The sequence below is a fragment of the Pygocentrus nattereri genome, chromosome 10 (assembly GCF_015220715.1).
Source record: "Pygocentrus nattereri isolate fPygNat1 chromosome 10, fPygNat1.pri, whole genome shotgun sequence".
Taxonomy (NCBI): domain Eukaryota; kingdom Metazoa; phylum Chordata; class Actinopteri; order Characiformes; family Serrasalmidae; genus Pygocentrus; species Pygocentrus nattereri.
In genome coordinates, this window is record NC_051220.1 from 12892432 (window position 1) to 12964520 (window position 72089).

At 39.1% G+C, this 72089-nt stretch overlaps 2 protein-coding genes across 4 annotated transcripts; one reads left to right on the forward strand and one right to left on the reverse strand.

Annotated features, from left to right (window-relative positions):
• Nucleotides 1-16560: 16560 nt before the first annotated feature.
• On the reverse strand, nucleotides 16561-24660 carry samd8 (sterile alpha motif domain containing 8). Of its 2 annotated transcripts, none has more exons than XM_017708832.2 (6): nucleotides 24529-24660; nucleotides 21779-22310; nucleotides 21470-21565; nucleotides 20864-20981; nucleotides 19242-19392; nucleotides 16561-18039 (listed from the first exon to the last, which is right to left on the reverse strand). In XM_017708832.2, exons 2-6 carry the CDS (start codon nucleotides 22306-22308, stop codon nucleotides 17735-17737), a joined length of 1200 nt encoding a protein of 399 aa, XP_017564321.1. In that variant the 5' UTR covers nucleotides 22309-22310; nucleotides 24529-24660; the 3' UTR covers nucleotides 16561-17734. The 2 variants fall into 2 exon arrangements, with proteins under 2 accessions (XP_017564321.1, XP_017564322.1); XM_017708833.2 differs by lacking the exon at nucleotides 24529-24660 and adding an exon at nucleotides 23799-24093.
• Nucleotides 24661-28277: 3617 nt separating this feature from the next.
• On the forward strand, nucleotides 28278-52022 carry sh3pxd2ab (SH3 and PX domains 2Ab). 2 transcript variants are annotated; one of them, XM_017708830.2, is made up of 13 exons: nucleotides 28278-28565; nucleotides 32570-32650; nucleotides 32729-32804; nucleotides 33824-33900; nucleotides 34383-34477; nucleotides 34609-34631; nucleotides 41607-41747; nucleotides 43378-43482; nucleotides 45364-45478; nucleotides 45726-46285; nucleotides 46368-46417; nucleotides 46765-46884; nucleotides 48356-52022. In XM_017708830.2, the coding sequence occupies exons 1-13, from the start codon at nucleotides 28494-28496 to the stop codon at nucleotides 49916-49918; spliced, it is 3078 nt and encodes a 1025-aa protein (XP_017564319.1). In that variant the 5' UTR covers nucleotides 28278-28493; the 3' UTR covers nucleotides 49919-52022. The 2 variants fall into 2 exon arrangements, with proteins under 2 accessions (XP_017564319.1, XP_017564320.1); XM_017708831.2 differs by lacking the exons at nucleotides 28278-28565; nucleotides 32570-32650; nucleotides 32729-32804; nucleotides 33824-33900 and having other exon boundaries at nucleotides 34396-34506.
• The last annotated feature ends 20067 nt before the right edge of the window (nucleotides 52023-72089 follow it).

The window sequence follows — 72089 nt, forward strand, 5'->3', positions numbered from 1 at the left end:
GTAGAGTGAACCTTCAGGCCAGTCTTCAGGCCAGAGGTCTCAGGCACTCTGGGTAAGGTTTTCATTAAGAATATCTCTGTACTTTTCTTCATTTAGCTTTCCCTCAACCCTGACCAGTCTCTCTGTCCCAGCTGCTAAAAAACAACCCCACAGCATGATGCTGCCACCACCATGCTTGACTGTAGGGGTGGTATTGGGCAGGGGATGAGCAGTGCCTGGTTTCCTCCAGACATGACACAGATTCACAGTCTGAGAGTCCTTTAGATGCTTTTTTTGCAAACTTCAGACAGGGTTTTGTGTATCTTTTACTGAGGGGAGGCTACTGTGTAGCCACTCTGGCGTAAAGCCCAGATTGCTGCAGTGATGGTGACCTGATGGATGTTTCTACCATTTGCACACAGAATTTTTGGAGCTTAGCCAGCTTAGCCAGTCTTACCAAGGTCCTTCTCATGACTCGCAGAAGCCATACCAAAATTCCTCAGAGTTCCCCTCCTCTCATTATCTCACTTACCAAGGTATCGTCTGCATTCGCAAATTTTTATTTTTTAATAAATTTGCAAAAAATTGTAAAATTCTTCTTCACTTTCTCATTATGGGGTATTGAGTACAGAATGATGGGGAAAACTTGATTTTTTTACTTTAGCACAAGGCCGCAACATAACAAAATTAAAAAGCAAATTACTTTTAATGTAAGTCAATGGAACCAGACTTTTTTCCCCAAGTTATTTTGGGACATTTCTTTTGGTCAGTTTACACACAATGTAAAGGACAACAGGAATTTCACATTATGTCAGAAACTGAAAAATTACAAACATGGACATACAAGGTTTTGTTCTGACAGCAACGATGCATATAAGAACAATAATAAAACAGTGACATGTCAGATCTCTGTCAGTCTCTCTCGCTCCACTCTCTGTTGTTCTCCACATCATCAGCAGCAGCTGATAGAGTCTCTGATCGGATGTTGATGGGAAACTGAATTAGAGAGACTCTGATTTCCTGTCTGGCTGAAGTCGCTGCTTTGACTTTCTGCTCTTCAGCTTGAGGGTTTATGCTACAGCAGTTTAGAATTTTTAGCACGGTTACGTCTGACAAATGAGGTAAGTAATGTCCAAGCCTAAAGTCTAAAGGATGATGTCAACATGAACTGTGTGGTTGTGGATGTTTGGCTGTTTTTTCACCCAAGAACAGCATTTACACACGGAATGTCATAACTATGGAAACATGTGCACTGACACTATGGAATTGGTTGTAGTATGATTATAGAAGTAGGTGTAGTTTACCCATGAAAATGGGCTTAGTGTAACCATGGAAATAGGTGTAGCAGAACCACATACATGGGAATAGCATAACCATGGAAATGGGTGTAGTGTAACCATGGAAATGGGCATAGCGTAACCATGGAAACGTATGTACTGTTACTATAGAAACACGTCTGGGTCACTGCTCTGTGTATTAGTGGTGTAGTTGATGGATGTTTATCAGTTTATCTGCTTTTTTTTCTGTTGTCTGTACTGTGAGAACAGGTCAGTGAGAGCTGGTTATTGAGAGCTGGACAGTTAAAGCTGGGTAGTGAGAGCTGGAGAGTGAGAGCTGGGCAGTGAGAGCTGGGCAGTGAGAGCTGGGTAGTGAGAGCTGGACAGTGAGAGCTGGACAGTGAGAGTTGGGCAGTTGGGCAGTGAGAGCTGGACAGTGAGAGCTGGGGAGTGAGAGCTGGACTGTGAGAGCTGGGCAGTGAGAGCTGGACAGTGAGAGCTGGACAGTGAGAGCTGGGTAGTGAGAGCTGGACTGTGAGAGCTGGGTAGTGAGAGCTGGGTAGTGAGGGCTGGACAGTGAGAGCTGGACAGTGAGAGCTGGGGAGTGAGACCTGGGGAGTGAGAGCTGGACAGTGAGAGCTGGGCAGTGAGAGCTGGACAGTGAGAGCTGGGGAGTGAGAGCTGGACTGTGAGAGCTGGGTAGTGAGAGCTGGGTAGTGAGGGCTGGACAGTGAGAGCTGAGCAGTGAGGGCTGGGCAGTGAGAACTGGGTAGTGAGAACTGGGCAGTGAGAGCTGGGCAGTGAGAGCTGGACTGTGAGAGCTGGACTGTGAGAGCTGGGTAGTGAGGGCTGGACAGTGAGAGCTGAGCAGTGAGGGCTGGGCAGTGAGAGCTGGGCAGTGAGAACTGGGTAGTGAGAGCTGGGCAGTGAGAGCTGGGAAGTGAGAGCTGCACTGTGAGAGCTGGGTAGTAAGAGCTGGGTAATTAGGGCTGGACAGTGAGAGCTGGGCAGTGAGAACTGGGCAGTGAGAGCTGGACTGTAAGAGCTGGGCAGTGAGAGCTGGACAGTGAGATCTAGGCTGTGAGAGCTGGACTGTGAGAGCTGGGCAGTGAGAGCTGGACTGTAATAGCTGGGCAGTGAAAGCTGGACAGTGAGATCTAGGCTGTGAGAGCTGGACTGTGAGAGCTAGACTAAACGCTGACCTGCTTTACTGATACATTCACTCACAAACTCTACATCAGTCTGAAGATCAGGGAATGTAACGGGCCTTGTGAACTGTGAAGCACATTAACAGACAGATTACTGAGATGTTTTCCTCTCACTGGATTTTGATCGCTGCCTGTAATGGCTCTGAGCATTCGTGAGAATCTAATCAGCATAAACTGTTCAGGTCTGCAGCTCAATGGAGACATTTACTGAAGTGGTCCAGAGGGATTATCTGGACTCAGAGGAGGTTAGCACTGCATTGCATTGAATACAACAAACCGAACAGAAATAACCACACACACACACACACACACACACACACACACACACACACACACACACACACACACACACACACACACACACTATGTGCACACAAAGCTCAGCACAGACAGTACAGAGCACAGCATTTCATTTGAACAGTTTTCTGGTTTTGTTTGGAGGGTTTGTTTGGCTGAAATTTAATATTTTTAACGATCTGAACACAAGTTCAAATGTCTGAGATCACAATGAAAATCACTGTTTTTTTTTTATTTAAACCTGAAAATAAAATTCAGAAATATTTAAAAATTACAAAACGTTATGATGAAATACAAAAGATTACTCTCTATTTCTAGATCTCTATTCAAATAAAAGATTAGTGATGCACTAATAAAAAGTTTGGATTTGTTTTGAGTATATTATTCATTCCACTGAAACTGAAGTTCAGATGATGATGATAATGATAATGATTATTATTATTATTACTATTACTATTATTATTATAACACTCAAGTGGATTTGATCTGCTCATCAGAGACTTTACACAAATGTGCAGAGTTCATTCTGATCCAGTTCACACCGTCATTAAAGATAAAGAAGGACAGTCCACCAAACACTGAGAAATTCTGAAATTTATGTTATAAATGCAATTATATATTGCATTATATATATATATATATATATATATATATATATATATATATATATATAGTACAATTTGCAGTAAAATCATATTAAAATTGATAAACAGTATAATATATAAGAATTCTACTGTTTTTATTATGTTGTTATTATTGAAAATATTCTTCTGTTTATCGTTTTTATATTTAAAAGTTGAGTGAATACAGTAAATTCTAAATAACTCTGAGACAGAGATCAGTATTAAACTCTGAAGACTGATCTGATTCCTCCTCAGAGAAGAGAACAGTCAGCAGATGTACAACATCCATAAGTCCTGCTCATAACATCAGTCAGTGAAGGAAAAGCTTACCTTAGTGTTTCATCTTCACCCAGCTCCACCTCACTCCTCTAACTACAGCATCCATTCTCTCTTCTCTTCTCTTCTCTTCTCTTCTCTTCTCTTCTCTTCTCTTCTCTTCTCTTCTCTTCTCTTCCTCTCTCTCCCTCTCCCTCTCCCTCTCCCTCATCACAGTCTTCTAATTCACTGAGCTGTAGCTCCTTGGGTGCATTTCTTTCCATTCTGTATTTAGTACTGTTGTGTGTGTTGCCCCCACATGGTGAAAATTATATACTGCAATTGGGGACAGGACTAGTTTTTGTGCTGTTTGATGGAGCTGGATTTTCTCTGTAAGGCTGAAAACTTACAAACTCAGATTTGTCCAGTAGGAGGAGCATTATGGGCCTTTCTGGACAGTCCCCACTTTAGGCTTACACTGTCCAGCTTTACGAAGAAATCCTGCTTTATGAAACGTAGGTAGATCACCATCCCAACTGACCCAGCTGGAGACCAGCAGAAGTGAACAGAGGAACATGAAACCATCCCAAAATAAAAGAGCTACTGTATGGAAATGATGACTTCTGCAGTTCTGAGTCAGCAGAACTACAGTGGAGCTTTTTAGAACATCCATAAGCGCAGGAACCAGAAAGCTGAAAATCTAATCTTCCTTTCCAGCTGTACCATTAAAGGAGGAACTGAAAAGAAAGCTGTATATTGACCAATGAGTTTTACCCTGATGCCCAAATTACACTACTAATAATTAATTACATTAATTATTAATTACATTAATTATTAATAATTATTCAGTATTTTAAGTAAACTAATGTTTTGTCCTTGTGCTCTTAGCATGGATGCTAGTTAACCTCATTGTGTTTATTTGCTAATTCTGTGCTAATAAACTCAGTTACTTCACAGCAACAAATGATATTGTCCCTGAAAGGGTGTGAATACTTTGAATACACTGTTTGAATACTTTGAATACTTTAAGGGTTTGAATACAAGAAATACACTGTTTTAATACTTTGAATATTTTGAGGGTTTGAATACTTTGAATACACTGTTTGAATACTTTGAATACACTGTTTGAATACTTTGAATACTTTAAGGGTTTGAATACTTTGAATACACTGTTTGAATACTTTGAATACTTTAAGGGTTTGAATACTTTGAATACACTGTTTGAATACTTTGAATACTTTAAGGGTTTGAATACTTTGAATACTCTGTTTGAATACTTTGAATACTTTGAGGGTTTGAATACAATAAATATACAGTTTGAATACTTCAAATACTTTGAGGGATTGAATATTTTGAATACACTGTTTGAATACTTTGAGGGTTTGAATACTTTGAATACTCTGTTTGAATACTTTGAATACGCTGAATACTTTGAGGGTATGAATACTTTGAATACTCTGTTTGAATACTTTGAATATTTTGAGGGTTTGAATACTTTCAATACACTGTTTGAATACTTTGAATACTTTGAGGGTTCGAATACAATAAATATACAGTTTGAATACTTTGAATACTTTGAGGGTTTGAATACTTTGAATACACTGAATACGTTGAGGGTTTGAATACTTTGAATACACTGTTTAAATACTTTGAATACACTGTTTGAATACTTTGAATACTTTAAGGGTTTGAATACGTTGAATACACTGTTTGAGAACTTTGAAGGTTTGAATACTTTGAATACTCTGATTGAATACTTTGAATACACTGAATACTTTGAGTGTTGGAATACTTTGAATATTCTGTTTGAATACTTTGAGGGTTTGAATACAATAAATATACAGTTTGAATACTTCAAATACATTGAGGGATTGAAGACTTTGAATACTCTGTTTGAATACTTTGAATACTTTGAGGGTTCGAATACAATAAATATACAGTTTGAATAGTTTGAATACTTTGACGGTTTGAATACTTTGAATACACTGTTTGAATACTTTGAATACCCTGTTTGAATACTTTGAAGGTTTGAATACAAGAAATCCACTGCTTGAATACTTTGAATACTTTGAAGGTTTGAATACTTTGAATACTCTGTTTGAATACTTTGAATACACTGTTTGAATACTTTGAATACACTGTTTGAATACTTTGAATACTTTAAGGGTTTGAATACTTTGAATACACTGGTTGAATACTTTGAATATGCTGAATACTTTGAGGGATTGAATATTTTGAATACACTGTTTGAATACTTTGAATACTTTGAGGGTTTGAATACAATAAATATACAGTTTGTCACGGTGGGCTCCTCCCAGTCCTGTCCATGTGTTCTTGTTTTGGTTTGTAACTCCGCCCCTGATTGTTTTCACCTGTCCCTCATTGTTATGTGTATTTAAGCCCTGTGTTTGCCCCTTGTGTTTGTGAGTCATTGTATCCCTGTATCGGTCTTTGTTTGAAGTTTGTTTGCTGGTCGCTCTGGTCATGTCTATTTCCCGTTCCGTCCGCATCGGCTATATGAACCTGGACTGTTCTGACTACGACCCTGGATTTGCCCCTAATAAATCTTGCTTATCTCAGCGTGTGCGTCCGCCTCCTCGCTCCCCCTTACACAGTTTGAATACTTCGAATACTTTGAGGGATTGAATATTTTGAATACCCTGTTTGAATACTTTGAATACTTTGAGGTTTCGCTTACAATAAATATACAGTTTGAATACTTTGAATACTTTGAGGGTTTGAATACTTTGAGTGCACTGTTTAAATACTTTGAATACCCTGTTTGAATACTTTGAAGGTTTAAATACAAGAAATCCACTGTTTGAATACTTTGAATACACTGTTTGAATACTTTGAATACTTTGAGGGTTTCAATACAATAAATATACAGTTTGAATACTTCACATATTTTGAGGGTTTGAATACTTTGAATACTCTGTTTGAATACTTTTAATACGCTGAATAATTTGAGAGTTTGAATATTTTGAATACACTGAATACTTTGAATACTTTGAGGGTTTGAATACTTTGAATACACTGTTTGAATACTTTGAATACACTGTTTGAATACTTTGAATACACTGAATACTTTGAGGGTTGGAATACTTTGAATATTCTGTTTGAATACTTTGAATACTTTGAGGGTTTGAATACAATAAATATACAGTTTGAATACTTTGAATACCTTGAGGGTTTGAATACAATAAATATAGTTTGAATACTTTGAATACACTGTTTGAATACTTTGAATACACTGATTGAATACTTTGAATACACTGAATACTTTGAGGGTTTGAATACTTTGAATATTCTGTTTGAATACTTTGAATAATTTGAGGGTTTCAATACAATAAATATACAGTTTGAACACTTCAAATACTTTGAGGGTTTGAATATTTTGAATACACTGTTTGAATACTTTGAATACTTTGAGGGTTTGAATACTTTGAATACTCTGTTTGAATACTTTGAATACTTTGAATACACTGTTTGAATACTTTGAATACACTGGTTGAATACTTTGAGGGTTTCAATACAATAAATATACAGTTTGAATACTTCACATATTTTGAGGGATTGAATATTTTGAATACACTGTTTGAATACTTTGAATACACTGAATACTTTGAGGGTTTGAATACTTTGAATATTCTGTTTGAATACTTTGAATAATTTGAGGGTTTCAATACAATAAATATACAGTTTGAACACTTCAAATACTTTGAGGGTTTGAATACTTTGAATACTCTGTTTGAATACTTTTAATACGCTGAATAATTTGAGAGTTTGAATATTTTGAATACACTGAATACTTTGAATACTTTGAGGGTTTGAATACTTTGAATACACTGAATACTTTGAGGGTTGGAATACTTTGAATATTCTGTTTGAATACTTTGAATACTTTGAGGGTTTGAATACAATAAATATACAGTTTGAATACTTTGAATACCTTGAGGGTTTGAATACAATAAATATACAGTTTGAATACTTTGAATACACTGTTTGAATACTTTGAATACACTGATTGAATACTTTGAATACACTGAATACTTTGAGGGTTTGAATACTTTGAATATTCTGTTTGAATACTTTGAATAATTTGAGGGTTTCAATACAATAAATATACAGTTTGAATACTTTGAATACCTTGAGGGTTTGAATACAATAAATATAGTTTGAATACTTTGAATACACTGTTTGAATACTTTGAATACACTGATTGAATACTTTGAATACACTGAATACTTTGAGGGTTTGAATACTTTGAATATTCTGTTTGAATACTTTGAATAATTTGAGGGTTTCAATACAATAAATATACAGTTTGAACACTTCAAATACTTTGAGGGTTTGAATATTTTGAATACACTGTTTGAATACTTTGAATACTTTGAGGGTTTGAATACTTTGAATACTCTGTTTGAATACTTTGAATACTTTGAATACGTTGAGGGTTTGAATACTTTGAATACACTGTTTGAATACTTTGAATACACTGATTGAATACTTTGAATACACTGAATACTTTGAGGGTTTGAATACTTTGAATATTCTGTTTGAATACTTTGAATAATTTGAGGGTTTCAATACAATAAATATACAGTTTGAACACTTCAAATACTTTGAGGGTTTGAATATTTTGAATACACTGTTTGAATACTTTGAATACTTTGAGGGTTTGAATACTTTGAATACTCTGTTTGAATACTTTGAATACTTTGAGGGTTTGAATACTTTGAATACTCTGTTTGAATACTTTGAATACTTTGAATACGTTGAGGGTTTGAATACTTTGAATACACTGAATACGTTGAGGGTTTGAATACTTTGAATACACTGATTGAATACCTTGATTGAAGACCCTGTTTGAATACTTTGAAGGTTTGAATACAATTCAATTCAATTCAATTCAAGTTTATTTATATAGCGCTTTTTACAACAAGGTTGTCACAAAGCAGCTTTACAGAAAAACAGGTCCACGCCTCTTATGAGCATCACCACAGTGAAGCCAATTTTGTGGTGACTACAGTGGTAAGGAAAAACTCCCTTTAAGAGGAAGAAACCTTAGAAGGGACCAAGGCAACAAGAAATCCACTGTTTGAATACTTTGAATACACTGTTTAAATACTTTGAATACACTGTTTGAATACTTTGAATACACTGTTTAAATACTTTGAATATTCTGTTTGAATACTTTGAGGGTTTCAATACAATAAATATACAGTTTGAATACTTCAAATACTTTGAGGGATTGAATATTTTGAATACACTGTTTGAATACTTTGAATACGCTGAATACTTTGAGGGTTTGAATATTTTGAATACAGTTTGAATACTTTGAATACTTTGAGGGTTTGAATACTTTGAATACACTGTTTAAATACTTTGAATACTTTGAGGGTTTGAATACTTTGAATACTTTGAGGGTTTGAATATTTTGAATACACTGTTTGAATACTTTGAATACTTTGAGGGTTTGAATACTTTGAATACTCTGTTTGAATACTTTGAATACACTGTTTGAATACTTTGAATACTCTGTTTGAATACTTTGAGGGTTTGAATACTTTGAATACTCTGTTTGAATACTTTGAATACGCTGAATACTTTGAGGGTTTGAATACTTTGAATACTCTGTTTGAATACTTTGAATATTTTGAGGGTTTGAATACTTTGAATACACTGTTTGAATACTTTAAATATTTTGAGGGTTTGAATACTTTGAATACACTGTTTGAATACTTTGAATACTTTGAGGGTTTGAATACTTTGAATACTCTGTTTGAATACTTTGAATACACTGTTTGAATACTTTGAATACTCTGTTTGAATACTTTGAGGGTTTGAATACTTTGAATACTCTGTTTGAATACTTTGAATACTCTGTTTGAATACTTTGAATACGCTGAATACTTTGAGGGTTTGAATACTTTGAATACTCTGTTTGAATACTTTGAATATTTTGAGGGTTTGAATACTTTGAATACACTGTTTGAATACTTTAAATATTTTGAGGGTTTGAATACTTTGAATACACTGTTTGAATACTTTGAATATTTTGAGGGTTCGAAAACAATAAATATACAGTTTGAATACTTTGAATACTTTGAGGGTTTGAATAATTTGAATACACTGAATATGTTGAGGGTTTGAATACTTTGAATACACTGTTTAAATACTTTGAATACCCTGTTTGAATACTTTGAAGGTTTGAATACAAGAAATCCACTGTTTGAATACTTTGAATACACTGTTTGAATACTTTGAATACACTGTTTGAATACTTTAAGGGTTTGAATACTTTGAATACACTGTTTGAATACTTTGAATACACTGATTGAATACTTTGAATACACTGAATACTTTGAGGGTTTGAATACTTTGAATATTCTGTTTGAATACTTTGAAAACTTTGAGGGTTTCAATACAATAAATATACAGTTTGAATACTTCAAATACTTTGAGGGATTGAATATTTTGAATACACTGTTTGAATACTTTGAATACTCTGTTTGAATACGCTGAATACTTTGAGGGTTTGAATATTTTGAATACAGTTTGAATACTTTGAGTACTTTGAGGGTTTGAATACAATAAATATACAGTTTGAATACTTTGAATACTTTGAGGGTTTGAATACAATAAATATACAGTTTGAATACTTTGAATACTTTGAGGGTTTGAATACTTTGAATACACTGAATACGTTGCGGGTTTGAATACTTTGAATACACTGTTTAAATACTTTGAATACCCTGTTTGAATACTTTGAAGGTTTGAATACAAGAAATCCACTGTTTGAATACTTTGAATACACTGTTTGAATACTTTAAGGGTTTGAATACTTTGAATACAGTGTTTGAATACTTTGAATACACTGATTGAATACTTTGAATACATTGAATACTTTGAGGGTTTGAATACTTTGAATATTCTGTTTGAATACTTTGAATACACTGAATACTTTGAGGGTTTGAATACTTTGAATATTCTGTTTGAATACTTTGAATAATTTGAGGGTTTCAATACAATAAATATACAGTTTGAACACTTCAAATACTTTGAGGGTTTGAATATTTTGAATACACTGTTTGAATACTTTGAATACTTTGAGGGTTTGAATACTTTGAATACTCTGTTTGAATACTTTGAATACTTTGAATACGTTGAGGGTTTGAATACTTTGAATACACTGAATACATTGAGGGTTTGAATACTTTGAATACACTGTTTGAATACTTTGAATACACTGATTGAATACTTTGAATACACTGAATACTTTGACGGTTTGAATACTTTGAATATTCTGTTTGAATACTTTGAATAATTTGAGGGTTTCAATACAATAAATATACAGTTTGAACACTTCAAATACTTTGAGGGTTTGAATATTTTGAATACACTGTTTGAATACTTTGAATACTTTGAGGGTTTGAATACTTTGAATACTCTGTTTGAATACTTTGAGGGTTTGAATACTTTGAATACTCTGTTTGAATACTTTGAATACTTTGAATACGTTGAGGGTTTGAATACTTTGAATACGTTGAGGGTTTGAATACTTTGAATACACTGAATACGTTGAGGGTTTGAATACTTTGAATACACTGATTGAATACCTTGATTGAAGACCCTGTTTGAATACTTTGAAGGTTTGAATACAATTCAATTCAATTCAATTCAAGTTTATTTATATAGCGCTTTTTACAACAAGGTTGTCACAAAGCAGCTTTACAGAAAAACAGGTCCACGCCTCTTATGAGCATCACCACAGTGAAGCCAATTTTGTGGTGACTACAGTGGTAAGGAAAAACTCCCTTTAAGAGGAAGAAACCTTAGAAGGGACCAAGGCAACAAGAAATCCACTGTTTGAATACTTTGAATACACTGTTTAAATACTTTGAATACACTGTTTGAATACTTTGAATACACTGTTTAAATACTTTGAATATTCTGTTTGAATACTTTGAGGGTTTCAATACAATAAATATACAGTTTGAATACTTCAAATACTTTGAGGGATTGAATATTTTGAATACACTGTTTGAATACTTTGAATACGCTGAATACTTTGAGGGTTTGAATATTTTGAATACAGTTTGAATACTTTGAATACTTTGAGGGTTTGAATACTTTGAATACACTGTTTAAATACTTTGAATACTTTGAGGGTTTGAATACTTTGAATACTTTGAGGGTTTGAATATTTTGAATACACTGTTTGAATACTTTGAATACTTTGAGGGTTTGAATACTTTGAATACTCTGTTTGAATACTTTGAATACACTGTTTGAATACTTTGAATACTCTGTTTGAATACTTTGAGGGTTTGAATACTTTGAATACTCTGTTTGAATACTTTGAATACGCTGAATACTTTGAGGGTTTGAATACTTTGAATACTCTGTTTGAATACTTTGAATATTTTGAGGGTTTGAATACTTTGAATACACTGTTTGAATACTTTAAATATTTTGAGGGTTTGAATACTTTGAATACACTGTTTGAATACTTTGAATACACTGTTTGAATACTTTGAGGGTTTGAATATTTTGAATACACTGTTTGAATACTTTGAATACTTTGAGGGTTTGAATACTTTGAATACTCTGTTTGAATACTTTGAATACACTGAATACTTTGAATACTCTGTTTGAATACTTTGAGGGTTTGAATACTTTGAATACTCTGTTTGAATACTTTGAATACTCTGTTTGAATACTTTGAATACGCTGAATACTTTGAGGGTTTGAATACTTTGAATACTCTGTTTGAATACTTTGAATATTTTGAGGGTTTGAATACTTTGAATACACTGTTTGAATACTTTAAATATTTTGAGGGTTTGAATACTTTGAATACACTGTTTGAATACTTTGAATATTTTGAGGGTTCGAAAACAATAAATATACAGTTTGAATACTTTGAATACTTTGAGGGTTTGAATACTTTGAATACACTGAATATGTTGAGGGTTTGAATACTTTGAATACACTGTTTAAATACTTTGAATACCCTGTTTGAATACTTTGAAGGTTTGAATACAAGAAATCCACTGTTTGAATACTTTGAATACACTGTTTGAATACTTTGAATACACTGTTTGAATACTTTAAGGGTTTGAATACTTTGAATACACTGTTTGAATACTTTGAATACACTGATTGAATACTTTGAATACACTGAATACTTTGAGGGTTTGAATACTTTGAATATTCTGTTTGAATACTTTGAAAACTTTGAGGGTTTCAATACAATAAATATACAGTTTGAATACTTCAAATACTTTGAGGGATTGAATATTTTGAATACACTGTTTGAATACTTTGAATACTCTGTTTGAATACGCTGAATACTTTGAGGGTTTGAATATTTTGAATACAGTTTGAATACTTTGAGTACTTTGAGGGTTTGAATACAATAAATATACAGTTTGAATACTTTGAATACTTTGAGGGTTTGAATACAATAAATATACAGTTTGAATACTTTGAATACTTTGAGGGTTTGAATACTTTGAATACACTGAATACGTTGCGGGTTTGAATACTTTGAATACACTGTTTAAATACTTTGAATACCCTGTTTGAATACTTTGAAGGTTTGAATACAAGAAATCCACTGTTTGAATACTTTGAATACACTGTTTGAATACTTTAAGGGTTTGAATACTTTGAATACACTGTTTGAATACTTTGAATACACTGATTGAATACTTTGAATACATTGAATACTTTGAGGGTTTGAATACTTTGAATATTCTGTTTGAATACTTTGAATACTTTGAGGGTTTCAATACAATAAATATACAGTTTGAATACTTCAAATACTTTGAGGGATTGAATATTTTGAATACACTGTTTGAATACTTTGAATACTTTGAGGGTTTGAATACTTTGAATACTCTGTTTGAATACTTTGAATACGCTGAATACTTTGAGGGTTTGAATATTTTGAATACAGTTTGAATACTTTGAATACTTTGAGGGTTTGAATACTTTGAATACACTGTTTAAATGCTTTGAATACTTTGAGGGTTTGAATACTTTGAATACACTGTTTAAATACTTTGAATACTTTGAGGGTTTGAATACTTTGAATACTTTGAGGGTTTGAATATTTTGAATACACTGTTTGAATACTTTGAATACTTTGAGGGTTTGAATACTTTGAATACTCTGTTTGAATACTTTGAATACACTGTTTGAATACTTTGAATACTCTGTTTGAATACTTTGAGGGTTTGAATACTTTGAATACTCTGTTTGAATACTTTGAATACGCTGAATACTTTGAGGGTTTGAATACTTTGAATACTCTGTTTGAATACTTTGAATATTTTGAGGGTTTGAATACTTTGAATACACTGTTTGAATACTTTAAATATTTTGAGGGTTTGAATACTTTGAATACACTGTTTGAATACTTTGAATACACTGTTTGAATACTTTGAGGGTTTGAATATTTTGAATACACTGTTTGAATACTTTGAATACTTTGAGGGTTTGAATACTTTGAATACTCTGTTTGAATACTTTGAATACACTGAATACTTTGAATACTCTGTTTGAATACTTTGAGGGTTTGAATACTTTGAATACTCTGTTTGAATACTTTGAATACTCTGTTTGAATACTTTGAATACGCTGAATACTTTGAGGGTTTGAATACTTTGAATACTCTGTTTGAATACTTTGAATATTTTGAGGGTTTGAATACTTTGAATACACTGTTTGAATACTTTAAATATTTTGAGGGTTTGAATACTTTGAATACACTGTTTGAATACTTTGAATATTTTGAGGGTTCGAAAACAATAAATATACAGTTTGAATACTTTGAATACTTTGAGGGTTTGAATACTTTGAATACACTGAATATGTTGAGGGTTTGAATACTTTGAATACACTGTTTAAATACTTTGAATACCCTGTTTGAATACTTTGAAGGTTTGAATACAAGAAATCCACTGTTTGAATACTTTGAATACACTGTTTGAATACTTTGAATACACTGTTTGAATACTTTAAGGGTTTGAATACTTTGAATACACTGTTTGAATACTTTGAATACACTGATTGAATACTTTGAATACACTGAATACTTTGAGGGTTTGAATACTTTGAATATTCTGTTTGAATACTTTGAAAACTTTGAGGGTTTCAATACAATAAATATACAGTTTGAATACTTCAAATACTTTGAGGGATTGAATATTTTGAATACACTGTTTGAATACTTTGAATACTCTGTTTGAATACGCTGAATACTTTGAGGGTTTGAATATTTTGAATACAGTTTGAATACTTTGAGTACTTTGAGGGTTTGAATACAATAAATATACAGTTTGAATACTTTGAATACTTTGAGGGTTTGAATACAATAAATATACAGTTTGAATACTTTGAATACTTTGAGGGTTTGAATACTTTGAATACACTGAATACGTTGCGGGTTTGAATACTTTGAATACACTGTTTAAATACTTTGAATACCCTGTTTGAATACTTTGAAGGTTTGAATACAAGAAATCCACTGTTTGAATACTTTGAATACACTGTTTGAATACTTTAAGGGTTTGAATACTTTGAATACACTGTTTGAATACTTTGAATACACTGATTGAATACTTTGAATACATTGAATACTTTGAGGGTTTGAATACTTTGAATATTCTGTTTGAATACTTTGAATACTTTGAGGGTTTCAATACAATAAATATACAGTTTGAATACTTCAAATACTTTGAGGGATTGAATATTTTGAATACACTGTTTGAATACTTTGAATACTTTGAGGGTTTGAATACTTTGAATACTCTGTTTGAATACTTTGAATACGCTGAATACTTTGAGGGTTTGAATATTTTGAATACAGTTTGAATACTTTGAATACTTTGAGGGTTTGAATACTTTGAATACACTGTTTAAATGCTTTGAATACTTTGAGGGTTTGAATACTTTGAATACAGTGTTTGAATACTTTGAGGGTTTGAATATTTTGAATACAGTTTGAATACTTTGAATACTTTGAGGGTTTGAATACTTTGAATACTGTGTTTGAATACTTTGAGGGTTTGAATAATTTGATTACTTTGAGGGTTTGAATACATTGAATACTTTGAATACACTGAATAATTTGAGAGTTTGAATACAAGAAATACACTGTTGGAATACTTTGAATACATTGAGGGTTTGAATACTTTGAATACATTGTTTGAATACTTTGATTACTTTGAGGGTTTAAATACTTTGAATACACTGGTTGAATACCTTGAATACTTTGAGGGTTTGAATACTTTGAATTGAATACACTGTTTGAATACTTTGAGGGTTTGAATACATTGAATTGGATATACTGTTTGAATATGTTGAGGGTTTGAATACTTTGAATACTTTGAGGGTTCGAATACTTTGAATACACTGTTTGAATACTTTGATTACTTTGAGGGTTCAAATACTTTGAATACACTGAATACTTTGATTACTTTGAGTGTTTGAATACTTTGAATACACTGTTTGAATACTTTGAGGGTTTGAATACTTTGAATATACTGTTTGAATACTTTGAGGGTTTACATATTTTGAATACATTGTTTGAATAGTTTGAATACACTCTTTGAATACTTTGAACGTTTGAATACTTTAAATACACTGTTTGAATTCTTAAATGACTGTTTTAGTACACTAAGTTTTAAAAATAGTGTTTTTTTGTCACATTTGATTATGCTTGTTCTCCTCTGTTAATCTTGACTGACTCAGTAGTGTAATTAACTGATCAATAATGTATGTAATGGGTTTGCAGGTTTGCAGGACCACATGAGTGTTTCGTGAGGGCGTTTAGTGAGTTTAATTCTGAGTTGAAGGGACTGAATTTCCGAATCACTGACTCTCTCAGTAACACACTCACACACACAGTAAATCTGTCAACATTTATTATAGATCCAGAAAACAGTGTTTACTGTAAAAATCAGCAACTGATCAATATAAATTGACTATACATTCTATAAATACAAAATAATTAGTAAATACTAAACACACACACAAATCACATTATATCAGAGGAGAGACTGATGGGGGTTTTGGCATATTGTAATTAAACTGAGTGAATTGAGATAGAATTCAATTTTACTCAGGCTGGAATGTTCTAACTCCATTAGACTCCATCCTTTTTTTGGCAGATTCTGTAATCCCATCAGCCTCAACATTGACTTATCACCCCTGCATCATGATATTAAAAGAAAACGTGGTTCAAGAGAAATCTGTATTTACGTATTACTTATTATTAATGAAAATCAAAAGAAACAAACAAAAACATGGGTGTTCCAGTACAAATGCTGTATTTTTTGCAATATGCAAAAAGAAAAAGGAAAAAAAGATATTTGAAATAAATCTGTATTGCCTGATATTAAGAGGAAAAACAAACAAAACAAAAACAAAATGTCTGGTTCAGGACAAATGCTACATTTGCCAATAAAAAAGGAAAAAAGGTTGATGTTCCAAATATATATACATATAGTTATTTTATAAGTTAGTTTACAAGTTAAATCTGTGCAAAAATAGATTAGAAAGATTGTATTATTAAGAAAGCAGTGATTACAGACAGTTATTAAAGTGCTTTTTGATGTTCCAAGACATTCACGGTCAGTAATTTTCTCAGGCAGCATTGTGTACTTAATATTCCATATGTAAATCATACAATAATAATAAAACATTAGTAATACTACTAATAATATTAGTACTAAACTCAGCAGAACGAAAAAAAAAACAGCTTCACGTCAACTTGAACATGTTCTGAAGACTCACCTGTAAACACCTTCACCATCATCATCACCTGTAAACCAGTCAGTATGAGCCTTCATCACTGACAGAGGAATAAATATTAATAATGATAATAAATAGTTGTCTCTTCTGTCAGAGCACTGATCTGTAAGACTGCAGTAACTCATTAAATTAAACAGTTAATCAGCTCTGAAACACTGTAAATACAATATGAGCTTTTACACTAATGTTTGTTCATATCTGCTGTAGTGAAGCTGGACAGAAATGTGTTCTACAGTTTCTTGTTAGGGTTAGTGGGTTTAATCAGTGTTTATCCTATGAGTGCTTTGAGGAGTCTCGGTCTGGAGAAAGGCCAGGCGTACTTGTTTGGGACGGGTCCATTGACGTTACTCTCACTGAAGGAGAACAGGGGGAACCAGACACGAGCACGGCGGCTGTGCTGGATGGCGTGAGTGCTGGATAGTGTGTGGTAGTACAGGAAGAGCCGGGTGGTGATGTAGAAGGCGATGAAGACATCAATGGAGTAGTGCTCATGAGCCGCCAGGATGAAGAAGATCCCGAACAGGTTCAGCACCCATGATAGCGTGTGGACGAGGTGCCACTTATGGGGCGTATCTACAAAACAGAACACATATGAATCAGCACAGCTACTCCATTCTTCACCTGTTACTGCTGTTATTGTTATACAGTCAGCTCCATGAATATTTGGACATTGACATTGTTATTGTTATGGTAGCTGTCTACCACATCAAAGCAGCGTTATTGTCTGTCCTGGATTACGATGATGTGATATACAGATCTGCATTTGCAACGACTCTCAAATCTCCAGACTCAGTGCTCTGCTCTGCCTTAAGTTTCATTACTGATGAACCTACAGACCATCACTGTGTACTGTATAAAGAGGTCAGCTGGTCATCTCTGGCTGCATCTGCTTCTTTTTATCTATAAAGCTCTCACTGACTGAAATCATAGAAATGCTCAGTGTAGATAATGCAATGTATCAGACTCAATTAGTGACTGATCAGCCTTCCGGTGCTGAGAGCTTTTACTGAACTAACCACCCTCTAAACACCTCAACTCAGCCTGACACAGCCTGTTTTATTGATAATAGTAAAGTTTTAATTTGTGTTTATTGTGTTTGTCATTATTTCTAATTTCTCATTATTTCTAATATTTATATATTAACTTTTACTGCTGAGTTATTCTTTAACATTTTCTATTTTATTTTATTTTTATCAATATTAATATTATAATATATTTTGACATACATATATTTTGGTGTTGTTGAAACAAAACCTCGTATCTCCAAAAAGAGAACTTCACAGGAGATTAAAAAAAACATACTTTGCTTTTAATGGAAGTCAATGGAACCAGACTTTTGTAAAAGCAATTTTAGATCAGTTGTTTTGGTTATTCATCATGAAATTTACACACAATGTAAAGGACAACAGACATTTTAAAATTCTAAACTGAAAAACGACATAAATGGAGATACAAGGTTTTGTTCTGACAGCAGCAATTTATTTTTATTGATATGTTTTAAATGATTTTATCCCTAGTTGATCTATCTCTTATTATTTTATTTAAGTAAATTTTATTTTGTCTCTATTTAACTGTTTTATTCTGAATATTATATGATATGATCAATTTTCAGCATTTGATATATTTTTGTAGAATTTTTGTAATCCCTGATGTCTGTGGTGGCTCGGCTACAGTGTAAATGAGGGTGAATGTACTCTGAGTGTACCATTTTGGAAATACAATGTTTACCACAACAGTGATGATACATTCTACAGTCAAGAGTTTATCTCACTCACACTCAGTGATGAAGAAGTTGAGCATGGTCAGAACCACAGTGTGTCCACTAAACATGTAATCTCCACACGTGTGCACTCCAGTGAGAGACATTCCCAAACCCGCCCAGATCTGTAACGCTCGATAGAGCTTCGCCCACAGATCACTGTACATCTATAACACACATAGACACACACACATACACATTCATACACATACAATGTGTTGACTGGATGCAGAAAACTGTGTATCTTATGATAAATGATGTGTGTGATTATTTCAGTAGGTAGCGCTGGTGTGAGAAATGCTACACAAATTAAAATGCTACAGCGCTGACACAAAATCTACATAATCATCGTCATCGTTAACCACTTAGTCCACATGGTCGCAGTAAAAATTACTCCCAATAAATCAAATAGTTTGGCATTTGATTGTGAGAAAACAGAAGCCGCAGGTAAATTAACTACAGTTTAATTTTGTGAAATATACAGAATTAATTTTCTGTGACTCTTTAACTCTCACAAAGGGGCACTATTTGCACTCAAGCAGCTTCTGACTGCATTACTGAGAAAGAGGAAACCCACACCAGCAGGAGCTAAAGAGAATTCAGAACAGGAAAAAAAATTGTTGATTACATAAATGCATTACATAAAAGTCTCAATGTCATTTATTCTGTGGGTTTTAGCTAAATAAGACACAGGTTGATTACATTAAATGCTGTAAACAGCAGGGGGCACCTCCGCTTCAGAATCCAGGGACCAGAATCCAAAGATCTTTGGATTTTCTCAGCTTTTTTTTTCTCACAACTGCCTTCAAATACGACATTACACCCCAAAGAGAACAACTCTTATTTCATTATGTATGTTGCAAAACTGCTTGTTTACAAACATTTTGATTTGTTCTATTCTATATCTGAAGATGTTGCTGTGTATCAGATTTACGGCAGGAAATGAATCCATCCACATGAAAAGTAACTGACTGTTTAGACTCTCCACCATTCTTCCACCTAGAGTTTCGAGTCTTTTCGAGTCATGAGGCTGAAATCTGAGTCAGAGTCTGAGTTATTGGTGTTCAAGTCAAAGTCGAGTCTCAAGTCTTTCTTGAGTCGAGTCTCTATTCATCAAATGCATGACTCCAGTCATATGACTTGATTCCACACCTCTGGCATATATAAATTATGTAATTGATTTCAATTAGGAATTGTCAAAATATTTGGAAAAAAAATATACAGAGTGTTCTGTAGACATCTAAACAAATTGTTCAAAGTAATTTATCTGGACAACAACTTGCAAGCACACCAAAAAATGGCACATGGATTCAGCAGCATCCAACTGAATGTAATGAAGTATTGATTAGATAAAACAGGTATTTAATGAGAATAAGTGCATGACTTCTTTGATGAGAGGACTGAAAAGTTCAGCTAACACACTGACACACAGGAAATAACTAATTAATGTATTAGTATTATTTGCCCTTGTTGTAATATTAGTGTTTTCCTGAGTGAATAAACATTTACTGAACAGATATTTAAATCTATTTATCTGTCAGAATCATTTGCACAGTGCTGTATGTATGGCTGTGATGTTTTCTGTGTATGTGTAGAGGATACAGGTGTGTGTGTTTGTGTGTGTGGCAGGTGTCTGACCTTTCCTGAGCACTGCAGGTGACGACCCGGGACAGACAGCGAGGTTACGAACATAGTAACACAACGCAGCAGGAACACCGTCCCCATCAGACTGCAGAACCGCCGGAAGAGAATAGACCTACAGACACACCATCACAGTAAACAGCATTAATAACAATGATAAAAGCTAATATAACCATGGAGACGGAGAACAAGCTTCTATGGTTCTATACAGAAGCTTCTTGAAAACGGTTCTTTTTCAAAAAAGGTTCTTCCATTGTTATGGTGTCAAGGTTGTTACAACAGAAGGATGCTTTTTGGTGCCATATAGAACTATTTTCAGATTCTATATAAAAAGGTTCTAAATAAAATCATGTACAACACATTTACCATCAATCTGAGAAAATGCTTTCACCATGCAGAGAACCATTTTACCATGGTTCATGGTTCTATAATGATACTTTTTTTTTAAATAAAGAACCCTTGAAGAATCATCTTTCTAAGTGTGTATGAATGCTCCTTTGCTCTTCTCCTATTTTTTGGACACTCTAGCCAAGAGCGCATGAATTCTGTTTCAGCTCCTGAGGGGACGTATCTGTCTGTGTACCTGTGTTCATGTTGGTGTACCTGTGTCTGTGCAGTAGCAGTGTAAGCACCAGCATACAGCCCAGGACCACCGCACAGCCCTCAGCCATGGCAAAGGCCCAGGGAATTCTGGGTACACTGCAATACAGACAAGGAGACTTAATGAAGTCAGTACACAGCCAGTTCAGGAGACACTTCCTGTTCCTCTCACTGTACAAAAACCACAACTGCAAAACACTACTTTACTGCAAAACATTACTGCTTCTAAGTACTGACTGGTTAGCATTACTGCTTCTGAGTGCTGATTGGTTAGCATTATAGCTCATTAAAGCTACAAACACACGCACTGACCTATCAAGAAATATGTCGGGCAGTGGTGGGTAGGTGTGAATGTCCGGTACTTTCTCGTGCACAAGCACCATGATAAAGGATGTGATCCCGAACACCAATGTCACGTAAACTGTAATCAGCGCCGTCTTCCAGTACTCTGGGTCCAGTCGGCCACGCCGCTTACACTTCCCCTTAGAGTAACCATGGCAGTGATCCTCCTCAGCCACAGTGGCTGCCGCAGCAACCTTGTTACAGCCTCTACCGTTCCATAACCAGCGATCAGGTCCGTATTCATGTGACTTAGAGACGCCATTGGGGTCGTATTGCCTCTGCAGACTGCGCAGCACAAGCGTGAGCCGTTTGATGTCCCCCAGCAGGGGGAGCTGTAGTGGAGGTGACCGTAGGTCATTCTCAGTTAAACTCAGCAGCCCTGCTCCGTCCAGCCGATGTTTCACACACAGCAGATCCACATACTGACCAAAACCCTGATCCTTCAGCCAGTGAGAAACCTGCTCAGTGCTCCACAGCTCAGCTCCAGCCCACTCCACCATTCCTACAGAGAGAGAGAGAGAGAGAGAGAGAGAGAGAGAGAGTTAAAGTGATAGCTTCTTTATGCCTTGTGTTAAAGGTGAACTCCACCAATTTCTCTACATACAGTAATTCAGTGTGTGAGATATAAACAAAGTGATTCTGAGTGGTTTGGTATGAGATGGTTCTGATTTATTTACAGTGGTGGTGATAGGAACCAGGTGTCGCCATGACAACAACACAAATATTATTTTTATTTATTTATACATTTTATTTACTATCCAAAACTACCAGTGAACCTACACAAATCTTCTGAGTTTAATATGGAATGTTGATGGTGGGAAATAGTGAATAATCTGAAATAACAGTTTTCTTTGGGGCCTCACAGTTTCCGACATACTATGAATGGACTTTAAGTTCTCAAACTTATCACGCAACAGTGTCTCAGACATCAGTCAGTGAATTATTAACCATTTGATGTAATAACTTTCTATATGGGAGCTTTTAGAGGCACACGTCTGGTTCCTATCACCACTGTGAGTTAAATTCTGACTCAGTAAGTTTCTCTAGAATGGAGCATTTCATACCATACCACTCTGAACCACTCAGAAAACTGGAAAATGTGGAAAGTCAGTGGACTTGCTCTTTTATATTTGTATGATGTTGGATCATATCTGCATTATATTTAATTTTGGAGTTTGACTTTTTTTTACTAAATCTTGGCTCTTAGTTTTGGGAACTCCTGCCTGTTGGTCAGCATCTTCATTTATTGTAAACAGATATAGAAAACATATACTGTTACACATCTACACACTAGTGCTGTCAGAATTTATTTGGAATTTAATCTGTACTTTTGTGTATATTAATAGGCGCAGTATGTCATTATGCTCTAATCCAGGGGTTCTCCAACATTCCCACCTCAAGGTCCATGTGTTTATCAGCTGAAAAAAAGAAAGCCCTCAGAAAGAGAGATTTCACTTTTGATAGAGGCCAGATCACTGTGTAAGGTGTACCTCACATCTTACACCGTGATCTGACCTCTGCTCTGTGAGACAGAGCAGGTAGGTGAGTGTGTTTGTGTATGTGTGCAAGGTGAAGAGAGTGTGTTGTCAGCGAGGGAGTGTGTGTGAAGCTTTAGAGAATAATATGCTGAGTAACTAAACCAGAAACAATGAGTCACTCACACATCTAGCTTCTCTATAGCAGTTACACCCACACCTGCTGTAGACTGAGTGGTTGGAGCTAAATTGCTGCAGGTTGAATAGATGGGGCTAAAGTGCTGTAGATGGAATGGGTGGGTCTAAACTGCTGTAGGCTGAATGAGTGGGTCTGAACTGCTGTAAGCTGAAAGGGTGCGGCTAAAACACTGTAGGCTGAATGTGTGGGGCTAATGTGCTGTAGACTGAAAGGGTGGGGCTACACTACTCTAGAATGAATGGGTGGGGCTAAACTACTATAGGCTGAATTGGTGGGTCTAAAGTACTGATGATGTTGATGATCTGTGTATATTTACCTTCTTCAGCTCTGTGTTCATCAAACTGTCTTCCTCTGTGTGAAGAGCAGGTTTGTGTGGTAACTGATTTAATTACTGTCGAGTGTGTATTCAGACTGATTGATTATTAAAGACCGATATTGATGGGGCGTTTGGGTTTGTAGTTAAAGACTCTCTGCCAACAGATCAAATGGGTACTGCAACTCTCAGAGCAAAGAGCACACACATGCACACACACACACAGATAAGTGCTGAGATTGAGCTGAGCATGTGTGTGTGTTATCTGAGTGAGCATTCCTCACATTCACATCACTGATTGAGAAACACTGACTGAACTCACACACAGACAGTGAGAGAGAGAGAGAGAGAGATTAGGAAACAAAAAGAGGTAGAAAAACAAGATTATATGCTTTAGCAACATACTTTAGACAGTCAGGTCAAGAGAGCTACTTTGAACTGAAAAAAATGAATTGAACAAATTAGAGAAAAAAGTAAAAGAAAAGAGAGAGAGAGAGAGAGAGAGAGAGAGGGCGAGAGAGAGAGACAGAGAGGGCGAGAGAGAGACAGAGAGAGGGTGAGACAGAGAGAGAGAGAGAGAGAGGGCGAGACAGAGAGAGAGAGAGAGAGAGAGAGAGAGAGAGAGAAAGCTGAGCAAACGGAACATTGACAGTGTAAACTCAGCGCGCGACTCTCACACTATTAACACCTTATTAGCAGGTTAGGTTAATAGATCATTAAATTATTGTCTTACCGTTCTCTCTCTCGCTCTCTCTCTCGCTCTCTCTCTCTCTCTCTCTCTCCTTGCGGCTCGAGCGCTCCTTCTCTCCCGTCACTCTCGCAACTGTGCGAGGCAGTGCCACGCGGACTGCAGCATGTAAACAGGAAGTGCGTCATACACAAACCCCTGACTGGGTGATGTTACTTACTCTCACCTTCATTAATTTGTTTCTATGAAAGTGTGTATAATAATAATAATAATAATAATAATAATAATAGTAATAATAATACTAATGATAATGATAATGATAAGCTTTCAGATGGTTTCTGTAGATGTACTGATCAGTGAAAAGCCTGATCAGTTTAATCAGCTCTTTTACTCCTAAACTGTAACTGATCTGATCACCCAGTCAGCTGGATCTTCCACACAGCTGAGTATTTATTATACAGGTTGTTTCACTGGTTTCATATTTACCACAGCTTATAACTGAATTTTCAGTCTGTTAAAGTTCACTTTAATATTAACTGTGTAAATTATTTATTACAGTGAGCTAAATTATCAATTACACAGCTAGACTAGCTAACTGAACAACTAACACACACACACACACACACACACACACACACACACACACACACACACACACACACTATAACCCAACACCATATACTGCATTACACTATAAACCAACAGCATACACTTACACTATAGACCAACACTATGCATTATATCCAAAAACTATAACCAAACAATATACATTTACATTATAACCCAACAATATGCACTTACACTATAACCCAACACCATACAATACACTATAGACCAACACTATATACTTACACTATAGCCCAACATTATAACCCAACACTATATACAGTACTTATAATATAGCCCAACACTATAACTAAACACTATACGCTTACACCTACCACGTCACCCACCACTGTAACCCAATCATGATACACTATAGACCAACACTACACACTTACACTATAACCCAACACTATACACTTACACTATAGCCCAACAGCACAACCTAACACTATACACTTTTTCTATAACCAAACACCATCAATTACACTATAGACCATCAATATCCCCTCATGCTATAGCCCAACACTGTACATTATAGCCCAACACTATAACCCAACACTTACATAATAACCCAGCACTATGCACTTACACTATAGCCCAACACTATAACCTAACACCATACATTTTTTCTATAACCCAACACCATCAATTACACTATAGACCAACAATATACACTTATGCTATAGCGCAACACTATACATTATAACCCAATATTATGACCCAACACTATATATAACACTACAATCCAACATCATACTTTACACTATAGACCAACACTATACACTTGCACTATTTGTGCAACACTATAAAGAAACACTAGACACTTACACTGTCACCCAACACTATAAGCAAACACTATACCCTTACACTGTCACCCAACACTGTAACCAAACATTATACTCTTACAGTCCAAGCATATACACTTACACTATAAGTCAACACTATATACTTACACTACAACCCAACATGATAAGCTTACATCATAGCCCAACACAGTATAATTACATCATAGTCCAATACTGCAACCCAACACTGTATTATTACATCATAGCCCAACACTGTAACCCAACAGTGTACACTTACACTATAGCCCAACATTGTTTAATTACATTATAGCCCAATGCAATAACCCAACTCTACACACATACACTATAAGCCTATGCCATATACTCACACTATAGCCAAACACTGTATGATTACATCAGAGCCCAATACTATAACCCAATACTATATACTCACATAATAGCCCAACATTGTATAATTACAGTGGTGTGAAAAAGTGTTTGCCCCCTTCCTCATTTCCTGTTTTTTTGCAGGTTTGTCACACTTAAGTGTTTCGGAACATCAAACCAATTTAAACAATAGTCAAGGACAACACAAGTAAACACAAAATGCAATTTGTAAATGAAGGTGTTTATTATTAAAGGAGAAAAAAAATCCAAACCATCATGGCCCTGTGTGAAAAAGTGATTACCCCCTAAACCTAATAACTGGTTGGGCCACCCTTAGCAGCAACAACTGCAACCAAGCGTTTGCGATAACTTGCAATGAGTCTTTTACAGCGTTCTGGAGGAATTTTGGCCCACTCATCTTTGCAGAATTGTTCTAATTCAGTTACATTAGAGGGTTTTCGAGCATGAACGGCCTTTTTAAGGTCATACCACAACATCTCAATAGGATTCAGGTCAGGACTTTGGCTAGGCCACTCCAAATTCTTCATTTTGTTTTTCTTCAGCCATTCAGTGGTGGACTTGCTGGTGTGTTTAGGATCATTGTCCTGCTGCAGAACCCAAGTTCGTTTCAGCTTGAGTTCACGAACAGATGGTCGGACATTCTCCTTCAGGATCTTTTGGAAGACAGCAGAATTCATAGTTCCATTTATCACAGCAAGTCTTCCAGGTCCTGACGCAGCAAAACAGCCCCAGACCATCACACTACCACCACCATATTTTACTGTTGGTATAATGTTCTTTTTCTGAAATGCAGTGTTCCTTTTACGCCAGATGTAATGGGACACACACCTTCCAAAGAGTTCCACTTTTGTCTCATCGGTCCACAGAATGTTTTCCCAAAAGTGTTGGGGATCATCAAGATGTGTTTTGGAAAAATTGAGACAAGCTTTAATGTTCTTTTTGCTCAGCAGTGGTTTTCTTCTTGGAACTCTGCCATACAGGCCATTTTTGCCCAGTCTTTTTCTGATGGTGGAGGCATGAACGCTGACCTTAACTGAGGCAAGTGAGGCCTGCATTTCTTTGGACGTTGTTGTGGGGTCTTTTGTGACCTCATGGATGAGTCGTCGCTGCGCTCTTGGGGTAATTTTGGGCGGCCGGCCACTCCTGGGAAGGTTCACCACTGTTCCATGTCTTCGCCATTTGTGGATAATGGCTCTCACTGTGGTTCGCTGGATTCCCAAAGCTTTGGAAATGGCTTTATAACCCTTTCCAGACTGATAGATCTCAATTACTTTCTTTCTCAATTGTTCCTGAATTTCTTTGGATCTCGGCATGATGTGTAGCTTTTAAGGATCTTTTGGTGGACTTTACTGTGTCAGGCAGCTCCTATTTAAGTGATGTCTTGATTGAGAACAGGTGTGGCAATAATCAGGCCTGGGTGTGGCTAGAGAAATTGAACTCAGGTGTTAAAAACCACAGTTATAGTATGTTTTAACGAGGGGGGCAATCACTTTTTCACACAGGGCCATGATGGTTTGGATTTTTTTTCTCCTTTAATAATAAACACCTTCATTTACAAATTGCATTTTGTGTTTACTTGTGTTGTCCTTGACTATTGTTTAAATTGGTTTGATGTTCCGAAACACTTAAGTGTGACAAACATGCAAAAAAACAGGAAATGAGGAAGGGGGCAAACACTTTTTCACACCACTGTACATCGTAGCCCAACAAAATAGGCCAACATTGTATAACAGATTGTAGCCCAACACTATTACCTAACACCATAACCCACTGCAGTAATGACTGTACAGGACTGCAGCTCAACTGACACTTAAAATCACACATGATGTTGGATATGAGAAGTTTACTTTGTTTATAGCATTAGGATTATAGCTAAACCACTTCTATTTGTTCTTTTTTTCTGAGGCTGAGTTGTAATGTTGAGTGTGAGTGGGTGACTTCCTGATCTCTGTTGTTGAGCTGCACTCCTCTGGTGACCACACTCCATCTGGCTCAGTCCAGCTGTGTTGGCTGGAGATTGTCCAGCCTGCAGCGGCGCCTCACTGCAAACACACACACACACACACACACACACACACACACACACACACACACACACACACACACACACACACACACACACACACAGCTCTTGACTCTCTAGCAGTTTCTTCTTCTTGTCTTTGAGCTCCAGACTTTTCCTAACTTTTCCTTTCACTCGACGGACCCAGCATGCAGCTTCGGACCGTCACCGCGGTCAGTGTGGTGGACATTAAGAAGATAAGGAACCCCTTCAAACACTATGTGAGTAAACATTCCCTCCAGAACTGCATGCTTTAGTCTGTAACCCATGCTGGACCAGGCTGCATGAGCATTCCACCAAAACACAACATGACGTCTGATGCCCAAATCTTAAGCTCAGTGTTTGCTTCTTTCTCCAGAGCACAGAATCCGCATTGCCTTCAGAACAATCTGAATAATAAACCACTGGTAGATAATTACATATGCATGTATGTGTTTATATATTATTATTGGGTTTTGCACATTGTTTTGGGCTCAGGCAAAAATAGACCTTCATTAAACCTTCAGGGAATGTCTGCTGTTCATCTATAAATTGATAATGTACTTTGAAAACTGCAACAAGCCATTTATGATATACTAACTGTTAGGGTATATCAGGTGGAGTTTTTTGGGTGGAGACAAATATATGATTGATAGGCTAATCAGAAAGTTTATCAGCCTCAGCTGTTTTAGCATTGCTAGTTAGCTAATTTAACATAATGGCCTACACTGCTAGTTACTATACTATAACTGACATTTTGTCAATGTTCTCCCCATTGTACTGCAAAGCATGCCAACATTATAGCAAAAACAGAAGAGCAACAATAAGTGATGGAGAAACACATTTAATCAATCAGATTTTTTTTCCTAAAAACAACATGAAAACTCCATCTGAATATAATCAAAATGCAAAGTGATTGTGCAGATTAAGCAATTTGAGAACAGTTTCTAGGACATTGCTAGGTGGTTACTATGGTATTTTATGTGGTGTTGCTAGGTAGTTGCTGTGGTTTTCCAGGTGGTTGCTATGGTGTTGCTAGGAGATTGCAAAAGAAGGTTGTGAAGGTGTCACTGGGCAGTGATGCTAGTAAATTGCCATGTCATGTGGGATGTTAACTGAGTGGTTGTTGGTTGGGGGGGTGGGGGAGTGGGGGGGGTGGGTTGGGTTGCCAGGTGGTTGCTAAGTGTTGTTGAAAACGAACGGGAGTCTATAGGAGGGATCATGGGGTGAGAAAACAACACATAGAGGACTGCAGTGGATTAGAGCCTGTGGACTTGCCCTGAGTGAGTACAAGCTGTTTGGTGGCTGTTGGGCAAAGACATAATAAGGCCTAGGGAGAATGAGGGATGAAAAACAAAAAACAGATAAATTCAGGTCAGTTTGTGCTCATAATACAGTTGTGGGTGGAGCGTGGAGAGGGAAACACAGTGCTGAGTGTAACCAGTGGTATTGTCAAAGGGGGGCAGGGGAGCCACAGCCACCCTCATACAATCACTGGATCACCAGTCACCCCCTCAGTGAGTCACATAAATGCTGACACAGCATTACTTTCATGATTTAAAATTAAATGTAGGTCTAACTGAACTGAGCGAATTCAACAACAACCTTGTATTAATGATGTCAGAGAGTTCAGAGCACAGCTTGGCCACAGACAAAGAAATCTGCATGCTGAGCAATCTAAAACGCCCCGAGCAATCTACACAGCCCCAGAGATCTGCACTCCAAGTGATCTAAACATACTAACTGCATAAGCTACAGTTAGCCTAGCAGCCCAGCTCTAACAACCAGAAGGCAGATCTCAAATTATGCAAATTATGATAAATCAGGGTCATGCTCACACACTCAGCACTGAAACAGTGGAAAGCGAAAGGGCTGCTTTTTTTCCACTTCAATTTAATGATCGAGTCAGCTGCAAAGATCAGATTTATAGTTCACTTTTTCCTTTCGTAGCTGCAGTGCTGTTGGTGCTGATTTCTGCTCATTGAATGTGGCTCCTGAGGGTGAACTGAATCTTATGCGACACCTTGCTTGTATTAATTTGCTCTCTTATGGGCATAATGTGCAAAAATAGTAATTAAAATTATTTGTAGCCCTAATGTGCATCTGATCACTAATAACATCCTGTTAAAATAAGTGTCACGATTGACTCCTCCCTCTCCTCCATGTGCTTTTCGTTTACTTTTTATTGTCCAAGTTCTTCTTTGATTTGAGTCTAAGTCCAGCCCCCTTGTTGTCTGACTCCGCTCCTGATCATTGCCACTTGTTTTCCGCCTGTCCCTTGTTATCCTTGTTTTGTATTTAAGCCCTGTGTTTGCCCCTTGTGTTTGCTGGTCTTTGTTTTATATGTTTGGATGTTTGATTTGTTGGGTTTGTTTCTCCTTTGCATATTTCAGTCTGTATTTCTTTCGTCATGTCTGAACCCCAATCTCTCTGTGTTGGCTACATGAACCTGGACTATCTTGACCCTGATTTTGGATTTGCCCATAATAAAATTTGCTTTACTCAGTACATGCGTCCGCCTCATCGCTCACCGGCATTACAATAAGAGACCAAAGTATATCAGTCTGCAGCTTTCAACTCATCTATAAACTACAACAGCATCATACAATTCCTGAAATTCTATGGCTTTTGGTTTTGTACCATCTCAAGATTGTAACACATCAGAGTTTGTACAGAATGAAGCATCTAGCTGGGAGAGAGACACATGCACTGCAAGAAAAACTGTATTTCAACATTACTGACCCAGTTCTAATGGCGTGAGGTAATGTTGTTTTAAGTGAAATGTAGGTTGACACCACAAACAGAACGCACGGCTCTCTCAGCACTAGCAGATCTGAACTGATGAAACTAGTCTGTGGAGTTTGCGCTCTCTGGACAGTCTTGTTGTCGGTTCCAGCAGATGTAATCTGTTCTATTGCACAATGTGTTCTGAGAAACAGTGTTGCAGTAAGTGAAGGGACAGAGTTCTGCTGAGAGCCAGACAAGCTTCTGCACTTCATTACTCTGCTCTTTAGCCCAGTTGTTCTGGGGTGTTTTGGTGGTCTCTGAGGAAAATGTGGAATTTGACCCTAAGCCCCTCCACCCCTTTCTACATTTATTAGGTTACCTTATCTAACATAATCACACATTCAGTTCATATTTAACTCGCCTGCTGCATATTCAGAGGAGCTTGCTTTTGTGCTTTTCATCTTCACAGTGTTCCTGACCCATTTCAACGTTATATATATATAAAATATAATTATATATATATATATATATATATATATATATATATATATATAAATACTTATTTACTTTCTTTATATCAGTTTTCCTTTAACAGCACTAAATAATAATTTGGGGACTGAAGACACAAACTCGTAAATCAGTTTTGATGGTGGGTTTTTTTTGTTTTTTTGTTGTACAAACTTTCAGCTGTGAAACTGGGCCCTTTTGCTGTCATATTCTGAGTTTAATCACAGTTTTAATTGGAGACAGTTCTGGACTGCAGGCAGGTTAGTCTAGCACCCATACTCTCTGGTTATGCAGCCATGTTGCTGTAACACATGCAGATTGCTTCTTGGTGTGTCATTTTGAAATAATCATGGACATCCCTGAAAAAGACAGCATCTAAAAGGCAGCATATGTTGTCCACTAAAAGCATGACCAATGCTGGATTTAGAACTTTATGCTGGTAAGAATCTTGATGGCCCTTTTCTTCTTTGGCCCAGAGAACACAACATCCATTATATCCATAAACAATTTGAAAGTTTGACCACAATACTCGCTCTGCTGAGCATCAGTCCATTTCAGAGGAGCTCAAAGTTTTCAAAGGTCACATGCATGCAGCTGTGGATTTTGCCTTTTCCTGCAGGCACATAGATTTATATGGATTCTCAGAATGTTTTGATAATATTATATATAAATGCACTATAAAGGGTAAAATACCCAAAATCCTCACAATCACTTGTGGAGGAAAGTCGCTTGCTTGATTTTTACTGATGCATTTTGGGCAAGGTGTTCAGCTTCGACCTGTCCTGGCTCATACAGGACTGCTTCTTTTATGTCCAAGCATGATTACATCACCAGTTTAAGATGTTTTCTGAATGTCTTTTTAACAGCTCTTGTATCAATTTTGTTGGAGTTGAGTTTGTTGTTACCTCTCTGTGTACATGCAGTCATTGTTGCTTAATGCAACACTGCCTGTGTTGTTTTTATAGTTGTTTACCTATGAAAGTATTTATGTTGTTGTTGTTGACCTGTGCAGGTGTTCATTATCTCAGTCTCATACTCTGACTCCAGCTCACAGCTGCTCTACAGGAGATACAGCCACTTCTTCAACCTGCAGGTACACACTGTGTCAATGTGTGTGTGTATGTATGTGTTATATGTAGGGTTTGTAACTGCAGTGTTTGCTGTGTCACAGATGAAGCTGCTGGATTTGTTTCCAGAGGAGGGGGGACAGAGAGACCCCAAATTCAGAATCATCCCGTTTCTACCAGGTACTCGTAATTCAATATAAACACACTCAATAGCCATTTTCACTCCTTGTCTGTTTTCCGGTTTCACCACAATCTTTTTACTGACATCCTTCACACAGACCTAAACACAGAGCTCATTTTAGTTTACATGCATTTAACAATCTGATCATAATCGGATTTCCGAAGGGATGTGATTATTAAGTCGTCGTTTAAACCCTCACTCTGATTTCCTAGATCAGATTAAGGTCTATAAATCTGATAAAGAAATCTAATAAAGAGGCTAGAGACGAGGTCAGTAATGGGTTTTGTCAGTGCATGTAAACTCTTGCTCTGATTTCTTTTGTTTCTCTCAGGCTGTGCATATGTGTAAACAGAGCGCTGTCCTGGAAACAGCAAGCAGCATTTAACACAGCACACGCGAGACACTGATCTTTTTTGTCATCTATTCATTCTGTTATTTGTGAGTGATCAGATTAGACTTGTGTGTCCAGACGTCACCTTTCTATCTGCATGGGTTGCCATGGTAACAACGTATGTGTCTGTAGCTATGCTGTTGATGCAGATTTCAAGCACGGATGCAGGAGAGATGGATGAGCATCATCTCTCCCTCCAGACTCTTCAGAATTCTTGTCATAATGATGAATCTTTGGAGCTCTTATTGAATCGCAGAACTTCATCGCTCTGGAATTTATGTTGTTGTTATGTCATGTTGTGAGTGATGCAAAAGACACTTTGATGTCTGATTTGAGCATCCAGAATGTCCAGATTGAGACGCACCTGTAAACATCTGATCTGATCTAACTACCTCCGAATGTGGTTAGGACCTGATTTGAAAACTGAATCTGGATACACTCTGGATATACAGAAATCACATTTGAGCTAGCAGTATACACAAGGCCTTAATCTTTTCCTCTTGATCCATAATTTAGGTCAGCTGGTCCTGCTCAGTGTTTTTATACCTGACACAGAGCTGAAGGGATGCACTGAAGCATACATTTTTCATTGCTGTGTGTGTGTGTGTGTGTGTGTGTGTGTTTCAGGTAAAGTCCTCTTTGGCCGCAGTCAGATCAGGGATGTAGCTGTGAGGAGACTCAAACACCTGGATAATTATTGCCAGGTAACAGCGCTTCACCTCATCAAGGGGTGGGATGGAGCAGAATTGCACCCTCTGCTGGTTGTAATTCTTTATGTCTGTGTTAATTTCTCCATAAAGGAATAGCAAAAAAAGCAGAGCATTTTACTGAGTAATATAACTGAGAAGACTGAAATACATCGGAATGTTGCACTGTGGGATGTGGGATGTGTGATGATGATGTCACCCATATGAAAGAGTTTACAGTCCATTTTGAGGAAACACTCATAAAGTGTATATTTCTGTGTTTTACTGTCAGTTAATTACTAACACAGATGTTAGTACAGCTTGTAATTTACATCACTTCCAATTTAACAGCAGGGGGTGCTCTGACTGCTTTACTTCACAATCTCACATTTTACAGGCATTTTTGTGACTTAATTTAATAAATATTAATCTAATTTAATAATCCTCTGTTTCAACAATCTCTCTCTCTCTCTCTCTCTCTTTCTCTCTCGCTCTCTCAGGCTCTGTTGAGGTTGCCTCCTCATATCTCTCAGAGTGAGGAGGTGCTGAAGTTCTTTGAGCCCAAACTTGAAGACCTGCTCGAGCCTCAGACACAGTGAGACCAAATGATAACATCATATTATAGTCAGTCCGATTATTATATTAGTGTTTATTTGTGGTCAGTGTTTTACCACTAGATGGCACTGTGTGATGGTGTAATGACTGTGTGTGTTTATGTTTCTGCAGGAGCTCCACCAAACACACACCAGGTAACCCACACACACACACACACACACACACACACACACACACACACACACACACACACACACACACACACCTGGTGGTAAAATGCTGAACTGCAGCTGTTACTGTAGTGCCTCCTAACAGAGTTCGAGGCTGAAAGGGTCCAAATCGGTCTCTTCCAGCTCTATAAAACATATTATTTAGTTTGAAAACATGTAACATATGGTTAATACTGTAACATTATTACTTAATAATGTATGCATATCATTACCTAATTAGTTATGTACTGATTAATAATGTAAAGATGTAATATTGCTGTTTTACATAATAAAAACAGCAAAACATTAGAGAACTCTCCTATACACATCTACAAACTTCTATGCTCCTAAAAAATATGCTTCATCAAGGGTTCTTTTGTAGTGAAAATGGTTCAGTGTAGAACACTTTGTATGACTAAATGGTTCTCTGCATGGTGAAATGTTTTTCAAACTGAAAATATGTTATATATGGTCTTATATAGCACCAAAAGGGGTTCTGCTATTGTCACAATGTCAAGTTTGTATACAATAGAATATATGCAATCAATACAAACTCTTTTGGTTGCTATATTTCAAAAAGGTTCTATATAACACATTCCCCATCAATCCGAAGAACGCTTTCATGATGCAAAGAACCCTTTAATCATGCCATGCAAAGTGGTTTTTTTTAGCATTCATGATTATATACACAACCATTTCTTTACTAAAGAACCCTTGAAGAACATTTTTTAAGTGTGTAGAATCACTTACAGCTGATATTCACATTAAACCTGCTGAATGACACTCAGACGACTCCTACAGGTGTGCCGATGTTCTGCCGCTGCAGTGATGTTTGACTGTGAGCCAGTTTTTCATTACAAATTAGACATTTTACTTTGTTTTCCTGGTAAAACACAGCAGGACTGTGGATGGGTGAGTTGTGGAAGGCTGTATTTGTCAGAACGGCCATCTAGAAGAGTGACAGTAGAACATCACTGTGTGGAATCGAGTCCAAAGGTATTTTTTTTTAACGCGTGAACAGTGAGGTTAGGGTCACTGCTCATGGGAACTTCTAAATGAGAGAATGCAACAACAGGTGATGCTTTCCTCAGGGCTGTACATATAATCTTCTCTTTTAACATCTGACTCTTTACAGACACTTTTATCGTTCTTGCAGCATGAGCTGCTGATAATAACAGCAGATGAGCACCTGGATCCAAAAATGTGTTCTTGGCCAAAAATCAATAATCCAAGACTGTATTTCAGAAACATCTTAACTCTGAACTCTGATCTATTTGGCCTCCGCAACGACTTCAGCGCAGACTGAATTTCGGACAGTAACTATTACAGAATAACAGTTCCTAACTTCATAATCTTATCATTAATTCCAGATAAGAAAACAGTATCACACAAACATCCTAACTAAATCTCATAAACACGGTCCTAACTTTAGGATAAACCCCAACAGTGTCCTAACTTCTGTTTAAGCTTCTGTTTCTATCGTTTATAGGCAGCTGTGTCAGGCAACATAGATCACTACTAGCATAATGATGCTACATTTATTTATAGTGTAAAACTCTGCTTTCACTGTGAGATAAAATATTACAGTGATGGTGGTGAATAATGAAGAGACAAAGCTAAAAATTTATCTGTTTATTAGGAGGAATAACATTAGTGCTCGGCTAAAGCGTTTGGGAAAAGGAGACTGAAACTGGGGAGCACCGACACTGATAAACAGCAGAGGGCGCTCTCACAGTATTCACTACTTACAGTTTATCACACTTCAGTTGTTGTTTTGGCCTTTTTTATATCAGTAACAGCAGCTGTGACTCACATTATTAACATTTTGATGACGTTTATGTTTATGTATATGTTTATGTTTATGTTCATGTTATGGTTATGTTCCAGCTGTATGCGGCTGCTAGGAAACAGACATGACAGCTGATTGTTTAGACAGCCATTCATTTAGTTATTCAGTCATTTACTTTTATTATCTTTTTGAGCAGAAATTAGTTTTGCCCCACCACTTTTTGGAGGTTCCACACTGTAAGTGTAGAGTGCAGTGAAACAGTGCGGTCAGTCTGCTCTTCTCCTCCGCAGTGGACAGATTTTCACTGACAAACAGAGATATTTGAGTGTTCTGAAGTTCCACTGACCTACTTTATACTTCACACTTTATATATCTGTGCAGCCTCTGTACATCAGCCTGGAAAATATTTACACACAACAAACCACCACCACCCCTAAAACGCCCCATTGTTTTACTGCTGTAGGAGGTTCCCCATAAAGCTGCAGGAGATCTCTGCATGTTCTCCGCACTCAGCAAGTCCAGCTCCACATCCAACCCCACCACCCCAACACTCACGCTAAAGTAAATATGTGGACTGTTTCTGATTAGCTGAAGGTACTGAGGGAAGGGAACTGAAGGAAGGGTCAAATCTGTAGAGAGACAGTTCACCAACCCCCCACCTCCCCCCGAACCCCCAAAACAACCCTGCCAAAAAATCCACAGAAACAGAAGAGTTTCTGTTGGTTCCTGATTGGTTTTTTTATGTTTAGGCTTATTAATGGGTTGATGTCACAGTGTGAGCGATCCTAATGGTTTAACAGCAGACCAGTAGCTGATTTTAAATTAAAATGATGGTTTCCTAATGAGATCTAAAGGTGTTCTACAGAGAACTAGAGGTCAATTCCAATTAAAAAGCAATACCATCAGGTTTTATACCCTCAGCCAAGACACTTTTAGTTTTAGCACTGCAGCTATGAGGCTAATGTAGCTACACTGCAAAAAAGGTCTCTAGTCAACTGAAATTATCTTAAATCTATTTGATGTATCTAATATTCTACAATCCCAATTCCAATTAAGTTGGTATGTTGTGTAAAACATAAATAAAAACAGAATACGATGATTTGCAAATCCTTTTCAACCTATATTAAATTGAATACACTACAAAGACAAGATATTTAATGTTCAAAAGGATAAAGTTCATTGTTTTTTGCAAATATTCATATATTATACTTATTTCTAGATATTATTTCCTCATTTTAGGTAATTATGTAGTTAAGTAAAGTGATATACTATACTGACAGGTAATTTTGCTGGTTTCAAGCACATTTCTTACAACAAGCAAAATTATTTGCCAATATAGTGAGATTGTTTTACATAATAAAATCACTTAAGTAACTAGTAAAAATATCTAGAAATAAAATAAATATTCTTACATTAAGCTTACAACAATCCCAACAGGAGAAATATTATATTTATTGATTATTTTCAAGATAATTTGATAGACTAAATCAGAATGTTTTTAAAGATGGGTTATCTGTATGTCTGGGTGGATAAAGCATCCAGTCAATGGAAGAAGCAGCTCTTATAAGCAGCAAACACAAACAGAACAGACTGAACCAAAAAATGAACACTGTTGTGTTTGAGGCTGTAATTTGAACTGTTTTTTGGAGGAAATAGAGTTGAGAGGTTCAGGAAGTGTGAAGGTGCCCTATTAGTGCTGTCAGAGAAATAGAGAGAGGGATATAATTAATATATATATATATAGCGGGCGGCACGGTGGCGTGGTGGGTGGCGTGGTGGGTGGCGCTGTCGCCTCACAGCGAGGAGGGCCTGGGTTCGATTCCCTGGCTGGGCGACCGGGGTCCTCTCTGTGTGGAGTTTGCATGTTCTCCCTGTGTCTGCGTGGGTTTCCTCCGGGTTCTCCGGTTTCCTCCCACAGTCCAAAGACATGCAGTCAGGCCAATTGGACGTGCTAAATTGCCCCTAGGTGTGAGTGTGTGAGTGACTGCCTGTGTCTGTCTGTCTGCCCTGCGATGGACTGGCGACCCATCCAGGGTGTATCCTGCCTTCCGCCCGAAGACTGCTGGGATAGGCTCCAGCACCCCCCCGCGACCCTGACGGAGAAGCGGCTTAGAAAATGGATGGATGGATATATATATATATATATATAGAGAGAGAGAGAGAGAGAATGAAAAGGTCCGTTAAAAAACCTTTTTGCTTTCTGTTTCAGGCACCTCACGGCCCCCCAATTCTCCTTATTTTATGTTAAGATCATTTGAAACCGCTAATAAACGTGGCTGTTTTTCCACTGTGCTTCATTGTAATTTAGCTGCAGTGAAAAATGACTGGATATCACCTCAGAGCAGCTAATGCAAATACACAACAACGCACTGCTTGAACGTTCAGTTTTATCCCGTGATCAGAAACCCAGTAAATACACTGTTAGCTTGCCACTAATGTAATAGCTGTTAGCATTATCATAGAAGATAAAATGAAGGCTGCTTATAAAATTATGTTTTTATTTAACTCTGTAAATGAACAGCTGGTGCTACTGATTAAAGGACAAAATTTAGAGTTATTGGTGAGTTTCTCAGAATTTAAATAGAATTTAACGGTACAAGAACAGCTTTAGTGTCTCAGAGGTCTATCAATACCAACAGTGCAAACAATAGGAGCATATTATTAACCATTATTTAATAATGAATATGTAGAGGTGCTCACTAATTCAGTATTTAGATGTTTCATCACAAGATCACTGGACAGGTTTTGCTTTCTCCAATACTTTAGTTAAATAATTCTCAAATCAGTATTGGCATTGCTACATAATCTTGTATCAGTGCAGTGCTGATTTGTCTTATACCCCTCCAATTAGCATGGTGCTAACTGCATGTCTCAGAGTGTCCCAGATAGTGAGGGCTGGCTTGATCACCACAAAAGTTCACCACAAATTGTTTGCCACTGGTGGTCCACCATTGGCCCACCCAGATTACTGTCCTGTGTGCAAACAGATATTAAATGCTGTCACAATTGGCCCCTCCCAGTCCTGTCCATGTGTTCATGTTGTGTTTGGTCTAGTCCATGTGCTTTTTATTTTGATCCCAGTCCGGCCCCTTGTTTGGTTACTTTGCCCCTGATTGTTCCCACCTGTGTTTCCACCTGTGTCTTGTGATCCCTTGTTAGCCCTCGTGTATTTAATCTCTGTGTTTGCCCTGGTCTGTGTTGGTCTTTGTACTGTTTGATTGTGCTGGTTGTTTTATGTTTATGCTGTTTGGAGTTCTGAGTTCATTTTTGTCATGTCTGTCCCTCCTGCTCTTGAACCTGGACCATTTTGACCATGACCCTGGATTTGCCCATAATAAAAGTCGCTTATCTCAGCACGTGCGTCCGCCTCATCGCTCCCCACCTTTACAAATGCACATAGTTTATTTTATAAACAAAAGATTAAGACAAACATTACTAACAACTGAACGAAAAAAATATTGACTAGGTCTAATATAAAATTATTTTCTAGAAAATGTTGCGCTGACACTGAGCTGGATTAAAATGACTTTTTGAAAAAAATGTACACTGTATAACTAAAGAAATTAAAGAAGGCAAAATAAGTTGTAAGATCGAGTCCGAATTCAACGAGGCACTTGGAAAATGCGTGACATAATTAATGTACTGTAAGTGAAAAAAAGCCATGATAAGTGAAGTTTTGTCTAATACTCTACTTAAACTCCAGCGGGCCGCCCGGAAAACACTGAGCAAAAAGCTAGCTTTGCCATCAGTGGGCTAACAGTGGTCCATTATCCGCTTACTATCAGGGGTGTGGAGGAGTTCAGTGTCTCTAATAGACTTGATTAGGTAGTTTCTGACACTTTATGACTCACTGATATCTACAGGAAATAAGCTTTGTAGTCTTGGTGTGCATTAGCTTCCATTACTTATTAGCTACATTAGCCTCGTAAAACTAAACAAGCAAACTTCAGAGACCAAACGCATTTTGGATCAGCTACGTTTGGGGTGGTTACTGGGGGTACTATCACTTTTAATTCCAGATAACCAAGTTTACATAATAGTTTTATAACAGAGACTGTATTAACTGAATAATGATCCTGAGTTTAAGGGTCAAAAGAAAGGAACAGTGAAGCTCTGTGTGCAGTCAGACTGTTTGGGGGTGCTGACGTGGCAGAGAGGAAATGGGTTCAGTATGATGAGGGGAAAGAAAGGCAGAGAGAAAAGAGGGAGAAAGAGAGAGAGAAAAGAGGGAAAAAGGAAAGAGATAGAGAGAGAGTGGAAAAAGATGGGGAAAGGGAAAAAAGTGGGAGTGAGGGAGTGGAAAAAGAGGGGGAGCACAGGGTATAGAGAGAGAGAACAGAAAAAGATAAAAGAATGAGAAAGAATATGGAATGGAGAAAAGAGCAAAGAGAAGAAGGACAAGAAAAGAAAATGAGAGAGAGAGAGGCAGAGAAAGAAAGAGAGAGAGAGACAGCTGTGTGTGCACTTCATTTTCATGGAGCACATATGTTTTTATTTAGGTCTAGTTAAAGGGGCGGAGTCAGGTTTGATTGGCAGCTGCCCTCTTTCTCTCTCTCTCTCTCTCTTGCTCTCTCTCTCTCCCTCTCTCTCTCTCTCCCTCTGCCTACCTCCTTGACTTTTACCACTTTGTTTATTTTCCACGGAAGAAAGTTTCTGCTTGCATCTACTTTACTCTCTCTCTCTCTCTCTCTTTCTTTACCTCTCTCTGGCATGCTTTCTTTCTCTTCCTGCAGCGCCTCTTTGCTCCATACCATCACTCTTTATCTGTCGCCCTCTCAGCTTTGCAAGAGGTCGCTGTGTTTTTATACTCTGTGCTCTTTCTGGATGTGACATAGAAACCCCTGTTTCTCTCTGAGTTTGCTGATTGGACCTAAAGGACCTAAAATCGTTTTGTTGCTGTAGTTGGACATCTGTGCTCTAAACTTTTCCTCTGGACCAAGTTTGTTTTGGCTGTAATGATCTTACCTGAAGGCACTGTGATTGGACCTTTTGGCATATACTGACTGCATCTCTAAAAGACTGCCTTTGATTGGACCTTTGGGATCAAGACGTCTGTAGAGAATGGATTAACCTGATGCTGTGTTAGCTTCAGCAGATGGCCCAGCGCGGTTCGGGGGGTCATGGGCGGGGGGGCAGCTGGTTCACGGCCTGTTTTTTTCCAACATCCTCAGGAGCAGAGAGCAGGGAGGCCATGAGCGGAGAGGAGTTTGTCTGTGTGTTTGTGGTGGCAGCAGATTATCAGCGACAGGAGAACACCGAAATCAGCCTCCGAGCTGGAGAAAGAGTGGAGGTGATTGAGAAAAATGACACAGGTGAGCAACAGCATCCCTTGTGCACCTCACCAGAAACACTCACCTTGTACTTCTGCTTACCGGCCATTTTATTAGTACCTTGGACCTTGTACTTCCACTCACTGGCTACTTTATGAGAAACACCTACCTTGTGCTTCCATTCACTGGCCACTTTATTAGAAGCACATACCTTGTACAACGCTCAGGTAATAAAGGCATGTGTATCTGCTCTAATATCTAAGAATGCAACACAAACATCTCCACTGTAGTTTTGGCTCGACTTAATAAGTCACTACATTATTACATCATGGCATTATTATAGACAGCAACAATGTCATTTACAACTTCAGAAACCCTCAGTGGCCCTAGGGGCAGCCTTAATAATCTCTAGGTGCTCTCAATAATCCCAGTGTTTTTCAGTATCTATCAGTAGCCATGAGGGGCCCTCAATAACCCTCAGTGGCCCTCACTGGTGTTCGGTAACCCTTATTGGCCATCAGTAACCTTAAATGTCCCTTACTGACTCTCAGTAACCATCAGTGGCCCTCAAAACCCTCAGTCATCCTTAAAAAGCAGCATAGTGACCCATAGTGACCATCAGTGGTGTTAATAACTTTCAGTGGCCCTCAATAACAATCAGTGACCCTCAATACTATTCATTGGCCATCAATGATCCTCAGTGACCCTTCATAAACCTAGCCTCAGTAACCCTTACCGGCCCTCAGAATTATCAAGTGAGCCTCAGTAATCCTCAGTGTCCCTCAATACTGTTCAATGGCTCCCAATGATCTTCACTGGCCCTACATAAACTTCAGTAACCCTCAGTAACCCTCTGTGGCCCCCAGAATCACCTGCTGACCTGCCACAACCTTCAGTGGACCTCAGTGAGAGAAGAGTGTGCAGTAATTTGGGCTCTCTGGGCCTCTGTGGAGAGCAGATTACACAAGCAGGAGATTTTCTGTTCATCTTGCTTTAGCAGATTTATGAGATTTTTCAACTGCTGAGTCCAAAACACAGTAACGCCAGAGACACAGCCGTGGAAAATGAGAGAGAGAGAGAGAGAGAGAGAGATACAGAGAGAGAGAGAGAGAAATTGTAGTAAATTCCTCCTCAATTACATCATCAAACATGTGGAAAAAATGCTGGGATTTAGAATAGAATAGAATAAAATAGAACAGAATAGAATAGTCCAGTCCAGTAGAGAAGAGAGTTGGATTGTCAGGCAGATGGTGAAGTCATCAGTAGAGGAATCAGAGAGTCATTATAATCTAACTATTTACCCCCTTTTTCGCTTTATGTAAACCTCCTTCTGTGTTTATCATGTGATGCTGTTTTTCAGGGTGGTGCATGCTGCGTAATGAGTGTGACATCAGAATGTTTATAGCATCATGCTCTGTGAAGGGCATCTCATGCCTTTAATGTGTGTGTTATGGTTTCTGACACACTGTTATTTGTAAACATGCTGCACTGTGATTTAATGCTTTGGTATCATACAGCATCAGAAACCATATAATCAAGTCTATTAGAATGTGTGAAGAATGAGCTTCTAGTACTTGTTTAATATGTTAGATTTGAAGCTCCAGTGCCACAAAGATATTTATTTGCTGAAAGATTCCTTACACATGGGTTTCTTGCTTTCTTTGTGCTGTAGGTTGGTGGTTTGTGAGTACAGCAGAGGAACAAGGCTGGTTTCCATCCACATACCTTGTCTCTCCAGCAGAGCAGCGAGACGATCACAGAACACCAAAAGGAGATAGTAAGGATCACCAGACATCAGTAAACTGCCTATCAACTATCTAAATGCCTTATTAAACACCTAACTTGCTCAACAGACAACCACTTAACCAGCTGAAAAATCAATCACTTAACCAGTAGAATAATCAAAACCTAACTCGCTGAATAATCTACAGCCTAACCAGTAGAATAATCAACTGGTTAATCAGCTAAATAATCAATTGTGTTACTGGCCAAATAATCTATGACCTAAACATCTGACTAATTAACTGCTGAACCAGGTGAATAATCAACTGCCTAACCAGCTGAAATATCAATTGCCCAACAAGTACAATAACCAATGGCCTAACCAGCTGAATAATCAGTCTCCTATCCAGTTGAATTATCAACCGCCTAACCAGCTGAATAATCAATCTCCTATCCAGTTGAATTATCAATCTCCTATCCAGTTGAATTATCAACCGCATAACCAGCTGAATAATCAATCTCCTATCCAGCTGAAAAATCAACTGCCTAACCAGCTGAATAATCAGTCTCCTATCCAGTTGAATTATCAATCTCCTATCCAGTTGAATTATCAACCGCCTAACCAGCTGAATAATCAGTCTCCTATCCAGTTGAATTATCAATCTCCTTTCCAGTTGAATAATCAACCGCCTAACCAGCTGAATAATCAGTCTCCTATCCAGCTGAATAATCAACCGTCTAACCAGCTAAATAAACAATCGCCTATCCAGCTAGATAATTAACCGCCTAACCAGCTGAATAATCACCCGTATTCAAGGAGTTAAGTTAGTGCTGCCTCAGCAAGGCACACACACACACCCACACACACACTCCAGGAGCTTAGAGTGTTGCGCTGTTTGGCAGCTGTTTTACTGTTTTTTGTGTTTCAGGCAGAAATTTCAGATTTTTCCAGCTTTCTTGCCAGAAAAGTTATAAAACTTTGTTCAACTCATAAAAAGAGAGAGAGTTGGATTGTGCTTAGGTAAGGAAGAGTGAGAGAGATAGAGAGAGACAGTGAACAGAGAGAGAGAGAGAGAGAGATAAAATAAGTTTGCAGCGAGAGAAGGAAAGAGAGTCTTGCTGACCCTGTGGAATAGTTTTGTGGTGAGCTTTTGGTTGGTGTTGCTCTCTAAACCAGATCATGAGTTCTGATACATTACTTATATCTTCCACATGATTTTCTCATTCACATTAAACCTCATTTTTTAGATCTTCATCACAGCAGTATTAAATGTGGGCTGCCTGATGTCATGACATGTATGTTACAGTCTCCCTTGGTGGAGCAGCGATGGAAAATTCTGCCACCGCCAGCAGCGATGTCAGGGAACTGCAGCGGTCAGCAGAGTTCAATTATCTCAGCTTTTGCAGTTAATTGTTTTGGTGGAATAAACTGGACATTCTTTTAGGAAATCATAAACGCTGAATGTTGTGTTTTAAATCGCCAGCAGACTCAGTGTTATACAAACAAGAAAAAAAGAAGGTTCTGTATAGAACCATATACAACACATTCTCTATCAATCTGAGGAACAATTTCACCATGCAGAGAACCATTTAGACATGCAAATTGTTGTTTGAGTGTTGATGATTCTAAGAACCAGTGTCTTCACTAAAGAACCGTTGAAGAATCATCCTTAAAGAGCCCTCCTGAACTCAAACAAACTCTTCTGATTTCCTCCAAACTCACCTGAATTCCCACAAAAGTGCATAAACACTACCTGAACTCAAGCACATCTGAACTCACCTGATTTCCTCTGAATTATAAGGCACCTGCCTGATGTCACTGGGTTTCCTTTCAAATTAAATGGGCTGAAATAACAACGAAGATTTTATCACAAACACACACAGATCCACATCCTCAAATTCTTATGGTCACTGTATCATTTTTTTTTCATTGCAGGTCACTATGTTACAGTCCAGGCCTACAGCAGTTCCAGTCAAGATGAGTTGGGTTTTGAGTGTGGGGTCAGAGTAGAGGTCATCCAGAAGAACCTGGAGGGCTGGTGGTTCATACGGTAGATACACATACTCCTCCATCTCTCACCCAACATCCCTCAAAAGGCTTTTCTCTAGATGAGAGTGACGCATATACGTTCATGGTTCCATATAGAACCATTTTCTTTACTGAAGATCCCTTAAAGAAAGAATGCATGAATCAGCCAGTCAAATCACGCTGAGATTACAGATAATGTTACTGAACCTCCTTTGCTAGAAGCAATCCAGCTCCACAGGGCTAAAGCGTTTCCCACCTCTGTCTCTAAGGTATGAGGGAAAGGAAGGTTGGGCTCCTGCTTCCTACCTAAAAAAGGTGCAGGATGATGGCACCCCTGCCAACCACACCGTCTCCACGGAATCCAGCCAAGAGTCCACCATTGGCCAAGTGGAGATCATTGGAAATCTGATGGAGATCAGCAACCTACTAAACAGGAAGCCAGCCAACAGCGACACACACACTCACAGCAATGCAAGCGACACATACACATACTCGGAGTGCGACACAGACAGCGACTCACACTTCAGCATAAAATCTGACACTGCAAGTAGCACACACACTACTGCTGACACCACACACGCTGATGACATCACAGCCGGAGTGGAGATCACTGGCACGCACACATGCACTGGCTCCAGCTCAGATACACACCCACACTCCACCAGTGCAGAGATGACGGTGACAGAATCATCCAGAGCATGCGTGGAGGCCCCTGACGTGAGTGTGTGTGTGTCTTTATCAGAGTCGACTGTGTGTTCCACCGTACAGAGGACACACACCCCCGCCGTTGCTCGCGTCACCCCTCAGAGATACCACAGCGTGGAGAACGGTGAGATCACTCACACCTGAGCTCTCACTCTGTCTGCTTTACTCTCTGTCAAGATGATGATGATGATGATCTTCTTTTTCAGGGTCTCCATCTTACATAGAGAAACCTCCCCCCCGCAGAGAGAACAGTCTGGTCAGTTCACATCAGTTCGGCACATTTTAATCCAGTTCAGTTCAATTTAGTCTGTACAGTCATATGCATCACATAGATGTGATGAGTCCTCTACAGCAGTGTAGCTGAATGCAGTAGAGCTAAACCAGTAGTATTTAATTTTTGAATGTGCTGAAATATGCAGTGCAGTTTAATTGAATTCAATTCAGATTAATTCAGGTCAGTACAGTTCCATTCCTTTCAGTCCAGTTCAGGTCAGCTTGGTTCAGAATTTAACCTGTCAAAGTAAAAGGTTCTCACTGGGTCTTTGGTTAATAGCAGTGTTCGGTTTTTAGCGGGTGTGTTGAAGTGGGTCTGTGTTTATTTAGGGCTTTCAGCTGCCGCAGCCTCCAGATCCCCCTAGTGTTGATGCAGAGTATTACACCATAGCAGAGTTCCACTCCTGTCTGGGTGACGGCATCAGCTTCAGTGGAGGAGAGAGAGCAGAGGTAGAACACCTGTACCACCACACTATCACACCTGTACCATCACACCATCACAGTATCACACTTGTACCAATACATGTGTGCCATCATACCTGTACCATTACACTATCACACCTGTACCATCACACCATCACACTATCACACCTGTGCCATCACACCTTTACACTATCACATCTGTACTGTCACACCAACACATCTTTACCATCACACTATCACACCTGTACGATCACACCTGTGACATCATACCTGTACCATCACACTATCACACCTGTACCATCACAACATCACACTATCACACCTGTGCCATCACACCTGTGACATCATACCTTTACCATCACACTATCACACCTGCATCATCACACCATCATAGTATCAAACATGCACCATCACACCATTATACTATCACATGTGTACCATTACATTATCATACCCATCTGTACTACCACACCTGTCCCATCTTTTCTAAACCTTCACACTTGCAGTGTACAATTGTATATCTGTGCCATATCACCATCATACCTGTATCATCACATATATAGTGTCACATTTGTACTCTCACACTGTGACATCTGTAACAAATACACTGTCACACCTGCATACACCTGGATGCTGATGTCTATATATTATTTGGGTTATGCTCCATTCTTAGCATAGCAGAGACCCTGTCATGGCCATATGTGCTGTTTAGGTATGACATTTTCATTATGAGTGTATAACTATTATAAGTTCACTGATTTTTCTAAATGCCTGCATATTTAACTGGTTAATATGTTATTAGAATTGTTCAGAGTGGTTTGTTGTGAAACCCCCTGTTCTAGAGAAACTTACTGAATCAGAATTGTTCACAGCAGTGGTGATGGGAAGCAGCTAGGGTCAGCTGCAGGGGGTGACATTTCTGCCACTGCTCCATCACCAGGAGACGTTTCAGGATTAATGGAGCAAAACGCCAGTCGGGGGTGGCTCCTGGCTGATGAGCTTGCAGCTTGCCTGACAGCACAATCAAAGGTGCGACAGGCTGCAATGTCTAGCAGACATCCCACCTACCTGTACATCCATCAAGAATATGCTACCTGAGGTCTGAGACATTGTTTTGTTTCCATTTATTTTCAAAATATTTTGGCCTGAAGCATATTCAAAAAAAATTATGATGGGCAGATACATGCAGGGCAAAGAAAAAAATATCAACATTCCCTATAAAACTCAGAAGATACATATTCGCTGGTGGTTTTGGACAGTAAATAAAATGTCTATATTTGTGTTGTAGTCCTGGTGACCCCTGGTTTCTGTCACCACCACTGTAAGGAAATCTGAAGCATTTCACACCAAACCACTCTGAGTGACTCTGTTTGCATCTCACACATTCAATTATGCTAAATTTAGAAAAGTCAATGAACTTCACCTGTAAAACTGTACACCAGCCATGTAGAACTATAATGGAGAAGAATGGTTAATGAATATGTGTACGTTTGTGTAGGTCATCAAGAAGAACTCAGGAGGTTGGTGGTATGTGCAGATTGGGAATAAAGAAGGCTGGGCTCCATGCTCCTACATCGACAAGCGTAAGAAGCCAAGCCTAAACCGGAAGACCAGCACTCTCACACGGCCCAAAGTCCCACCCCCTGCCCCGCCTATCAAAAAGCAGACCTCATTGCCCTGCATGGAGTCAGAGGTCACAACTCTTGATAAGAGCTGTGTGTATGAGGAACCCGAGTATGATGTCCCGGCAGTGAGTTTAGAACCTCAGCTCGAGTTCCTCCCTTCAGACACTAAAGCTCAACGCTGTGCTCCCTACTGGCTGGGAGAAGACATGCAGGAGCAGACTGGAGAAGAACAGTGTGTGTACTATGGAGTCACACCTGGAGTCACAGAGAGCCTGGAAATGAGACACTCACATTCACACACATCCAGCAGGGGGCGCCAGAGGCCAATCTGGGATCCTCCCGAATATGATGCCCCTACAATCGAATTCAATGCCTTGTCCATATCTCAAGAACCAGGGGAAGGGTCCAAACCCAAGCCGAGCGTCCGGCCCAAACCCTCAAACCCGGACTTTTGCTCCCTCAAACAGAGCCTGAAACATACAAACCAGCAGAACCACAATCAGTGGAGAACCTCGCAAACCTCAGCAGGGTCCGAGACCGACTCTGCCTCCTCACTGGATGACTCTTTGGCCTTCAAGCTGTCAGTCAGTGCAGAAGCTGAGGTCATGCCTCCCTGGCTGTCCATCAGCACAGAGGGTGAAGTCATGCCTCCTCGGGTGTCTGTCAGCGCAAAGTCTGAGGTCACGCCTCCCCGATCATCTATCAGCAACCAGGCTGAGGTCGCACCTCTCCAGCTATATCGCAGTACTGCAGAGTTCCAGCAGGGGGCACCAGGCGAGCTGAGCCTGCCAGCTGGGGTGCTGGTGGAGGTGCTAGAGAAACAGCAGAGTGGTTGGTGGTTTGTCCGCTGGGGGGCGCAAGAGGGCTGGGTGCCCACTTACTTCCTCAGGCCCATCACACATACATATATGTCAGAGACGTCAAACAGTGAGAAGAACGAGGAGGGTGGACAGAAAGTGACCGGATCAAACAACAGAGGGGTCAATGGGGTCAGTGGGGCCAACAGGGTTACAGTGAGGCCCCAGGATGAAAACAGTAATGCTGGCGTTAATAAAGACTGTGCTGCCATTATTAAGGATAATGCTAGTGTTAGTAACGACTACGCCAGTGTTACCAAAGACAAAAATGGTGTTGCTAATGAGAATACTGGCACTCGCTGGAAGAACGAGACCCGTCGTGATCTAACCAGCTCTGGACGATCAATCCCTGTGTCCATGGTGAAGCCCAAACCACAAATCATTCACAACAACCTGCGCGAAGAGTATGTCTCTGTGGCCGATTACCATGGCGATGCAGAGTCCATGGGGTTCCCAGCAGGAACGAGGCTGGAGGTTCTGGAGAAGAACACCAATGGGTGGTGGTACTGCCGCACCACTGATTTCACAAACACACGTCGGGGCTGGGTGCCCTCTAACTTCCTGGAGAAGAGGAAATAGATGGTGGAGAGACACAAAGTACAGCCCTCTGTCTCAAATTGAGAAACACCAGGCGAGTTAGTAAGAGATCACAATGAGAAATGCGTCAGGATGTACTGTGCACCTCGAATTAGCATAATTTCTATGTGACATCATTTTAAATATGCAAGTATCAACTTCAAATGTCATAATAGTATATTTTCATGTTACGTCATAGCTAACCTTAGCTAGCAGATGTTTGCTAACTGCGGTTCAGTGACCTGTGGTATCATGCTGTCATTCTGACAGACTGTAATACACTATAGGAAGTGTAGGGCGCGATGTGGCTTCTATTGTTTCATTTAAAAAGTGCTCTATAATGTTAATACAATCCACACAGTCATTCTGACAGACTGTAACACGCTACAGGAAGTGTAGGGGTAATATGGTTCATTTAAATAGTACTTAAATAATGCTATGTAATAGTGAGATTAGGTTGATTAATCTAATAATTGTCGATCAATTTACTGACAATAGAAATAATCATTGGTTGGATCCCTACAGAACACAAACTTACTCTTGAATTGGGTGAATAATGCATGTTCAGTGTGTTTTAGCCATATAATAAATGCAGTAATCTTTATGAGAAATAGTGATGGCACTTTCTATGAATTTCATGCCTACAAGCATCTATAAAAAGATTTATGATGTAATAAAGCATTCATAAGGCATTATAAACATGACTATAATATTTATAAAAATGACAAACACTTTCTCAGTACTGGTCCTGTTAGAGCTGCTGCTTTGAGTCTTCAGTCCTGAACATTCAGATGCTCCAAACAAGCCGTCCAGCCCAGAGTTATTACTACACACTGAGCAAGAAGTCACTGTGGAGTGAAGGCCTGGAGAGAGAGAGAGGCAAGTTAGCAGAGCGCTAGGACTGTAATATGGTTCCAAAATCAAGCACTAGAACCTTCACTGTGGAACATCACTTCACTGCACTACAGTAATGCATTGTGCTGCTAGCGCTCTGTTGGATATGCAGTGTTAGGTTAGCACTGAGCTACTGAACTCTGACTTCCCCATGTTGGTCAAACATGATTGATGGAGTTCTAATTTAACTAGTTAACAATTCATAATACATAATAAATGTGTATATAAAATGCAATGCATTTGTATAAATGTTTATAGCCATGTTTCTGCCTTGTGAATGCATTATAACATGTTGTAAAAGTGTTTGTAGGTTCTTATAGACATGGTATTTATAGAAAGTGTTAAAAAATAATTTAATCCATATCACAGGTATTTATATAAGACAGTATGATTGTTTAGTGCTGAGTGTGACCACAGCTGGACAGTAGAGTGTTCAGTAGGGATCTACTGCTGCACTGCTGGCAGATCTGCTGCCATCTGGTGGTAAAAGATGATGACAGCAGTTCATAGTGGGCATTTTGATATGGTCAGAAAAACTGCGTCAGTGTGCAGGTGATCAGTGAGGCTGGTGCTCAAAGCTGAATAGAAAGGCATTAACACATGTGCAGGTCTGTTGGCAAGGACAGATGATGACCAGTTCTCTTCAGTAAGATGTACTATAGTGCTGATGAAGCCTACATTACTGTTTGTATGTTTATGCTGGTATGTCGTGCATGTTTTATATTTACCTGCTGCTGTTGATGATGTGATGTTATTCTCACTGATATTTTTTACACTTTATATTCTATTAATAGCACTTTCAGATCACCATAAATAAACTACAGTGGAATATATATCATTATTGATGTGTTTGCACCAAATCTCTGGGTTTTAATGTCTGATTATCTCCAGCATGTGCACAGATAGACAGCAGGGGGGCTAGAGCTCCTGCTTTTTCTCCTCAGACTGTATAAGAGCTCTCCTGGTGGGCATTTGTGATAATTTCCCCATTGTATGTCTCTGTACTCCACTCAGAGGTTTCTGGTCTCTTGCACTTCATACCTAAAATGTTCACAAGTGGTCAGCATCATCACACCAGACACACAGGGCCATAAGCAAGGTGCAAAATGTAAGGGGTGCTGGAGGGTCCAGGACCACCTACTAAACCTCTTGGACACCCTTAATGTCTCAAAAGCAAAATTAAACTTTAATTATTAAACGAAAAATAAACTTACAATGTTATCTTGTCTGTTCAATGGATTCAGTGAAACTCATTGTTTATCTGCTTCACCCACAATCAGCTTCTGTCTTTGCTGTTCTTAACTAACTAGAGCTGCTGCACCGCTCTGCATCAGGGTGGCGCTGTAGTAGACTGCTTCACCCAGTTGGTCCTTCACAGTCCAGAAACTGTAACTCTGCCTGGATTCCTCTGAAAAGCTTTACAATGTGCTGCAGCAGATTTGTAAATGTGAAAACTCATCCAGTTTATCAAGAATTTTGTGTAAAGAGTGACTGTTCCTCATTTCTTACCTGGAAGACAGAAGAGGAGACAAGAAAGATCTCAGTTAATGTGAGGAAGAGCGCATCACCACACTAGAACAGATACTTTACAGAACAACTGATAAAACAAACATTTACTGCTATATAACAGCAGTGTTAAAATGCTTTATGCTGTTCTGTGTTCAGGAAATGAATGTATTCCTTTACATTAAAAATGTTTAAGCATTTATAAACTGATTTTTATTTATAAACTGAAATGATTTTTCTCAGATGCTCCATATCAACCCATTCATATATACTATGATATAGTCACGCCAGCGTGTCCTGGGTCTTCCCCGGGGTCTCCTCCTGGGTGGCCAGACCTGTGACACCTCCCAAGGGAGGCATCCAGGAGGCATCCTAACCAGATGCCCGAACCACCTCAGCTGGCTCTTTTTAATTTTAATTAAAAATAAAGCCTTTCTTGCTGTGTATCAGAGTTTTAGCATGAATCCAAGATGAGAGAAAAAAACATGCTTTTAAATTTTAAATGCTGTTAAATTTTACTCATAATAATCAATAGAATGAATCACCATCATAATTATTGCACTTTTAGCTCACAGACACCCCAGACTAACAATTTCTGGAAAGACAACTGTGGCATGCGCCCGCCCCCAGGGCGCGAGTCGCGGGAGTGACGGCGGGAGGAGGAGGACGACCAGTAGAGGCATCAGAGGAACGTTACGCAGCAAGGCCGATACGTTCGACCCAGACGGCCGAGTGGCCAGCTGGGGGCGGTAACAGGGAAGTGGAGTGGCGAGCTCTCTTCCCTCCCGGAGTACCCTTAATGAGAGCCAGCAGATTCTCATAAGGCTGGCAGCGTCACCGGCAGAGAGAGAGAGAGGCAGCAGCAGCAACGAGAGACTGAGAGAGAGAGAGAGAGAGAGAGAGAGAGAGAGAGAGAGAGAGAGAGAGAGAGAGAGAGAGAGAGAGGCAGCAGCAGCAACGAGAGACTGAGAGAGAGAGAGAGAGAGAGAGAGAGAGAGAGAAAGAAAGGGGCAGCAGCAGCAACGAGAGAGAGAGAAGCAGCAGCAGCAGCAATAAGAGACAGAAGAACTGAAAAGCTAGCTTGAGCCACTGAAAAGTGATTGAATTAGTGTTTGGTTTGTTTTATGTGTACTTATTTTGGAGAATAAAAGATATGGCTGCTGCAGCTCTGAATCCTGTCTCCAGCATCCTTGAGCCCGGGGCAGCACATGCCGTGCTACAACATCTATTAGTGCACTTGTTTTCAAGATCTCTTTCATTTAAAAAAATACAAAATTTTGCAGGTGCTAGGTACATTTTTGACCAGAAATGACTCAGATTCATAAAGATATCAAACTTCTGTTAGCATTTGCATGTCAAACAATGGCATATCTGAGTAGCCCACGGTCTCCTGAAAATAACAACATATATGTGACTGTCACATGTCAATACAAAAACCCCAGAAAATTTAGATTTCTAGTACTGAGTAATAATAGTGGTTTTCTCTTCTATGCTAAATGAGTAAAGTTCATTCTCTTAGTATGAACTTTAGTTCTCTTAGTGTGCTGTTTTTTTTCTGAATTTTCTTCACAGTGAATAAAAGTCTTTGCTTTTGCTCTTATTGCTGAGTATTTTTTCAAGAATCAAGAAACCATGCAAACAGCCATCGATAAACATTCCTGAGATGTCCATCAGTTACTACTGTAGGTCAGTAAAATGCAATGATATGAATAGATGTTTCTTTGGCTGAAGGTAATTATCAAGCAGAAATATTCTTTGCTTGGAGTCTTAAATTTCTCAAACCTACCAGAATACAAAGATCAGCGTATTTCACACAGCCTGAAACTCCAGGAGAAACTAATAAAACAGTTCTCTGTGTGGAGGGACATCAATATTTTCATCACAGCCACAGAAGACTTTAAACTTAATTACATCTAACCCAGAATTTTCTGTCTCACAATTGTGAAACATTTTTAATCTCTTTTTCATCATGGCAGCTTACACTGCACTGCTAACCTGCTCCAGGCCTGGTTAGGTTCATGTAGGAAAGATCATGAAGTCAGCAGGTAAAAATATTTCCAGGTACGTGTTCATATAGTTTGTCCGAGAGGGCGTAGGAACTCATTATCCCTTTAATCTCATTCAGTCTCATTCACAGTCTGAAAAGCCTGACCAATTCATTCAACTTTAGCAATCATTTTTCTCCTTGATGATGACAGTGAACTGTTAACTATGTAGGACTTTCTGCTGCAGCTGTGCTAGAGAAACACTTCCTGGTCAAAAAGCCAGTCCACAAGAATCGAAAATTACATAAGAACTTGAAAAGTAAATCCACAACCTATCAATACTGAGCTCCTGACCAATCGAGGGCATCTGTCTGATTAATCAAGGTTGAGCTTCTGACCAATCAGAGACATCCTTTTGGACAGTCAAGCCTGAACTTCTGATCAATCAGGGACATCCCTATGACCAATCAAGGCTGAGCTTCTGACCAATCAGGGACATCCTTTTGGATAGTCAAGGCTGAGCTTCTGATCAATCAGGGACATACCTCTGACCAATCAATGCTGAGCTTCTGATGAAGATGGACACCTACAGTCCACTTTAGGTCACTTTTTTCTTGCTTACATTTGTGGTGTTGAATCACCTGTGGAAGAAACAAATAATAAACAACGAAGAAGAAAATGTTAAAGAGCTGATTGTTCTGAACATTTAAACTGTGTGGATTGAAAGGTTGATAAAGTGCAGTCAGCAGGTTTAGAGAGGTGAGGAGGTTTAGTGCAGTGAGCTGGTTTAGTGCAGTGAGGATATTAATGAAGTGCAGTGAGCAGGTTGAATGCAGTCAGGAGGTTTAGAGAGGTGAGGTTTTGTGCAGTGAAGAGGTTAATAAAGTGCAGTGAGCAGGTTTAGTGCAGTGAGGAGGTTTAGAGAGGTGAAGTTTTGTGCAGTGAGGAGGTTAATAAAGTGCAGTGAAGAGGTTTAGTGAAGTCAGGAGGTTAATAAAGTGCAATGAGGTGGTTTAGTCACAACTTGTTTTACATTCCAGGTTTATTGATAGACAGACAGATGGATAGATGGATAGATGGAAGGATGGATGGATGGATGGATGGATGGATGGATAGAGTGACCTTAGTCCCACAACATGGAAATTTCACCTCTGCATTTAACCCATCAATGCAGTAAAACACCACATACCACGCACACTATCCTCAGCAGCCCTATCCTCAGCACCGTGGAGCAGGTGCCTTGCTCAAGGGCACCTCAGTCACATATTGTCAACTCTGGTTGCAAGGCTGGTTCCTTAACCTTCAGCCCACGACCACCTCGAAATGTTTTATGTATTATAAATATTTTGACAACTTCATGTGTTCTAAAAAATTAAATGCATCTAAAACAAAATGCACTAGTGGTTTAAGCATGGGCATCAAAAGGTCGGCTATGTCCAAGAGTTATGTACTGGCTTTCATTGAATTCTTTTGTAGCATGCTGTTTTAGACAATTGGCAACAAAACACAAAGTAACAACCCCCTTCTTCCCCAACATGACACAACTGACACAGCTTCAAAAGGAACCTCATTATTAGTTAAAGACTTTATTCTTGTTCAGGTGGTGCTAAAGCACCAATAGCTAATTCATAGAGAAATAAAATGAATGTGTTTAAGTAAAGTGTTTCTATCAAATGAGTTACAGTGATAAAAATATTCATCATCATCTTTGTCATTAATGTTATTTATTTCCAGATATTTCCAGGTAGCAGTTGAGAGAGCTGAGAATCCCAGACGACCCTGTCCCCTGCAACTTCCTCCAGCTCATTCCCTGGGACCCCAATCCGCTCCTAGGCTAACGTGGAGATATAATCCCTCCAGCGGGCCCTAGGACAACCCTGGGGTCTTGTCTTGGTAGGCTGTGCCTGGTATACCCCCAGCTGGAGGCGTCCAGGGGGCATCCGGTTCAGATGTCGGAACCACCTCAGCTGGCTCCTCTCAATGCGAAGGAGTAGCAGCTCTACGCTAAGCTCCTTCCGTATGACCAAGCTCCTCACCCTATCAAATAGAGTGTAGCCCGCCACCCTGCAAAGAAAGCTCATTTCCGTCGCTTGTATTCATGATCTCGTTCTTTCGGTCATTACCCACAGCTCATGACCATAGGTAAGGGTCAGGATGTAGACCAACCGGTAAACAGAAAGCTTTGCCTTATGACTCAGTTCCTCTTCACCACTACAGTCCGGTACAGTGACCGCATTACTGCTGCCACCTGATTCAGCCTATAGCGGATCTCACAATCCCTCTATGTGATAAAAATAATTTTTTAATAAACATAATAATAATAATAGTTTTCTGTCTGATTTATAAATTTCAAATAAAAAAATGACATGGTACATTTTAAGAATGTAATGCATAATACAAATCTAAGAATATAATAATAATTTTCTTTATTAAACATATATACATATATATATATGTTATATGTAAGTATATTTGGCACTGTTTCTGTTGTTGCTGCCTACAAGAATGAATAAAATGGACATACAATGCCATTTTGCACTGCCACCACTAGAGGGCAGAAAAAGCACATGAAGATTTCACTTTATGAAGCAGAAACATACACTATATTACCAAAAGTATTCACTCATCCATCCAAATCATTTAATTTAGGTGTTCCAATCACTTCCATTACAACAGATGTATAAAACCAAGCACCTAGCAGATTGCTTCTACAAACATTCTACAAAGGAGCTCAGTGAATTCCAGCGTGGTACCGTGATAGGACGCCACCTGGGCAACAAGTCCAGGCATGAAATTTCCTCACTGCTAATTATTCCACAGTCAACTGTCAGTGGTATTATAACAAAGTGGAAGTGATTGGGAATGACAGCAACTCAGCCACGAAGTGGTAGGCCACGTAAAATGACCAAGCGGGGTCAGCGGATGCTGAGGTGCATAGTGCACAGAGGTCGCCAACTTTCTGCAAAGTCAATCGCTACAGACCTCCAAACTTCATGTATAGATTAGCTCAAGAACAGCGCAGAGAGCTTCATGAAATGGGTTTCCATGGCCAAACAGCTACATCCAAGCTTTACATCACCAAGTGCAATGCAAAGCGTTGAATGCAGTGGTGTAAAGCGCCATCACTGGACTCCAGAGCAGTGAAGATGTGTTCTCTGGAGTGACAAGTCACACTTCTCTATCTGGCAATCTGATGGACAAGTTTGGGTTTGGCGGTGGCCAGGAGAACGATACTTGTCTGACTGTATTGTGCCAAGTGTAAAGTTTGGTGAAGGGGGATTATGGTGTGGGGTTAGTTTTCAGGAGTTGGGCTCGGCCCCTTAGTTCCAGTGAAAGGAACTCTTAATGCTTCAGCAGCCCAAGAGATCTTGAACAATTTCATCCTCCCAACTTTGTGGAAACAGTTTGGGATTCCTGTTCCAACATGACTGTGCACCCATGCACAACGCAAGGTACACAAAGACATGGATGAGCGAGTTCGGTGTGGCAAAACTTGACTGGCCTTGACTGGTCCTGACCTCAACGTGATAGAACACCTTTGGAATGAGCTAGAGCGGAGACAGCCTTCACAGAAGAGTTGAATCTGTTATAGCTGTAAAAGGTGGGCCGACATCATATTACACCCTAGGGATTAAGAAAGGGATGTCACTCAAGTTCATATGCGTGTGAAGGCAGATGAGCGAATACTTTCGGCAATATAGTGGATCAAGAAGCATCTCGAAAAACTATCGAAAAGTCTATTCAGCACCTTTCAGCATAGAACCTGAACTCTGTACAGTTCTGATCTTCTCTTAAATAAAACACTAAAGCTACACAGTGAGAGGAGTGATCAAAAGCAGAGCAGAACAGGAGCTGAAACAACACAAATTAAATTAAATTAAATTAAATCCATAAGGAGAATAAGGAACTATATTAATAAAAGGTGCACACTCCAGCATCATCACTGATGGTGAATAGACTGGAGCAAATGGAACGTGAATGGAATAGAGTAAATGTTTATGTTGTGTGTTTATTGTCTGATTGTGTATGATTTGTTTACTATTTGTATTCTGTGTTGTCCATTTACTGAAACACCAATTTCACCAATATTTGCAAATGTTCTCAATCATAAAGTGAATCTGAGCTCTGCTTTGTTCACCACTGGGAGGCACTCTCAACCCACTCAGTCTGAGTTCAGTCTGTTTGTCACTATTCAAACTCACTATCACATTAATGATTAATCTGTGTGTAATGAAGCTCCTCTCAGGCATCAGAGTACTGATTACAATCTGAATATTCCTGTTAATAAATATTAATGTTAATAAAAGGAGCAAAACTCTGTATTTACAGATGAAACTACAGTAAACAGAAACACTGTGTCAGTGTGAGACACTTAGATGTGCAGTCTAGTCTGTGTTACTGTGTATGACGTGAAGCCCAGCTTACATATAGGAACATAACTGAAACTAACTGGCGAACTATGCAAATATCTATTAAAGTTATATTTCAGAATGTTTTTTTTTTTATTATGATGTGGCTGAGAAATTAAATAAAAAAACAGAGTATGGCGAAACATAATGAGTGCAGGTGCTTCCACACAGGTGCGCTGCATGCTTCAATTAAAAAATGATCTCCCCATCAGCTCTGTGTCAGGTCTAAAAACACTGAGCAGGACCAGCTGACCTTAATTACAGATCAAAATGACTAAGAGAAAAAGATCTGAGTGACTTTGAAAGTCATTATTGGAACCCAGACGGAGTTTTGGACAGAAAGACCATTCAGCTGTGTCAGCAGAAACAGTGACTAAAGTGACCTTAGCGTTCGGATCTGTGTTTAAAGACAAAAAGTACTAGAGCTTGTGCTGAAAGGCAGGGACATGAGAAGTGGGGGTGCTGAAGGGGCGACAGCACCCCCAGATTGGTAAGCGTTGGTTGGTTGGGGTGGCACGGTGGCGTGGTGGGTAGCGCTGTCGCCTCACAGCAAGGAGGGCCTGGGTTCGATTCCCCGGCCGGGCGACCGGGGTCCTCTCTGTGTGGAGTTTGCATGTTCTCCCCGTGTCTGCGTGGGTTTCCTCCGGGTTCTCCGGTTTCCTCACACAGTCCAAAAGACATGCAGTCAGGCCAATTGTGTAAAATGATCAAATTGTAAGTCGCTCTGGATAAGAGCGTCAGCCAAATGCCGTTAATGTAATGTAACAACTTCTGCAACTGCTGAAAGCAACAAAAAAGTAGTTTCTGAATATGATGAGATAAATGCATTAACCATCACCAGAGACTGTGTATGTTTTGTGTGTAATACGTACCTGTTACTCACCTGACTGTATTTAACCATGGCTGTATTTATCAGTACACAAATCATGTACTTGAGTAAAAGTAGAGATATCCAAGGTAAAATATTACTTCAGTAAAAGTACAAGTCCTCCCTTTAGACCTCCACTTGAGTAAAAGTACACAAGTATTTGCTTTCAAATGTACTTAAGTATAATGTCTAATGTCCTGTTATCATTTTTGTAACAAGACTCTTGCTTCATTAAGGTAATTTTAGGTGAAAATACTCCAGTGTCACTCTTGTAACACCAATATTTTAATAGAATGTCAATAATTAGTGACACTGATGTCTATTAAAATTCTCATAAGCACAAAACACTGAAGGCAAACAATTTCCATCAGGTAGAACCCGGTGCCTCTGAAATCACTTTTTGTGAACAAGCAAAGTTTCAGATTTATTTACAATTTAGTTATAAGTTTAAGTTTAATAATAACGTGTTTTAAACACAGGCTCACAGATGAGTTTTCCTTTACTGTATTGCATCTGTAGATCTCTATTCATAAACATAAACTAGCAAAAACAAATTTACTATAACATAAAATAGTGTTTGTATAAATTCAGAAAAAAGACAGATGCCACTCACAACTGCCTATGTGTACATATTTCTATATTGTGGTCTATTTACGCAAAGTTAGGTTAGTTCATCATTTATGTTGAATAGACACTCCCCAAATTTTATGCTGCTGCACTGACGTTGAACCATGTGCTTGCACTGGGTCAGTTTGTTCAACAGGTCAAAACAAGCTCAAAACAAGCACGCTCTGTGCCCTGATTGGTGTTCTGCTTCACGCTTCATCGTTTTGACATGTTATGCTTTTATGAAGCAAAAGGAACGGCAGATTTCTCATAATGTAGTGGAGTAAAAAGTAAGATATTTCACTTTGAAATGTAGTGGAGTGAAATTAAAAAGTAAAGTACAGATACAAAAAAAAACTACTTAAGTACAGTAACTAATTACATTTACTTAGTTATTTCCCACCACTGCTATTTGTCCTTGTTTTAATCCACTCTTAGAGGATAGCTACACCCCTGTGGAGTGGAATGGGTTGATTCAGGTGGTACAGTGGTGGGGCTAATCCTATAAGAAGTATGGGATCGGTTTAGTGAGGGGACTAGCTTGATAGTACTCACCTCAGACTGAGAGGCACCTGAGAGAAATCTGAATGGAGCCGGTCTGTTTAGTTCTATGGCCTGTGCTGATATTAAGACAGGTTAATATTTTAACTACCATTTGTTTTCATTTACAGTTTTTCTTTTATATGTTTTCACGTTTGTAAATAAATCACTCATTGTTTGAACAGAACCACTCAGAGTCATCATATCTTCTACCTGCAACTTCATCCTTCATACCATTCAGTCAAAGCTTATCCGGTGACTTTGTGCCTCCTCTTGGAATTCAGCGAAGTGTCACACTGAATAATAAGCCTTAATATGTAATATGCCTGAGATTTTCAGGGGTTAAGCAGTTTTTTCCCGAGGGAAACTGTGCTGTAGTTTAACTTCTTCCAGTGTGAACCTCACTGAGACACTGTTGTTTTTCCTTTAATTTGTCACTGATCTGGTCAATACTAGTTGAAAAAGCTGCCGTTAACATTTGTAGGTCATCATAAGGGTGTGTTTCCTGTTAATGAAGGAGAGTTTTATTTGTACGTTCATAACTGAGTTTCAGTGTTAATTTAACACTTGAATACAGTAAAGCTCCTGTAAAGCTTTCATTAAGACAGCAGCTGCAAATGAACTGGCTGCTCATCACTGCTTTATTAAGCCATAATTACTCTGAATTAAGTGTTTTCTAGAGCACTTTTATTTAGCTTGGGTACATAAGATAAGATAAGATAAGATAAGATAAGATAAGATAAGATAAGATAAGATAAGATAAGATAAGATAAGATAGTCCTTTATTAGTCCCACAACAGGGAAATTCTCAGTGTTACAGCAGCAAATATATATTACACATGGGATGGTGAGGACTTAACAATATAATCAATTATAAATAGAAAGCTCAGAGTACATACACTATAGAGATATTTTAACAATATATTGCACACAGAGTGTTGATTATATTGCACACAGCTACTTCTTCTTTCGGCTGCTCCCTTTAGGGGTCGCCACAGCGGATCATCTGCCTCCATCTTGCCCTATCCATTGCCTCCTCTACTTTCACACCAACCATCTCCATTTCCACCTTCTCTACATCCATAAGCCTTCTCTGAGGTCTACCTCTTCTCCTTCTACCCGGCAGCTCCATCTCCAACATTCTTTGACCAATATATCCACTATTCCTCCTCAACACATGTCCAAACCATCTCAACCTGGCCTCTCTGGCTTTATTTCCAAACTGCTCCACCTTCACTGTCCCTCTGATCTGCTCATTTCTAATCTTGTCCAGCCTTGTCACTCCCAACGAAAATCTCAGCATCTTCATCTCCGCCACCTCCAGCTCAGCCTCCTGTCTTTTAGACAGAGACACAGTCTCCAAACCATACATCATAGCAGGACGCACTACTGTCTTGTAAACCTTCCCTTTCACTCTTGCTGCTATCCTTCTGTCACACATCAGCCCTGTCATCCATCTCCACCCACTCCATCCTGCCTGCACCCTCTTCCTCACCTCTTTTTTGCACTGTCCATTGCTCTGGATGGTTGACCCAAGATATTTGAAGTCATCCACCTTTACGACCTCTACTCCTTGCATCTTCACCTTTCCACCTGCCTCCCTCTCATTCACACACATGTATTCCGTCTTATCTCTACTGACCTTCATTCCTCTCCTCTCCAGTGCAAACCTCCACCTCTCCATATTCTTTTCCACCTGCTCTCTACTCTCACCACAGATTACAATGTCATCTGCAAACATCATGGTCCATGGAGCCTCCTGCCTGACCTCATTTGTCAACCTGTCCATCCCCATTGCAAACAAGAAGGGGCTCAAAGCTGATCCCTGATGTAACCCTACCTTCACCTTGAAACCATTTGTCACTCCAACTGCACACCTCACCACTGTCTCACTATCCTCATACATGTCCTGCACCACCCTAACATACTTTTCAGCTACACCTGACTTCCTCATACAGTACCACAGTTCCTCTCTTGGCACCCTATCATATGCCTTCTCTAGATCCACAAAGACACAATGTAGCTCCTTCTGACCTTCTCTGTACTTCTCTACCAACACTCTCAACGCAAAAATTGCATCTGTGGTACTCTTTCTGGGCATGAAACCAAACTGCTGCTCACTGATCTGGACCTCTCACCTTAGCCTTGCTTCAACAACTCTTTCCCTGTTACTGCAGCTCTGCACATCACCCTTGTTCTTAAAAATGAGGACCAGTACACTGCTTCTCACTCCTCTCACTCTCCAGGATTTTGTTAAACAACCTGGTTAAAAAGTCCACTGCCTTCTCTCCTAAACATCTCCATACCTCCACAGGTATGTCATCTAGACCAACTGCCTTTCCATTCTTCATCCTTTTTAAAGCTGCCCTCACTTCCACCTTACCAATTCTCTGCACTTCCTGATCCACTATCTCTCCCCCCATTGTCCTCCTCTCTCTCACGTTTTCCTCATTCATTAGTTCTTCAAAGTACTCCTTCCATCTACTCAACACTCTCTGTTCTCTCACTAGTACATTTCCCTCTCTATCCTTTATCAGCCTAACCTGCTGTACATCCTTTCCAGCTCTATCTCTCTGTTTAGCCAAACGATACAAGTCCTCATATTATATTGCACACAGCAAAGGTGATAAAATCACAGTATGTTCTGTGTGTTAGGTCCAGTGGGGGGTGGAGGAGGTTCTACTGGGAGCAGTGCTGGTTGAACAGTCTAAGAGCAGCAGGCAGGAAGGACCCATGAAAGCACTCCTTCACACACTTGGGGTGAAGCAGCCTATCACTGAAGGAACTACCCAGTGCTTCCAGAGTCTCATGCATGGGGTGGGAGCTGTTTTCCAGTATGGACTAACAGTCTGACTAACATCCTCCTGTCTCCCACTGTCTGCACTGTGTCTATGGGGGTACCCAGGACAGAGCCGGCCCTCTTAATGAGTCTGTCAAGTCTCTTCCTGTCCGCAGTTGAGATACTGCTGCCTCAGCTAATCAAATCAAATCAAATCAAATTTATTTGTATAGCGCTTTTTACAACGGATGTTGTCACAAAGCAGCTTTACAGGATTTCAGAAAAGACAAAGTTTCCACAGGACTGTAAGAATGTACAGAATGTACAGAAACCCCCCAGTGGGCAAGCCAGGGGCAACAGTGGCAAGGAAAAACTCCCTCAGAACTGAGGAAGAAACCTTGGGAGGAACCAGGCTCACCAGGGGGGACCCATCCTCCTCTGGTCAAACTACCTACAAGTGATAATACTACTAATATTATCAGCAGTAATATTGATATTAGGAATATCTAGGAGTCTATGAGAACATCAGCATAGGGTGGGCAGCTCATCCAAGGTAGTTGGTGGTAGCTGAGGCGTGGGCAGCTGGTCTGAAGTGGGTAGCAGGGGGGCTCGGCAGTCAGTCGTCCTTCAGTGTCCAGCCGGACATGTGGGCGGTTGTATACTCGGAAAAAGCAGGTAAATGGAATTAGTTTTGTTCTATCCGTTTGTACATAAACAGGGAATGTAAACATTTACAGAGTGTGGCTAACGACTCCGGCAGATCTGACTATGACAGCTTAACTAAAAGGAGAGAACCGGAAGGACACACAGACACGACAGCACTCTGAAACAGTTCGGCATCCCTCCACTCCACCGTCCACAAACTTGAGTGACCGCGTGCGAGCAGCAGGACGACAGCACCAGCGTCTCAGTTTACTATAGTTCCCTGTGTCCATGGACCCCTGGATCTGCTGCCTTTATCTAGGGGGGAACATTAGCTACCAAAAGCTAAACTGAACAAGTGAGTTTTCAGCCTAGTCTTAAAGATTGAGACTGTGTCTGAGTCCCGAACAGTTTCTGGAAGATCATTCCAGAGTTTGGGGGCTTCACTCCATAGAAGATGGCTAATGCCACAACGATGTCCTCTGAAGGTTCTCACGAGTGCCCCCTGCACTCCAAATGACCTCAGTCTTCTGAGCAGGCGGAGTCTGCTCTGGCCTTTCCTATAAAGTGCACTTGCATTTTCTGACCAGTCCAGTCTATTGTATGATAAAAACCCACCCTCTCAATGTCCCTTTCCTGGATGTTCGCTGGTGGAGGGAAGTGACGGCATCTGTGGAAATCCATCTCCATCTCTTTGGTTTTCCCTGCGTTGATCAGGAGATGGTTCCTCAGACACCAGTCCACAAAGTCCTGGGTCAGTTCTCTGTACTCTCTGTCATCCTCATCTGTAATGAGTCCAATGATTGCTGAGTCATGAGAGAACTTGTGTGATGTGAACTGTAGATGGCAGTTTGGTGAGCTGTACATCAGCTGTACATGTTAAAATCACTGGAGAAATTGAACAACATGATTTTTACAGTGCTCGCAGGATTCTCCAGGTGAGAAAGAGCTCTGTGTAGCAGGTAGATGACCTTGTCTTCTACTCCAATGCCAGGTTGATAGGCTCATGTTGAACTATCCCACTCAGCCGATCTGCACAGGACTTAAGGAGCCTGGTGCTGGTGCCATCTGGACCTGCAGCTTTCTTTACTTACCTGCAGGTAGGAGGGTTGAGCTGACAGCAGAGAGATTAGTGATGGGTGGCTGTGAGGTAAGAGTTGTGAATAGGGGGGTAATTGAGGGAGAGGGGGCAGGGCAGTGCCCTGAGAGACCAGAAGAGGAGAGTTGCAGTAGGTGTAACTGTGTAGGGGGTGTGAGTGATCAATTTGTTGAAAAACAGATTGAGAAAAACAGATTGCATTCAGCCATTTTTGGTCTACTACAGCCTGGGGGTGGGGTTTCTTGTGTCCAGAAATAGTTTTTAGACTACATGTGTCATGCCTCAAATGGACTCTTCCAGTCTTGTGAATTCCATCTCCCATGAATCCATGGGAGAACACGTGACTACAGACTTCATGGAAGCATTGGAGTCCATAACGGTATCCATTACCCAGGAGCCAGCAGGAGTATGCATGACCGGTGACGATTGGTCATGCACCTATCAGCAGTCCCAGTCACCAGATTACTGACTAGTTTCACCTGTGATATTATGTCATATCACTTTTCTAGTTTAGTATAAAAGCCTGGGCTTTAGTTAGGTTCAGTGCGAAGTATTGTTTCTCCTGTGAACTTACTGAGCATTTCTCCTGATTACCTTTCTCTGTTTTTGATTCTGACCCTGATCTTGTTCTTCTCGACTCTGATTTTGCCTTGCCCTTTTGATTCTGGTTGCTGGATTTTGGATTTGTGCTTCTGACCATTTTTGCCTGTTACTACGACCTTGTTTTTTGGATTGCCCTTTTTGTTTTTTCTGTCTGCTGAGATGATCACATTTTGATCATCTATTCCCTTCTGGTTTTGACCCCTGCATGTACTTGGCCTATGACTTTGCCTCACGTAAATAAACCCACTCTTTTCACTTTTATCCGCACTCATCTGGAACTTGCTAAATCCTCACAACATGAAAACTGGATTTATGTTGTGCTTATTTACTTTTGAATGTTATTATTTATATCTCTGTTAAAAAAAAAGTTTAGCTAGCACTAAATAGTCTGAGTTTCTACTCTACTATAAATACTTGCAATTAATTTACTGTAAAAAGGTCTGAACCTCTGCAGTAGAGGCTTTAATACAGCCTGAGCTGCTCTTATTGACATCTTGTCAATATCCAATCTAATAGAGTCTGATCAGGATATTTGGATTTCTTTACATCAGTGATGGTTGAGAATAAGGAGAACTACTTTATCGATAGATAGATAGATAGACAGACAGACAGATAGATAGACAGACAGACAGATGGACAGACATGATGCATACCTTTAATAATAATAATAATATGAATTACAGGTCAGCAGGAGGAAAAAATTATGTTCAATAAAATAATGTGAAACCAAAGTCATGTTAATCTGTGTTTGTACACAAATCAGAGTGCTTCCTGATGAGTGTACAGCTGTGAATCACACTGACTGCCCCTCCGCTGTGTGTGTGTGTGTGTGTGTGTGTGCATGCATGTGTGTGTGAGAGAGAGAGACAACACCCTATTTCCCACTGAAAATGAAAAGTCCTATTCTGGCAGCAGCAGTTTGACCACTTCACCCTCCACCACCACCCCCCAACACCCCTACGCTGAGACAAAAGGTGTGTATATGTGTGTGTGTGTGTGTGTGTGTGTGTGTGTGTGTGTGTGTGCGTGTGTGCGTGTGTGTGTGTGTGTGTGTGTGTGTGTGCGTGTGCTAATATGTCCATGCCGGAGGATCCAGTGAAGGCCTGTCTGACACTGATTAAGCCTCCTGAGGCCTCAGAGGATTCAGGACAGAGAGAAAAAGAGAAGGAAAGTGAGAGAAACAAAGAGAAGAGAAGTCAGAGTTTTTACACGGTGGGCTTTATTTCTCTACTTTGTGTTTCTCATATAATTTTTTTCTCAACGTGGAGAAAGGTTACACAACGTACACAAAAAAAATTAAAGGCCAGAAGTTAAAACTTATGTATTTTAATTACACATCAATGTTCCATTCAATTTAAATACATATATCCAAAGTAAAAAAAAGGTATTATAATGTATGTTTCTGCATCATGTTCAATAAACCTGAATAAACTACTCACAGCACAATTACTCACACTATGTAAATGTATTAAATGACATGTTAAATTCACCAACATTAGTCCAAACTGAATTGAACAGTATTTGCTGAGGCCCATTCCAAAACACATGTGAACTTTAAAGTCTAATGTGAAAGAAATAAACATAACTATAGATTTCAGCTCTGATCAAATTCCCTGGTGTAGAATTTCTCTTCACTCGCAACTGACCTACTAATTAAAGCAGATGTTTACGTGCGCAACATTCTTATTGAGGCGCAGCTCTCATGCTAACCATCATGCATGTTAGCTAGCTAACGCTATCAGTCAATTCATTCCATGCTAATATGTCGAGGTCACCTACAGTTACAAAAACCATGAACTGTTGAATTGAATAATCATGGAATACATCTTTATATATTATGCTTCACAATAATTCACCCCCATTGTTTATTTAATCTAACTTTTGTACCCGTTAACATGACCGCAGACCTAGCAATGATGCAGGCAAGGTAGTTCACTGGTTTTGTCTAGAGTATCTCTCAAAATAAACAAAATGAAACATTAATATTTGATCAGAAACATTAAAAACACAAGTGAAGTTAATGCACATCACTATTTCATTGCAGTTGCACTGAATAACAAAGGATGGCAGGAGATTGTAAAAATAAAAAGAGCCATTTCATGTCCACCATGCCAGCTGAAGCAATTTCCTGGTTAATGATGCGTTTCCTGTTACTCTTGCTGTTACTGCCTCCTAATAAGATTTAATGGAAAATCTAATATGTGTTATAAAATTCTATTAAATCAGTTTTGGATTTATCAAAATTGGGTTGCCTCTAATGAATATAAATAACTAAAGTATTTTTATGTCTTTCAGTTTTATGTAAAATATTTCCTTAATATTTATTATGGGTAGAAATGTATAGGAACGCAAAAAACAAACAAACAAACAAACAAAAAAAAAACACCGCAAATCAACATCATCAACGATCAGCAGAACTGCTGAAAATCAAACCAAAATAAATCAAAATCAAACTTGAAACTGCCAGGAATTAAAATGGGCATGAATAAAAATCACTGTAAATCAGAATCACTGCAAACTGAGATCATTATAAATCAAAACCCCCACAAAATCGCCAAGAATTAGAATCACTGTAAATCAACGGCAGGTTCTTCTCTGTAGATTTGAGAGCATATTTAACAGCGCAGTGATCAGAAACTGTCTACTTTCATAAAGTAGCTATCAACAATGGCTGGTCTGCTAGTGGACTAAAACCACCCAGTGAGAAATTTTTACATGTGGAACGCGCGCACACACACACACACCCACACACACACACACACACACACAATTGTGGGAACATTACATAGATTTCCTTTCATTGCCTGGGGATCCCAATCCTTAACCAGAACTACTGCCAGCCTCATTCTAAACCTAAATCCTAACCTTACCCTAACCTCACTCTCACCTGAAAATTTACATTGTTGGGACCACAAGCTGGTCCCCACAAGGAAGAAAGATCCCCAAAATGTGAAATTTGCTCCGCAAAATATGGCATAAACCTGTTCCACTCAAACAAACACACACACACACACACACACACACACACACACACACACACACACACACACACACACACACACATTAACCAAAGCATGTATTGGTTTTAAAATGAATGTTTTACATTGTGGGGACCAGCTTGTGGTCTCCACAAAGAAGAAAGTTCCCCACAACATGAGTGTATAAACATGCTTTGGTCTCTTCTACAGTGTTGCATAAACCTGGTACAGACACAGACACAGTTCATGCAGAGTGCAGAGTGCTCTGCTTCATCTGCACTACATACATGATACAATATATTATACATACATACATACACACATACACATACATACTATATATATATATATATAGTATAAACTATATGTGTAACTTATTGTTATGTACATATTTAGAATGTCTTTTTTAAGATATTCACACATTGGTACTTTCATAATTTCATTTCATAATTTCAAAGGCCAAAATCAAACTGCTGTATATGTGTCCATTTGGCAATGTATATCAGTGTGTGTTAGTGTGTGAGTGTATGGGCGTGTTTGTGTGTGTCTTAAAGCTCAAAAACAGAAAGTATCTCTGCTATGGTTGTAGAGCTCAAGGTTAACGCTTGAAATACAGACTTTTATTCACACACAGACAATGACCCCCCCCACCCAAGTGCCTCTCCCGCACAATGAGCTGTCACTCTTCAGTGTATGTGTGTGTGTGTGTGTCTGTATGTGTGTCTTTTTCATGTTTCTCTCTGAATTCCACTCTTGCAGTTCTTTGCTATTTTGTTATGATCAGAGCTTCTCTTTACTGTCTCTCACCACACACACACACACACACACACACTGTGGTTGGAGACCCCCACCCCCATTGCTAATGAAAGAAACATTTCAGATTAGAACGCAGTGGCTGAATTAGAGATGACAGCATGTTTGATGCATAAAGAATTAAAATTGCAGTAAAACTCAGCTGTTTCTCCCATCAGACCCACAAATGCTAGCGATCACAGTCATGGCTAAAAGTCTTGGAGTCCAAGTTCAGAGAAGATGGAGTCATGAAGTTTTGCTGATATTTAATTTACAATGTTTAAACCACAGAATAACTAAAACGCTGTGAACTATCCAGAGGAGATGACCTCTACACTGTCTCACAGATCGGTGTCTAAATGTGTTTCCTTAGGATCATTGGCATTAGCTCTGTGGTGAAACCAAACACCAGCTTTCTCCACTAAACACCATCAATATCCATTAAATTCAATGACTCTCCACTAAACATCATCAGTCTCCATCACACACCATTACTGTCTACCAATAAACACCATCACTCTATCAATAAATAGCATTACTCTCTTCCAAACAGCATCACTCTCCACCAAACACCATTAGTCTCTCCTAAACATCATGACGCTTTACCAAATACCATCACTGTCCATCAAAAACCATCACATTCTACCAATAAATAGCATCACTCTCCACTAAACACTATGAATCTCCACTAAACATCATCAGTCTCCATCACACACACCATCACTCTCTACCAATAATCACCATTACTCTCTACCAAACATCCTATTCTTCTCTAAACACCACCCCTCGCTACCAAAAACTATTACCCTCCACTAAACACTATCACTCTTCATCACATACCATCACTCTCTGCCAATAAACACCATCACTCCCCACCAAACATGATCACTCTCTACCAATAAACACCATTACTCTATCAAACACCATCACTCTCCATCACACACCAAAACTCTCTACCATTAAACAACATTGCTCTCTACCAAACACCCCCATTTTCCCCTAAACACCATCCCTCACCACCAAACACCCCATTCTTCTCTAAACCTCCATCCCTTGCTACCAAAAACCATTACCCTCAACTAAACACCATCACTCTCTACCAATAAACACCATCACTCCCCACTAAACATGATCACTCTCTACCAATAAACACCATTGCTCTCTACTAAACACCTCCATTTTCCCCTAAAAACCATCCCTCGCCACCAAACACCATCACCCACCACTAGACACTTCAATTCTTCACTAAACACCTTCACCATCTATAAAACTCCCCATTCTCCTCTAAACACCATCACTCTCAATCAAACACATACACTCTCTAACAATAAACACCATTACTTTCCACCAAACAACATTATTCTCCATCAAACACCATTACTCTCCATCAAGTACAATCACTCTCTACCAACAAACACTATTACTCTTCCAAACACCATCACTTTCCATCACACAATATCATTCTCCATCACACATCATTATTCTCTACCCATAAACACTATTACTCTCTTCCAAACACTATTACTCTCTAGCAAACACCATCACTCTACCAAACACCTCATTCTCTATCAATAAACACTATTACCAATCACCGTCATTGTCTGTCAAAAACCATCACTCTCTATCAACCATCATCACTCTCCAACAAACAGCGTCACTATCTACCAATAAACACCATCACTCTCCATCACACACCATCACTCTCTACTAAACACAATCACTCTACCAAACCCTATCTCTTTACCAAACAGCCACATTTTCTACTGAACAAGCATATTCTTCCCTTTCATGTTCTACACTGAACACTCACATTCTCCACCAAATAGATTCTTCACCAAACACATTCTTCACCGAACACATTCTTCACCAAAGAATCACATTTTCCATTGAACACCCATGCTCTCCATCGTGCATCCTAATTATCCACCAAACACTTACACTCTTCACAAACACTACCGTTCTCCATCAAGTGCCAATATTCTCCATCAAACAACTTTTGTCAAGGAACACATTCATTAGACACCAAACATCAACACTCCCCACGAAACACATTAATTCCCCAACAAATAAATGCCATCATTGTAAAGTTGGCTTCACATTGTTCCATAAGAGGAACTGACTAGCCAAACAAGGGAGAACATTCAGGGGTGACCCAACACAGGAGCGACACATCAACCCAGCCTTCAGTGTTTGTTGGGTTTTGGTGGAAAAATTGCGTTAGTGCTCTGGGCTTTGAGGATTTTGTTTATTATGGTTTCCTCACTGTACAGCTGCTCCTATTGGCTGTTATGCAGAGGAATCTGCTAAACTATCTGTCTCAGTCTAACAATATTGTGAATCCCAGAATTACAATGAACATCTTTTCTCTGAGTTCAGAATCAGTCTAACACTCCTGTGCAAGATTCGTAGGACTGTAAAATCACCCAATAAATCAGATGAGGCATTGACTTTGAAGAAGGCAGATATATGCAGC

Bases quoted from the DNA above. Each gene is read 5' to 3' on its own strand.
- samd8 (XM_017708832.2), bottom strand. From the start codon at position 22,308: ATGGTGGAGTGGGCTGGAGCTGAGCTGTGGAGCACTGAGCAGGTTTCT. The intron at 19,393-20,863 runs GTCAGACACCTG...TGTGTGTTATAG, and splicing joins ACCTGCAGTGCTCAGGAAAG to ATGTACAGTGATCTGTGGGC. The intron at 18,040-19,241 runs GTGAGTGAGATA...TCTGTTTTGTAG, and splicing joins CAACTTCTTCATCACTGAGT to ATACGCCCCATAAGTGGCAC.
- sh3pxd2ab (XM_017708830.2), top strand. From the start codon at position 28,494: ATGCAGCTTCGGACCGTCACCGCGGTCAGTGTGGTGGACATTAAGAAG. The intron at 46,418-46,764 runs GTCAGTTCACAT...GTGTTTATTTAG, and splicing joins CCCGCAGAGAGAACAGTCTG to GGCTTTCAGCTGCCGCAGCC. The intron at 46,885-48,355 runs GTAGAACACCTG...ACGTTTGTGTAG, and splicing joins GTGGAGGAGAGAGAGCAGAG to GTCATCAAGAAGAACTCAGG.